Raw genomic sequence first — 68,638 nt, 5'->3', positions numbered from 1 at the left:
GGGAAGGGTTGTGGCACTTAAAAGCATCCTTTTTACTTGCGGGGGAGGGGGTACTGTTCTAGAGGAAATGACCTCAGAAGGGTCCTGATGGCTTTTAAGCCCTTTGAGCTGGGAGAGTCTTTTTCTAAGAGACTCAAGGATAATTTGCTTTCCCCACAGGACCATTTTTAGGGAAATGCCAAGGGAGGATGGCATTTAGAGGATATGTGAAGACAAATTTCAACGACTTCGTGAATTGGCCAGCCTTGTGTGTGCCTTTGGGAATCTGGCCGGGGCTCCAAGGCCGGGCCACTTAGAATGCTTCCAGCAGAGCAGCCGATGACACGTGAGAACAGACGGTACCCCCAGGCCCAGAGCTTGAGCTCTGGGTTTAGGAGAGGGAAGGGTCAAGTTTCATCCCACCCGGGGCCCCAGGCTCACAGGCTCCCTACCAGGTCTCACGGCCAGCACGGCGGCACAGCTGGCCTGCCCCAGCTCGTTGGTGGCGGTGGCTGTGTAACTCCCAGCATCAGCCGCCCGGGCCTCTCGGAGCAGCAGGGTGTGCCGCTCGCCCTCCGCCCGGATGAGAAGGCGGCCATCACTGCGCAGCGAGGACCCATCCTTCTGCCAGGATACTGTGGGGAAGGAGCAGGATTACTGGTGGCCATGGTCCACAGTAGTCCACTGGGGGCAAATCTCCCCTCCCCCTCCACAGAACCCAAACCACTCTGCTCCCCACCCTAGGGAATCCTGAGGGCGCCCCCACCTCATTCACAGAAGCCCAGGTCTGCCCTCCCCTCTCCCAGGGGATTCTGGGAAAGCTCTCCTAACACACACACACACACACACACACACACACACACGAGTGAAGCCAGCCCCATGGAGCAAATGTCCCTCTTCCCCTACCCCCTCCCCCAAGGACTGAGCGGGGGACCTCCCACTCGCTGTCTCAACCTCAGCCTGGGCCCAGCCCCAGAGCTCACCTTGGGGCAGGGGATTGGCAGTGATGATACACTTGAGCAGCACGTCTGACCCTGGGGCCGCCACCACATTCTGCAGGGGGATCTCAAACACAGGGGCCTCGAGGGGCTCTTCCCCAGCAGACACATATGAGTCATCCGAAGACTCTGCCGGAGACATGGGTAACAGGGTAAGGGGACAAGGTCCCTGTGGGGATGACTCAGGGAGAGAGGGGATAATGGTATCCTCGGATCTTAGAAAGCCAAACCCAGAGAGAAGGGCTTCTAGAAGGTGGGGGCTGGGGGATCAAGGGGTCTCTCTCCTGAATGTCCAGAGACAGGGAAGAAAAGACAGAAGCAGTGGGAGGGGGGGTGGTTCTCAAACAGGTAGCCAGGACTCCATGTTAGTTTGGCTTCCCAACCTCAGCCATGGTCACTGCAGTTTGTGGTGGAAGGCCCAGACTGTGTCATGCCTGTCTTTATCCAAATCAGTCACTGCGTAGATCAGGCCCTGTTTTATGGAAGTGCTCTTAGAACAGCACAAGATGTTACCAGATTCCAAACAGACAGTACAAGCTAACAGTGACCGAAACCTTAAGCGGTTAACACCGCTGTCACAGGGCAAACATTGAATAAGTTGTCATATTAGTGATGCCACTGGATTCAAAAGAGGGAGCAGCAGGTGGGTCCAGGAGCCGTCTGAGAGCCTCATGAATGGGCTTTGATTCCATCCGTGCACCAAGCAGTAACACCGCGCCCACGGCATGCTAAGCTTGTCTGAGTACCAGGGAGACAGCCAGACGTAAGAAGCATTTACAGGAAGCTCGTGCAAACAAAGGTATCCTAAAGCTCCACTGTAGTGGACCCCTCTGGGAGCTTTCCAACCCTGACGTTCTCTAAGCCAGATGAGGTGCAGTCTAGTAGATGGCCAGAAGAGCAGTGAGAATCCCAACTAAGCTGTTTTCCAGCTTGTAACCTTGGACAAATTAGATAACCTCTCTGTGCCTTTCCTTCGTTATCTGGAAGACGGAGCTGATAAGTAACCCCCAACCTCTTGCAGAGCAAGCAAACAAATTAAAATAGCAGTTCATGCAGTGCCTGTGTTGTGGGGTACAATAATGTGGCTACTAGGACAACGGACATGTACCTAATTATCTCTAAAAATGTTGAGACGATACTCCACGAAAAAGACAGAAATACAATAACTCCTTCTGTGAAAAATATAATGACGAAAAACCCAGGGTGGTAAGTGCAATGAGAGACCCTGACCAGGTGTCCTGGGTGCAGCGAGCAGAGGCCTCTGCCTCCATCCAGGAGCAGATCCTGAGCTGGAGTTCAGGGTGAGCAGTTAGGTGCAGGGGAGCATTCTGGCTGTTGGCCACCATCCCCAGGAAGACTAGGACACGACACACAGGCTGGCATGTGCCCACAGTCAGCGCAGCCATACAAGGACTCAAGGATGGGGGAGAGGCTAGCTTGAAAGACTGGGTCCGACAGTCATGGCCATGGATGGGTCAGAGCACAGTACTGGGCTGAGTTGGCTGGACCAGAGCTCACCTCTCCCTGGGACCTGACCTCAATTACTTACTGAGATGGATTTCCGTCTCTTACTACACAGAGGAGTGGGATTCCTTAGGTTTCCACCACCGCCTCCCACCTGGGTTAGATCCTTTCTCCTCCAGCCCCGTGGACCCAGGGCACCTATGCAAGCATCTGGGCAACTTTCTTTGGTCAGGTCTCAGCTGCACTCAGCCTCCACCAAAACACACTTGCATACTGCCTCACCAGCCGGCAGGTTCTAGCACAAGGACCTTCACAGTAAGTCACTCAAACTCAAACCCGGGTCTGTAGCTTCCCGGTAAAACCGCACCCTCACAACTGCCCAGCAGCTCTCCCGAAACACCCGCCCACCCAGCTTTCCGCACCTTCTCGGCCCTCGCCGAGGCCTTACCCAGCTCAGGCGAGGTGGGCCGGGCCCGACGACCTCTGCCCTGGCCGCGGGGACCTCGGCGATCCCAGGCCCCCCAAGGACCATCCTCCTCCGGCCCTCTGCGCAGCCTCTTCTCAGCCTCAGGCCCCGCCCTGTTCTTCTCCAAGGTCTGAGGCACAGCAGCTCCCTCCTGGCCCGGCACAGCCCAGGGCAGGAAGCGCACCGCCTGCGCTGGGGGCTCACGCTTCCGACCCGGGGGAGCTCTTGTCCTGGCCTCAGGGGGATCGGTGGTGGCAGGGGGCGGCACGGGGCTCCGGCACTCTTGGATAGCTCTGCCCCGGGTCAGCGGGAACTGGTCCCGGCGCCTAACCTCCTGCTGCGGGCCTTCCCCCAGCTCCGTCCTGCCCGCCGGCCCGCGGCTCCTGGGCCGCCCCTGCTCGTCCCCGGGTTTCCCCGCGACGCTTGGAGGAGGCGGCTGGGGAGCGGCGGCGGGGCTCTCAGCCCGAGGGGTCTTGGGGGTGGAAGGCCGGGAGAAAAGCGGGAGCTCGCCAGGCTCTCGAGGGGACGGGGCACGCTGCAGCGTGGCGCGCAGGGACTCGTGCGAGCGCACCAGCTCCTCCCGCGACGTGGAGCGACGGATGCGGCCCAGCTCCTGGGCGAAGCGCAGCTCAAGGTCGGAGGCCGGGCTGCGCTGCCGTGTGCGCTCGTCCAGCGAGGCCGCCTTCTGCTGGAACAGGCGGCGCCTCTCGGCCACGCTGCCCGGGGCCCGCAGCTCCTCCTGGGAGGCCCCGGGTGTGCCCCAGGGCGCTCCGCCCTCGGATTTGGGCTGCTCCAGCGAGCGGGCCTTGCGCAGGGGCACCCATGGCCGCAGCGGCGCCGGTGGCGAGTCGCTGCGCTCCAGGCTGCGCCGTCGCTCCTCGAAGAACTGCAGCTTGTCCAGGATGCGGGAGCCCGCGCGCACCAGCCTGGGCGAGCGGCCCAGTGCCGAGAGGCGGCCCGAGGCCTCACTCAGTGGCGTCTGGGGCCGGGACTCCGCGGTGCCCGCCAGCGAGGGCCCCGACGACTTGGACTTTTTCCCTCGCTTGTCTTCGGCGGTGGCGTCCTCGGGTGGCACCGGCTCCTGAGTGCGCCGGTGGGGCGATGTAGGGGTGGCTGGGGGCTGGGCGCTGGGTCCCGGCGGGGGCCGCTTACCCACCCGAGGGGACGGTGGGGGCAACAGTGCGGATTTGGAGGGAGGCGGTAGGGCGGGGCGACGGGGGGCTTCACTGGCCGGCTGAGGCTGAAGATCAGGCTCCTCCCTGTGCAAGCCGCTCTGAGGGACACTGCTGCAGAATCAAGACGAAGAGGGGTAGAAGATTTAGGGCTCGCCCCTCCCAGACCTTCAGCTCGTGATAGGATTTGGACGGTGGGGCATGCTGGGAAGGCTTGGGGGTGACATGGGTCAGACCGGCTCCCCCTCCCCACCCACCAGAGTAAGGAACAGCCAGAGCAGGTGCTGGGGAGAGGCTGGCAGCCCTGGCACCAGAAGACTGGGCTGGAAGCTGGGCCCAACTACAAACTCAGCCCCCAGGGCTCTGGCCAGCCCCCTCCCCCCAGCCCCAGAAGCTGGGAAACAGCAGAAAGACAACAGCGCGGTGAGAGAGAAAGAATGAGCTTAGGACCCAAACGTGAGGAAAGGCGGGAGGGGTAGATGGGGAGGGGCCCTCTCGGGAATGCAGCCTCCCCCTCATTCCTGCCCCCAGCTGGCCCCCACAGCCCTGCCCAGCCTCAGCAGGACACACCCCTAGAAGAACAGGGAGTCCCTTTTGGGAGCCACACCCTATCTCAGGGACTACCTAGCCCCTCACCAGTGCTCCCTGAACACACCAGGTGGCAGCTGAGGTCCCTGGGGTGGGAGAGTAGAAGAACGAGGTTCCCCTTCCCTTTGATCAATCTGCCCCCACTACAGGCCTTTGACTTGGTCCTGCTTCTGGGAAAATTAACTTGAGCCCTTTGAAACCACCCTACCATCTCTGCCCGACTCGCCGCCCACCCCCCCAGCTCAGAAGCTCCCCAAAGGGGTATGCTCAGAAATAACTCAGCTCAGAAATAACTACTGCGTGGGCCTGAAGAAGGGGTGTGGGAGAAGAGGAAGAGGGAAGAAACTGGTCAACTCAGAGTACCCCTCTCCCCCACAGAGCTTTCCTGCCCATGAGCTGGGCCTCAGTTTTCCCCTCTGGACTCTTGGGGGACACATCAAGCAGAAAGATGAGCCAGAAAAGGAATCTGAGATATTAACATCATACCTGACACATTAGGGAGAGCTTAATAAATCAGGAAATGGCTCACTGAATCCTTACTGGGGGCCAGGCATGTACTAAAGGCTTAAAATGCATTCCTTCCCGTTTTCCTCCTGATAGTCCTCTGAGCTAGGAGCGCTCTCCACTTACAGATGAAGAAACTGAGGCTCAAGACGTAAAGTGCCTCACCAAGGTGATCCAGCTAGGAAATGGCTGGTGCCAGGATCAACACCCAGGCAGTCTGACTCCTGAGCCCTTTTTCCTTCCAAGTGTCTAGGATTCTGAGGTCACAGAAGGCACGAGAAATAGGGTACTGGCCACAGCAGAAGTTCTAGGGGTGCCTGAGTGGAAGGCCATTTCGGATTACGTGCGTACACCCGGCCCCTGCAGGCCCCACCGCTGACTGGGGGGAGAGGGGTGAGGGGTAGGGTGGCAATCCACAGTGCCCTGAGGGAACAGAACCTCAGCCAGCCACCTGAGGGGAGGCAGAGTCTACTCTGGTGGAAGGACAGCAGAGTCCCCGAGGAATGGCCTCTGGGAACTGGATGAGGCTCCTAGAGAAATCCGAGGGAAATTGGGGACAGCAGCGGAGGCCTCTTGCCAGCAGTTCCGAGCCCTGGGCCAGCCTCTGTACCACAGACATCACTAAGGAAATGGGTTCCTCAGAAGTTGCCATAGCAACTCCAGGCTCAGGCTGAGGCCTGGCAAAGGAAAGCAGGGAAGGAAAAGGCCAGTCCAGGGCACAGGAGTGCCTGGTTCCTGCGAACCAGATAAAGCCAGGGAGCCTCCCCTGCCCCAGACCTCTCCCTTGCCTACCACTAGCCCCCGCAACCACCTCCCAAACAGCCTCCCTGCCCTGCCCCTCAAGGCTCCTTCCTTCTATGATGGTCCCTCCCCCACACACCCATACCCACCACAAGTTAGGTCCCTCTCAGCTCCCCAAATGTCCCCCAATACCTCCATCATCAGCCACTCCCCTCTTCTACTATAGCACTTCTTCCTGTATCTGCCAGCCCCCAAATCTCCAAAAATGGCTCCAACACCTTACTCCAACACCTCCAGCTCCTGCTCCTTGCCACCCCCTGCCAGGACAATCTTCACCCCCCCAACCCCGCCCCTGCACAGGCATTTCCCACCAGGCCCTCACATGCTCCCTGCCTGCATCACTCGCAGCTCTCTGCCTCCACGCCAGCCCCCTGACTCCAGCCCTCCCTGCCCGCCCCTGCCTCCCACACAGCCCACGTGCTCCTGCTTGCCCAGGCCCCTGGCCCCAGCTACTCCCTGACCACCTCACTCTCTTCTCTCTCCCGGCCGCGCTCTTGCTCCCTTGCTCTCCTGCTCTCTCGGGAGCTGCCTTGCGGAAAGGTTCCGTTCCTCCCAGAAAAAGGCCCACATGGGATCAGGAATGTGCAGAGAGAAGAAAAGGCAGCAGCTGCTGAGACAGCAGGCACAGAGGGGGCCCTAGTGGTGGTGGCGGGGTGGGGGGGGGGGATCCTGGGACAACTGGAGCCTGAATGGGTGAGGTGGGAGAGGGCCCCTGGGAAAGTGGAGATCTTGGAGAGGATGAGGAAGGGACAGAGGGGTCCACAATACCATGGCGATGGCACAGGGAGCCAGGACAGGTGGGAGCAGGAGGCTGTGGGTGGTGACAGCACAGGAGGAGGGAGGCTGCGGTGTGGGAGGACAGAGTAGGTAGCCAGGGCCAGGGTGGCAGCAGGGGCGGTGAAGTGCACAGAGGGACAGAGGGACGGATGGTGCAGGGGAGAGAGGGGTGGAGGCCGAGGGAGCGGTGAGGGGCAGTGCGGGATGGCGCGGTGATGTGGAAGAGCGCGGGCCCGGGGAAGGCCGTTACTTACACGTGAACGGAGAGCGCCCGTCCTCTGTACAGACTGAATGCGCTGCCATACAGGTCACTGGCCACCGAAAGGCTATCCTCTGACCCCCAGCTTGCGCCCACCAGATTAGCTCGAGACGCCCGCACCAGCGGCTCCACCCCCAGGTGCCGTGGCCCGGCCCCGGTTGCCTGTGCTTGCCTTGGGCTGCCCGGGGGGCGGCGGGTGCCACCCCTGCTGCCCGCTTCCTGCTCCAAGACCGTCTGCCCGCTGCCCCACCAGCTCACTTGCTCCTCTGAGGTGCCTGTCACGGAGGTCGGGGGTGTGTCCAGGGAGGTGCCCACCAGGGTGTCGGAGCCCCCTAGAGAGAGGAGCAGGGTGAAGCCCAGGCACCTCCCGGGGGAAGCCCGCCTGCCTGCTTTTGGAGCAGCCCAGAGAGCTCACCTGTGGGGGTGCTGAAGTCCCCGTCATCCCGAAGCTCCAGGCGCTGGGTCCCCTGCACATCGCTGATGTCATCCTCGCCCGTCTCCGAGTCTGGAGAAGAAGGGGTCTGTGTGGGCAGGGCCCTCCTCCCTCCGACTCCAACTCTTCCCTGTGTCTCCTCCTGCCTCCCCCGCAGCAGGCTCCATCTTACCACCACTAGCGGGGGCTGCCACACCTCTCTTCCCCCCTCTTTTACCCCCCTCGTCCCCCGGCCCAGCTGGGGTTACTCAGGCCAGTCCCATGGCTTCACCTAGGGGTCCCTGGCGACTCACCCCTGCCTCCCAGCCACTTACTAGATTACCAGAGTCTCAGCCCTCCCCATCCTTGCCCGTCAGTGATAGTGTAGGTTCCTGTGCAGCCCCCAAATAACAAGATCCTAGGTTCCAAGGCTCTAAATTTTGGGTTCCAGTACCCCAGGAACAAAAGGGAGTCACCTCAGAGTCGTACTGTCAGGGCACTGGGCCAACTGCAGGGCCGGCCCGTCCTCCACCCCGAACCAGCAGGAATGCATCAGGGCGCAGCTGAGGCAGGGTGAGGAGAGGCCGGGGTCGGGCAGGGAGGTGGGGGGAGTGGAGGGCTAGGGCCAGAGCCAGTTTCCTACCGTAACTTTGCTTTCTGCAGGAGCGGAAAACTTCGCTTCCATAGGAGCAGCAGGAGAGAGACATGGACAGACTGTTATCAGAGCGTTTGTGGGGCAGGGCATGGTGGGTAGACAGGACAAAGGGGGCATGAGGGTACCCAGTGCCCAGAAATGCCCTGTGGGGATGGGGCAGGGGAAGGGAGACACCTGGAATGGGCAGAGCATCTCCAGTCCTGACAGCCTGCAGGCTCCCACTGTGCCCAGCTGGGGAGCACACATGCTTTGGCTGGTAATTCCAACTACCCTAGCCATTCTATATCCTTGGCACTCTCACTGCTGCCCCTGGCCACGTGCCACACTTACACACACACACACACACACACACACACACGTCTGCTTGTGGTCAGGCCACTTGCAGACCCAGGCCACCCATTAGGGGTCAGGCCCACCCTCTCTTAAAATATTTGCACTGTGCTTTGACCCTTCTTTGCAAACCAAACCCCCAAACTGTTCTGCCTCATGATGGGACAGGTACCCTCTTCCTAATCCTTTTCTTCTACTGCTGAATGGGCCTCAAAAGTGCCCAGTGATTAGGCTACGCAAAGTTTCTTTGGCCTCTTTCCTAGCAGGTTCTGTGCCTCCGTTTCTCTATGAGTGCCATGACAAGCAGGAGCCATGTGCTGGATTCCAAAGCATGGCAGTGAGCTCATCTCCACTTGGTCCCACAGATGGAGCACCCTAAGTCAAGGCCCATGGTGGGGTGTGCTAGTGACATCCCCCCCTTGACTCCCTCACCCCACAGCTACAGTGTACAGGGCACCTCCTTGAGTGAGTATGGATGTGTACTGGGGGGGCCCACATCTCATAGTCTGTCTTTAGGGCCTGGGCAAGAGGCATGAAGAGACATGGACCAAGAGAAGGCGTGGGCATGGGCTAGAGCAGGTAGCCTGTGGTCCACGCACCATGGGTGAGTCGGCCAAAGGCCCGGCGGGAGTGGCCGGTTTTCTGAAAGAGAAAAGCCAGAATGAGTTGTTGAGAGGAAGGCTCACTCCTGCTGTCCCTCACCTCCCATCCAAACTCGATATTAAACAGACATTCATTCCAGGGGCTTGGAGAGGAGGAGGAAGGTAATGCACAGCTTTCCCTGCAGGGAATGTGTCAACTCTTCCCTGCTTTTCAACCCTCCTAGCAGGAGCTCCAGGCTACCCAGCTTGGCTCTGGGGAGGAGCCGAGAAGGAAGAAGAGAGGACAGCAAAGCTTTGGGGCAAATGCTGGGAGTCTGACAGAGGCTCACAGGACCGGGGACCTGAGGGACACCCCAGAGATAGAAGCTAGGAGACAAGATAGCAGGCTGACTGCCGTGAAGGAAGAGATGGGGGTGGGGGGGGTGCTCGGATGACTGGGAGATGGAGGGATGAGGACACAGATTCCTGCTGGGGGAGGGGCAGATGGGGAGGACAGATACCTGAAATAGGTGTCAATCGGGCAGGAAGGGTGATGGGGGACCAGAGGGCAAGGTCCAACAAGGGCCAGAGCCTCACGAATGCAGAAAGGAGGCCTGGGTACGCGGAGAACAGGGCAGGGCTCCGGGAATTTACTGAGCTCAATCCCTGTGCGTGGCTTCCAGGAGCTCGGGAAGATGGAAGGCTCCAGACTGGGGGGCTGGGGAAAGCCGGGTCGGGGGGCCGGGGTTGGACGGAGGAGAGGGGAGACCAGGTGGCAAAGAAGCCAGTGGATACCCCACGCCGAAGCTGCGGCGGGGACCTCCCCGAGGGGTCGCGGGGGATTGCGGACGACGGGGCCTGGCTGCGGGGGGTGGTCTGCCCTTCCGTGCGGGGAGGGGCCGCCGCCCTCGGCACACTGGCCTGGGAGCCCCCCAGAGCGCGCCCGGCGGCTGCCCCTCCGCCGCTGGGTGGGGCGGGCGCGGCCCTGGCGCCCCTTCCCCGGGGCCCGGCCGCGGTGACCCGCCCTCCCTTGGGGCGCCCAGCCCTTCCCGCCCCCTCCCGGCGCCGCCCGCCCCCGGAGCCCTCACCTGGAAACGCTTCTTCACCCACAGCTTCTTCATGGCGGGGGAGGGGGCCGCGCCGGCGGCCGGGCGAGGAGGGGACGGGCGGGGGCGGGGCGGAGTCGGAGGCGGGGCCGGGGGCGAGCAGGGGAGCGGGCGGGAGCCGGCGCCGGTGGCGGAAGGAGCCGCGGGGCCGCGGGAGCCCGGGCGGGGGGGAAGACGGCGGCGGCGGCGGCGGCGGCGCCTAGAGCCCGCCCTTCCCCCGCCGGCCTGCACCCCACCTGGCGCCCCTCCCCTGGCCTGTTCCTCTGCGACCCCCGGGGCGGCGCTCACCTGCCTCCGGGTATCCCCACCCCGCACCTGCCTCCTGGGCCCTGGGCACATGGGGAAACTGAGGCACAGAAGGGGGTGCAGCGGTCCCTATGAGAGTTCGGGCCACCCTCTCATTGGCAGCCTGACGCGGCCTCCACGCCACCCCCACTCGCTCCCCGCGGGGCCGCTCTGGAAGGTCAGCCGCATCTCTCACTCCACAAACATGCGCACACTACCCTGTGCCAGGCAGTACCGAACTCGTGGCGGCCGGAACACGCCGAAGGGCCACGGCGCCGGGTGGGGGCGCCTAGGTCACAAACGGGACAAGGGCCCTGATGGGAGGGAGCTCCGTGCTGAAAGCAACTGAGACTATGAAAACCCCCAGGCTCCTCAGGAGAGCCAGAGAGGGCCCTGGAGTTTCTCGATGGTAGGTCCTCTGTCCTTGCCCCCTGTCTCTCTCTCTCTCTCTCTCTCTCTCACACACACACACAAACACACACACGCCAGCTAAGGTGCCCAGAGATTCTCCTACTAGCCACAAATATGACCCACCTTCTCACCCATGGGTGTGTATACTCACCAAACTCTATTTGTCGTCCTCCCGTTCTGCACCCAACCACCATGCGCACTTTGCAACCCGAAACTCAATTCTCCCCTCCCCCCCCAACAATCATTATAACTAAGTTTCTTAAGCATTTACTGAGTGCCAGGCACATTAAAACTGTTCCCCCAGGGGCTCCTGGGTGGCTCAGTCGGTTGGGCGGCTGCCTTCGGCTCAGGTCATGATCTCAGGGTCCTGAGATTGAGTCCCACATCAGGCTCTATGCGGGGAGGGGAGCCTGCTTCCCCTCCCCCTCTGACTGCCTCTCTGCCTGTCTGTGCTCTCTCTCTCTCTCTGTCAAATAAATAAATTTTTTAAAAAATGTTCCCTCATTCACAGCAACCTCTTATGAACACTGAACTGCCTCCATTTAACTGACAAGTAACTAAGGCTCAGAGACAGCCTAGCACTTAGCCAAAGCCACACAGGTTCTGTGTCTCCCAACTGTCCTCTCCATCCAAGTCCTCATCCCAGCATACACAAGCAGTGCCACTCACTGTTAGCAGATTTTACTTGTCATCTGAAGTTATGTGAGTTTATGGACCCCCCCTTTTTTAAGTTTAAAGGCATATCTTATACATTCTGGGTGCATACAGGGTGGTCCTGTTTCCCGGACCCCCAAAGGCAGATGTCACACATATAGACACATGACTCGGGACGAGCACTGAGAGCGGACACGTGTGTGTCCATATCGGTTCCAGCCAGAGGACTCTGGACACCCTCAGGCGCTCTCCCTGCCCACCCCCCAATACACCCACTCACAGATGGGGGAGCTGAGTGAGGAGAGGGGGTAACTTGAGCCCCTGTTCCCCAGGAGAATCCGAGGGGCTGGCACATTCCATAGCAAAAATAACCAATGGGCAGCGGGCGTGAGTGACGGGACAGCTGGGCTGAGGACAGGCCTGTGGGATTCTGTGTTCCTGCTCTGGGTCTGCACCGCTCACCCCCACTGGGCTGGCCTGGGGCATGCTTGCAGGGTGGGCCACCCCCAGTTGGCCCTAGATTGCCATCTTTTCCCTTCTGTGGCTGGACAGCTGTGCCTCTCTGCTATTTCCCCAAACCCAGACACCCAATTTCTGCACCGCCAGCCTTTACCCTTCCAGAAAAAACCTATCTCATCATGCCAGGCCTGATCTCTCACACAGACCTTCCTCTGAGCCAGGTGAACCCACTCCCCTTCTCTTTGCATCCTCTCTTTCTTGCCTGAAGAGTCCAATTTCTCCCTTCCCCATTTTTGCTTATCTTGCTCTGCATTTCTGACACACAGTAACATTTTTACTTACTTATCATGTTTATTCCATGTTGTCTATCTCCCCTCACTAGGATGTGATCTCTAGGAGGACAGGAACTTGAGGGATCCCCCTGCCCCATGTAGCCCCAGCACCTAGAGCAGTGACAGGCCCACAGTAGGCACTAGATAAAGGAGGAGGGAGCGGCAGAGCTGTGGGCGGCAGGGATAGGGAGAGTAAATCTTCCTGGAACAGCTCATTCATCCAGCCGTCCTCCCTCCTCCGTCCTGACCCAGAGCCTTTTCTAGGAAATAGCTGGAGAAGTGGCCATCTCGAGTGCCACTCAGGATCTTCCTGGGAGAGCTTGCCCTGGCTTCAGAAAAGTTCTCCTGCGTGGGCTTTGGCTACTTGGGGGCTTCTCTGCTCCTGTCCACTGCTCCCACTCTGGCTCCTCCTCCCCTCCCTAATGAGGGCTGGGCCTGAATGGATGGCAACACTCTCCCTACCCACCCCAATTCCATACTAATTTTCCTCCCGGCTTTTCATCCAGACATACCAAGGTCTGGTGGAAAAAAGTAACTGCAGAATATCCCTCAGCACAGGCTCTGGTGCATACCCCCACCTTTTCCTTGCCTGAAGAAGCCCTTTCTCCCTGTCTTTAAACTTTCCTCTCCTCTTCATGGCCTCAAATCCCCAGCATGGTTCATGCCTACCTGTTGACCTTTGGCCCTTCCGATTGAAACCAGAGTCTTCCAGAAGACTATGAAACATTCAGCTCACGAGGCAAGCACTGTCAGCTTGCCCGTTCTCTCGGCTGTGCCCTCTCCTCTTTACCGCCTGTCCTTTAAACCACCCCCCAGCCACACATGTCCCAAGTGTTGAGAGTGACACTTGCTCTGGTCACTTGATTTGCCTGCAGCTCCTCAGCCCGCACAGGTGGGAGTCTGATGTTCTGAAGGAGATGAATGCCCGCCTACCTTGGAGACGGGGCCAGGAGATGGCTTTGGGGATATGGGTGGGAGAAGGATGGTTCATGATGAAAAATCCTTGCCTTAGTCTTCCCATGCTTCTCTTTCTGAGGACAGGCAACGTGGACCTGAACCCCTACAGTTCTGGCTCTGTCACCCCATTAGCCATGTGACCTCAGGTAAATTCCCTCTTGGGACTCCCATTTTCTCCTATGCATAACCATCACTACAGTAATCTGGGCTTAGAAGATTAAATAATGAAATGAGATGGGGTGCTGTACCCACATTAAGGATTCTCCAGGTAGCCTGCCAATCTGCTGTCTTCACTATTCCTATGCTTTCCTCATTTCTACACCCCAAGTCCCACCCTCCTGTGTCGCATCCTCCAGATTCTCCAGCCGGCAGCCCACCTGTCTTCTCAAGGCCCCGCCCTCCTCAAGTCAGGTTGATATCCCTCCATCCTTGAGCGAACATCTCAGGCTTCAGGAGTGCCAGGAACCTTAGCATCACCGAGCCAGACAGCAATCCCAGCCAGGAAACTGCCTCCTTCTGCAGCCAGGGCCTGGCTGGGTTTCCTCGAGATCCCTGAAGTTCTCCTGCTGTGGATCCCAACTGAGAAAGTGTTCCATGAGTAAGTCTGAGCAATGCTCAGCTGCCTGTCCAACTGCCCCTGACCAAGACCCAGAACTGGGCAGGTACTGGTTGAGGGGGAGGGGCAATAGGAGGAGGAGGAACCCAGGCTCACACAGTCAGTCCCCACCATCACCAAAGCAAAGCCCTGCCCTCCCCAAAATATGTGGGAGGGTCGTAGTAGTTAAGTGCATAGTTCTTTGCAGTAGGACAGACCTCCTTCCATCCCCGCTCAGCCACCTTCTCTCTGTACCACAAGAATTGCCATTTAATCCTCTGTACCAGCTTCCCCAGGGGTGCTGTGGGACTTAAATGATATATCAGAAGATGTGATGGTGTGTCACTAGCCACACAGTAGCATGTAGTTATATTCATAAGCTAAGAATTATTACCAATTAGCAATAATTCTAAGACTGGTCTTGGGGCAAAGATTTCACCATTTGAGAAAAAGTTCTCAAATGTGACTTGCTGTAGCACAATCCTCTTGTTGTATTAACATGACTGTCAAAGGGCCCCAGATCCAGTCCTCATGACACCCAGGGTCCTTTCCTCAGCCCACGCCTCTCAAACATGCTATTACTGCAAAGTAGCCTGGAGACTGCCTTTTTTGGCCTCTGTCTGGATAGGCCCAGTGGCATTCAGCCCTGCTAACCATGCTACCCAGCTTACAGAGGGATGGAGAAAACACATCTTGCAGGAAAACACAACCCTGCTCGAGGGGGGAGGGGGTCCAGCCTCCTGTCACTCTCCTTACTTTTGGGGACCCTAGCAGGTTAGGGGGCTCTCCTCCCAGAAAGAAGGCCTGGGCTACTGGCCATACAATGGACAGCTCCCCTCCTTTTCTTTTTCTCTCTCCTCCCTCCAGAATTCCTTGAGTAGGGTGGAAACCAGAAGGGATAGGTTCTTAATTCTGGGGTGGCCATAACCAGCAATATGTCTTCTGGCAGATCTTCCTCCGTTTTGGACCACAGTGTCCTCACCTATGAAAGGACGCGTTTGGAGCTGCGGTTCTCTGTGGTCATTTCAAGTCGAGACAAACATGGCACTCCTCAGGGCTTCCTTATCCTTCCCTAATATCTCTCTCCACGGGGCCCCTGGGTAGCTCAGTTGGGTCAAGGATCAGTGGGCTAAGCAGTTAAGTGTCTGCCTTCAACTCAGCTCGAGATCCTGGGATCAAGGCCTGCACTGAGCTCCCTGATCAGCGGGAGCCTACTTGTCCCTCTACCCCTCCCCCCGCTGCTTGTACTCGCTCTCAAATAAATCAAATCTTAAAAAAATAAATAAATGAAATTTTTTTTTTTATTTTTATAAAATGAAATTTCTCTCACCTAGACTGTATTCTCACCAATCTATCATATCCTTTGATTTGATTAATGTTCTGTTTTCATTTCTCTTTGGCCTGAGAGGACAAGAGCTAAGATCCCCAAGGAGTCTGATCCTTCCTCAGCTCACAGCCCTGCAAAGATGGGTCCCTTCCCCGACTCCAGGCTGGGATGGCCTGTACCTGGCCAAGTACAAAGCCGATCAAGAAAAGCCAACCTTGACTCTCTCTGCCCCAGGCTTGGCCACAGGGATTCTGAGGAAGCAGCGCTGAAGATGGTAGGAGGGTGGGGTGAGGGAGAGAGCAGAGGTGCTGACACACAGAGGCTGAGCCCCTGCTGCATCTCCTGACATTCTGCTTCTCTGCCCCTCCTTTCCCCTCCAGCTGCAGAGGTCTTTCCTCCTTGTGCCTTCTCAGACTCAACCCCCAAGGATGTACCCCCACCAACGCCACCTAGCTGGAGTGAGAACTCCCTCTTGAAAACGCCTGGGACACACTCAGTGATCCCCAAGCTCTTTGTCAGCCATAGCCTACTCCCCCAGAATTCTGCTTCTCAAGACTCAGTCAGCCCAAGGCTCTGTCTGAGGCCTACGGAACAACTGGCCGGCTCAGGGGCTAAGAAAATTAAAAAGGAAATGCAGATACTGACCCAAGGAGAATCTGCCCCTGGGGGAATCTCCCCGGGGGGCCTGAGTCCCATACCAGCCCCAGCAGGACCTTCAGTACCAGGCCCAGTCTTGGTCTCCTCTCTTCTGCCTCAGATCTTCACACATGAGCCTAGCACTGTACCCCGACATGGGGAGGGTCCCAAGCACCAGCCTGAGCATCCCCCTTTCCTGCCCTCTGAAACTCAGGCAGACATGGCCCATTGGTTTTCATACCATACTCCGCAAACCCTCATCCCTCAACTGTGTGTATCACCAGGCCTTTCCACAGCCTGCACAGGTGCACACACATACATGCGCACACATGCACACCCCCCACACACATGCACACACACAGGCTTCTTATGGATTCTCAAGCCCTCAAGCATGTGGATTCTCATACACACTGGGGAGCCCCCAGGCCTAGGTCCTCCTCCTGGGGCTCTGTACCCTCTTCATACTCGTCTACCCACTGGCTTCTTCCAACCAGCCTGGCGCAGATCACACCCACACGCCCCAGCAGAGCTCAGACCCACCCCTCAACATCGCAGTGGGGCCTGGGGAGATCGCCCCTCTTTCAGACGTGTGCAGCCCCATGAGGTGTCTCAATTCTAGGTTACCCGAGCTGATAAAGACAATTTTCTCCAGAGGATTTTCTCTCCCTACAGGGAAATGAGGAGGCCTTTCACTTCGGAATTCCAGAGAGGCCTTAGTGGGGGCTCAGGTATTTGCTTACCAAATGCTGACCCTTGACCTCTGACCTTCCTGTGGGGAGCCTCTCTACTTTGACACCCCTCCCTGCCCCCCCAAACACACACTTTCCTCTTGATTGGCACTTCTGGGTCTGCGGGGCCAGAAGCCAGAGCTCCTGGGAAGAGCTGGATGAACCAGCGACCTCCCCACGTGGCTCCTGCAGCCCTGGTCCCGGCTCTGAGCACCCCAGCCCACCAGACTCGCCGCCCTCCCCTCCCCTCCCCCCACCTCCCCATTACCTCCAACCTCCAGCACCGTGAGAACAGCCTCACAGGAGGCCTGGCCCCGCTCATTCTGGGCCCTGCAGCTGTACACTCCGGCGTCCCGCGCCCCGCAGCTCCGCAGCCATAGGCAGCTGGGCTCAGGGGTCGGCGGGGGTAAGGGCTGCCCGTCCCGGAACCAGCTGAGGCTGGGCTGGGGCGTCCCGCTCACCGCCACCCGCAGCCGCACGTCGCTGCCCGCCAACACCGCCGCGTCCTTCAGGGGCCGCAGGAAGGCGGGAGCCCCGGCCACCGCCCCTCCGCCGGCCCCCACCTTGGCTCGCTTGGGAGGCACCCCGGGGCTGGGGGGTGCCCTCGTGCCCGCGTCCCCGCCTCGCGTGCCCCGGGCTTTCTGCATGGCCTCTGTGAGCTGGGCTGGAGGGGGTGGGTTTCTGGAACCTGCCGGCCACGGGGGCACCCGCGGTGGGAATGGTGCCCTGGGAGATGAGTCTTGGGGGGCCGGCGCCCTGCCTTCCTGCTGCCCGCCCGCCTTCGGCCTGTGTTACCCAGAAGGTCACCAGGGCGGCGGTTGCGCCTCGGGGGCTATTTTTAGGCCCCCCGGCTCGGGTTGCGAGTGAGCAGTGGAGGGAGGGGGCAGCAGAGGAGGGGACTTGGACTCCTCGGCTTCTTCCCACTCTCCAGGAGCCCCTATCTCCAACCCCCTGCTCCAACGGGGTCCCTGAGCACTTAGTCCAGGTCCTATCCCCTAGGGTGACCTGGCCCCCAGCCCACTCAGGAGTCTGGAGTCAGGTTACCCTTGGGCTTTATCCCATCGCCCTGCCACCCAGTCCTTAGGCTTCTGATTCCTAGCTGGAGGAGAGGGACAGGAGGTGCTGGATGACATGTCTGAGAGGCAGTTGGGGAAGCAGGCCCAAGTGGAGGTGAGCAGATAGCTGGGAAGAAGGACCAGTGGCCTCCCCAGCCTCCACGCCAGCCTGGTGAACTGTGAGCCTAGGAGCAGGGAGTTGGGTGGATTGAGGCTCCCAGATGGTCCTGCCCTTATGTGGTGGGTGACATCAAATGTCTCTCAACCTCCAAGTTCTCATCTGTAGAATTGGATAGTTGGACGAAGGTTGCAACAGACAGAGAAGGGTGGGAAGGGCATTCCAGGCGGAGGAACAGCATGATCTAAATCAGAGCGTGATGAAAGTAGATGACAAGTTCTAGAGTCAGAGGAGTTTGGAGGGATTGACCTGCAGGAGGGGTGGGGTGAGTGGAGGTGGTCGTTTGGCTCGCTAAGGTCTGATGGCAGTGGGTGCTGCTGGAGGGTGTTAAGCTGCAGGCTAACGTAGTCAGAGCTGTGTTTTAGAAGGATCCCCCTTTGGAACCATGGTGCAGGGGGTGAACTGGAGATGATGGGGCAGTTGGAGGCCGGTTGCAGTGTGGTGCTTCAACGGGTTGCACCTCGACAAATATCAAGGTAGGACATTGCTGCTTTTAGAATTTCAAGCGAGGGACGCCTGGGTGGCTCATTGGGTTAAGCGTCTGACTCTTGACCTCAGCTCAGGTCCTGATCTCAGGGTCATGAGTTAAAGCCCCACTTTGGACTCTGCAATGGGCCCAGAGCCTACTTAGAAACAAACAAACAAAAAAAAAACAAAAATAGAATAAAAGTTCAAGTGAGACTCATTTGACAAACAGAGATCACAAGCAGGCAGAGAGATAGGCAGAGAGTGAGGAGGAGAGGCAGGCTCCCTGCTCAGCAGAGAGCCCAATGCAGGGCTCGATCCCAGGACCTTGAGATCATGACCTGAGCTGAAGGCAGAGGCTTTAACCCACTGAGCCACCCAAGCGCCCCTGTCCAAGTGAGACTTGTGATGGAGCCATTCCATACCCGGACTGGTGGGGGTCACATGAATCTGTGTATGTGGTAAAATGCACAGATAGAATTATACACACACACACACACACACACACACACGAGTGCATGTAAAAGTGGTAAAATCTCAGGAAGGTGGGTGGACTCATGGCAATTTCCTGGTTGTGATATGGTACTGTAGTTACACAAGAATGTGCCACGGACTGGGGAAAGCTGTCTGTATTATTTCTTATAACTCCACGTGAATCTATAGTTGTTGCAAAATTTAAAAAGTTAGACAAAAGTTCAGGTGAGAGACCTACACCTGACCTTGAGCCCGAAGGGGTGAAGCCTGGGAAGGCAGAGAGGAGCCAAGGGAGGAGCCCTGAGTCATTCTGAGATGGAGAAAGGGCCTCACAATGTCACCTCATCCCCACCCTCACTCGCGGAGACTGAAGTTCAAGTGTGCTTGTGTGTGTGAATGCGGAGGGTACCGAAGAGACCGTTGAAGCACTGAATTACATCCACGGGGATTAAAAGCCTTGAGGAATGAAATTTCTGTGTTGTTTGAATGCATTTAAACCTACTCTTTGTGCTGTTCAGTTCTTCGGGTTTTGACAAATGCAGAGAAATTGTGCATCTTCTACCTCAAGACCATACAGAACATCACCCTAAATATTTCCCTGAACATCCCCTTTATGGTCGATCACACCCTGGGCAACCACTGAGGATAAACTGAAGTCTTATGCTTGAATGTAATTCTAAAAGGTAAAAACGCGGGGGAAGTCTTCACAAGCAGATGGAACATCAAGAACAAAGGAAGAGACTATTTTATTTTTTAAAAAATTTTAAAAGATTTATTTCTTTATTTACAGAGAGAGCGTGTGTGTGCATGAGTCAGGGAGAGCCAAAAAGTGAGAATCTTCAAGCAGACTCTCTGCTGAGCATAGAATCTGAGGCAGGGCTCCATCCCAGGACCCTGAGATCATAACCTGAGCCAAAACTAAGAGTCTGACACCCAACAGACTGAGCCACTCAGACGCTCCAAAACTATCTTAAAAAAAAACAAAAACAAAAACAAAAACAAAAAACAATAACCCAGGGCACCTGGGTGGCTCAGTGGGTTAAAGCCTCTGCCTTCAGCTCAGGTCATGATCCCAGGGTGCTGGGACCAAGCCCCAGGATCGAGCCCCTCAGCGGGGAGCCTGCCTCCTCCTCATTCTCTGCCTGCTGCTCTGCCTACTTGAGATCTCTGTCTGTCAAATAAATAAATAAAATCTTAAAAAAAATAAAAACAATAACCCAAAGCCATCTAGCACTGGACCTCAACAAAATTGCTCAGAATGCATGCGGTGGGTGGTCGGTAAATCTTGGTTGGTTGGTTGGTGGGCTGGTCGGTTGAATACACGAACCGTGTGGTCTTGAGCGAGTCACTGAGCATCCTTCAGCTTCAATCTCTTCATCTATAAAATGAGGTAGCTCGACTCAGGGTGTTTTCATTCATTTCACAAACATTTTTGAGTTCCTCCTTTGTGCCCGGTACCGTTCTAGGCAGTAGGGATAGAGCAGTGAGCAAAACAGACAAGGATTCCTGTCCCTGTGGGAAAAACAGAGCAGGGGAAGGGAGATGGGAGAGTGACGGAGCTTGCCCTTTCTAATAGGATGGCTGGAGCCTCGTTGGGAATGACTGAGCCCATCTTAAAGGACTGAGGAAGCAAATGGTGCAGATGTCTGGACCGGACTGCTTCAGGCAGAGCGGGGAATGAGCCCGGCAGGCTCCGACAAGAACCAGGGTGCCAGTGGGGCTGGAGGGAGCAGTGGGGAGGGTAGAGACATGAGGTCAGGTGGGTAGCAGGGGTCAGAAAGCCTAGCATCTTGTAGGCCATGGCACTTTTGTTCCATGTGAAAACCGGAAGTCATCTGAGAGGATTGTGAGCGGAGGAATTACATGATCTGACTTAGGTTGTTGTGATGGCTTTAAATTATTATATTAAATATTAAAATGAATATTAACTATTTAAAAGGGCCTGGCACAGGGCCAGGAACATGGCTTGTGTATCTCCTGGCTGAGTTTCTGGAATGGGGGCATCCACTGATGTGTGCTCTGGGGTGTGTGGGCCTGGGTAGGGAGGGCACCGGCCCTGTGAATCGCTGGTGCCCTCTCCTGGAGGAGCCTGCACTAGCTTTGACCCTCAGACTCTGGCCAGGCCTGCCACCCAGGGCAGCTGGCTGCAAGGCGCTCATCTGTCCCTCAGAATGGGCCCCATAGTGCCCTGCGACCTGGCGCTGGGCTGGGTGTGTGCTGCCAGTCAGCCCTGCCTCGCGATCACAAGCCTATGGTGTCATGGAAAGAGATCTGGACTCCAGAGGCCAAGGAGCCTGGGACCTGGTTCTCCTCGGCCACAAGTAATGCTGTGAGACCTTGGCAGTTCCCCTCACCTCTCTGGGCTGCGGGGAGTTTCCTGCCAGTCACAATGAGGCACTGTGCACCTGGCACATGGTGAAAGGTCAGTAAATGTTGGTTGGAGCCATGAAATGAAGTGGGGGCCATCAGCCTTCCCAGTAAATATTTAATTTAGGGAAAAGTAAATAAAAGTGCTCAGTGGGTATTCATTCAACAAGTGCTTAAATATTTAATGAGCACCTTCTATGGAGCAAGCCCTCTCCCGGGCACTGGGGAACCAGTGATGTGTAGAACGATGAAGACCTTCCCCTCGGTTAGCTGGCATTCTGGTGCTGAACCTGAAAGTCATTGACGTATTTCCCTAACTGTCCTAGGCAAGCAGGTGAGGGGAAGAAGAGGGAGGCGTGAGTGGGTGGGAGGAGAGGGCTCAGGGGGGCAGGGGAAAGAGTGGACAGAGAGAGCAGGACAGTGTCCACTGAGCCCTCAGTTCTTGGTTTAGGGACACATTTGCCTCTCATGATCCTTCCTACCTCATCCCTTGCATGGGGACTGAGTTGGTCTAGAATGGATCCCCTGGGTCCAGTGAGAAGCTAGTCAGCCTCCATGAGTTCTCTTGTTTCTTCATGATGTTTGGAATCTTACAGGAGAGGATATGAGAGTGAGTGTCCCAAGACCAGGCAGGGGTTTCGCCATGGAGGTGATGGGGTGCATATGTGTGACCATATGGAGCCCAGATCTTTCTTGGCTTATTTTGTCCATTTTGGGGAGCACCATAACCATGTTCCCCTGCCCTGGAGTCCCTGCCTCACAGTCTAGCTCCCAAGAAGATAGCCAAAGCAGAGGACTTAGAACCAGAGGACTTCTACTTGGGTTTTTTTTTTTTTAATGTTTTTTTTTTTTAAGATTTTTATTTATTTGACAGATCACAAGTAGGCAGAGAGGCAGGCAGAGAGAGAGGAGGAGGAGGCAGGCTCCCTGCTGAGCAGAGAGCCCGATGTGAGGCTCGATCCCAGGACCCTGAGATCATGACCTGAGCCGAAGGCAGAGGCTTTAACCACTGAGACACCCAGGCGCCCCTTTTTTTTATGGTTTTGTTTTGTTTTGTTTTTAAGATTTTTTTTTAAGATTTTATTTATTTATTTGTTAGAGTGAGAGAGAAAGAGAGCACAGGCACGCAGAGTGGTAGGCAGAGGCAGAGGGAGAAGCAGGGTCCCCGCGGAGCAAGGAGCCTGATGTGGGACTCGGTCCCAGGACACTGGGATCATGACCGGAGCCAAAGGTAGCTGCTTAACTGACTGAGCCACCCAGGCCTCCCAGAGAGGGAGAACATAAGCCGAGGGAGAGGCAGTCTCCCCACTAAGCCAGGAGCCCCATGTGGGACTGGATCCCAGAACCCTGGGGTCATGACCCAAGCTGAAAGCAAACACTTAACCAGCTGAGCCATTCAGGCATCCCCCCCCAACTTTTTTTTTTTTTTTTGAAGATTTTAAGTATTTTAAGTACCCAGCGTGAGGCCTGAACTCACAACCCCAAGATTAAGAGGCAGACACACTCTACCGCCTGAGCCAGCCAGGCACTGGGCATCAGAGGTCTTTTAGTCCCGGGAAGGCTCTGCTCAGAGAATGCTTCCCCACGGGGACACAGGCTGGGTCTGAGCCTCCTCTCTTCACCGAACAAGTGGGCAGTAGTCACAGAAGACAGATGTGTGCCGAGGAGGAAGGCTTTCTGACTGACAGAGCTACCCCCAGCTCCAAGGGCTCAGGAGGTAGTGCGTTCTCCGACCAGAAACGTTCAAGCAGAGCTCGGTGACTGCTCATTAAGATATTAGGGCGAGGCTGGGAGGCGACTTCCGGGTTATGGGCGTCACTCCCTGGGGGACTTGCCATCTGACACTGAGAGTCTAAGATTCCTAGATTCTTTCCACTTCAGTGACTAGTCTGCACCTCAGATTTTTTGGAGCGTAGGGATGCCTCTAAGACCTTCCCTGACCTATGCACCCCTTTGTGCTCTATGGGTTAGATGAGAGAGTGTACTCATTTAAGGGAAAGAAGAAATCGCTGAGAGGCTCCTGAAATTACTCGCAGATACGTACACCACCTCGTAGCCACCCGAGCCCAGCTTCACTCAGACATCTCTCTCACAGAGAGACCAGCTCAGGGATGGGAAGCCCCCCACAGTCCCTCCTCTTATATCCCAGGGTAAAGCCATGGCAAATGCTACTTGTAATTTCACTTGGAATTCCACTGTGGGTTGATGGGAGTAGTTCTAGGGTTTTCAGTGTTCATCCCACTAGGGCACTAGGGGAAAAGAAATGATCACGCGTCACCAGTGGCAAAGGGTAGAGACCCGGGATGTGTCCACAATGCTCCCCAGGCCAAGCTGAAGAATACCACTGAGAAGGGGGCCTTCTTATAGGGACGAGCTGCTGAACCCAGAGGGAAGGGGTGATTTCTGAGCAAAGGGAGCATCCAAGGAGAGGGAGAAAAATAGAGACACCAGAAAGGCTTTGGAAGTTTCTGGAAAAGGCCAGTTAGGAAAGTCAGACTAAGGAACTTAAGACTAAAGCCCTATTAGGTTTTGGATTCTTTTTTTTTCCCTCCTACAGATTGTCTGAATTTACTATTTTTATGATCTCTACCCTCTTCCCCTCTCTTTTAAAGAATTATCTCCTTGATCTGTGAGGACTAACTTGAAGGTGGAAGCCTATATGGATCCATCAAGCTTCCTGAATCTTGGCTCCATCTGAAATTTATTTTTTAGAAGGAGTGAAAAGAGACAGGCTTCACTCCTGTCCCCCCGTGGCTACCCAATGGCCCCCAAGACTATATATTGAATCATTAAGCATCTCCCACAGAAACCTTTAACATATCCGTGTTAATATTTTGTTCCAGGATTTCCTATTTTTTTTAATATGTCCTCCACTCCCCTCCCCTATGCTTACCAAATTCTCCCCAAATTTCCCTTTTGTATTTTCCTTGAGATTGCATTGCATTCAAAGTCTTGGTTAACATAGGCTGAAATGATATCTTCAGAGAATTTCAGTCTTCTCCAAAAATAAGATAGAACTTTCTATTTTTCTTAACAATGTTGTTTTTCCTGAATCGGTCCTTGTCCATAGAAGGTGCTCAGGCAGGTTTAACGGGAAGGGGCTGTGAGCTGTTTTGGGGAACAGGAGAGCCCTACTTCAGAGCCAGGCAATGCCCTTCAGAAAGAGCAGCAGGTGGTGTCCCTGGGGCCTGATGATCTGAAGGCCCAAAGGGGGCCCAAGGGGGCATTCCAGAAATTGGGGCCTAACAGGAGGTATTCAAAGCTCCCTAACAAAAGCCCCCTGCCCAACTCCCCTCCCACCCTATGCCACATACACACAGCAAGGCTGGTAGTTTCTGGGAACAGCAGAGGTGACAGGCCCTGGGGGACGGTCTGAGCTCTGAGGAGTTAGGAAGGCAGCATCCATCCCAGGGGGTGGGGCAGCAGGGACCTGGGGGCCCCCAGAGGCGACCAGGCAGTCAACACAGCCAGGGACGTGTTAGGCTAGTACTTCTCTTTTTATTGTTTCTGTCCAGAGCCCCTGCTGCAGGGGAGGGGTGGGCACAGAGGGGGCACCCCTTCCCCTGCCTGAGACCACTCTCTGCCTCTCTCCTCACTTCTCTCCAGCATCTCACCCACCCTCTCTCCTTCTGAATCTCCTCCTCCCACAAATGGCACCTTCGGGGGTTCCCTCTTGCAGCCCCTGCTTTCTAAGCCCACCCTCGGAAAGGGGCAACGGGGTCCGTGTCAAGCCCCCATTCCCACAGGGGCTAGTCCTCTAGTCACCTGCCAGGCTTGCTGGGGAGGCTGCCCTTTCTCTCTGACCCAGGCTAGGGAGTAGGGAGTGGGGAGGTCTCCAGGCTCCATCCTGGTCCTATGGGGTCCCAACGCCCTGCTCTGGGGCCCTCTCCAAAGGTAGAGGCTAGGGCCTGACGTCCCAGAAGTGGGAGGGGACTGGTCTGCTCTGGTTCCACGCTGGTCCTGCCCAGCACACGCGGAGGGCAGCTAGGAGCCAGGCTCACTCATTTCCAACATTCAGGACTCACACGGCTGGGGCTGCCTGTGCCTGGGCAGGGGTGGGCCATGTCCCCTGCGGGGGCCATGCGTGGTGATGGGTGAGCAAATGTCAGAGGCTGTGAGGGGAGCATTGTGGCTGGGTGTGGTGCTCTGGGATGGAAGGAGGCTGGCTTTAGGAGGCAGTGAGGACAGGGGCGAGGACGGTCTCTGGTGGCAGAGGGGTCTCTGGCTTTAAAGCACCTCGTGTTGCTGCTGTGTGGCCTCGCTGACAACCTGGGGAGGGAGAGAAGCCCAGTCCAAACCAGCACCAACAGGAGAATGGGGACCCAGCCCTGGGTCCTCCCCCGACTCCGATGTGGCAGGACCCACTCTCCCTCCAGGCAGGGCCTTGAACCAGCACAGCTGGTGGAAGACACCTGGCTGACAGCCTCATAGACCTACCCCAGAGCCCCCACCAGGCTAAGGGAAGCAGGCAGATGGCTCACCTCCCCATCCCGGGTCTCGATGGTCTTGATCATCACCGTCTTCTTGGTGTGGACCTCAGAACCCCTTTGCTCCGGGCTTGTTTCTGTAACAGATCCATCCACACACTCAGCCTGACCAAGTCCAGGCCTGGGCCACTCCAGGGACTGGCAGTCCCTCCCTCATCCCATGGGGTGGAGCCCAAAACACTCCTACCCCCTCAAGATGGGGCTATGACTTTTTCAGCAAGACTTTATAGCCTGTCCTTGAGCTCTACAGACGCCCGGGCCAGTCCCACAGCTGAGACAGGCTCAGGAGCCAAGAGATGCTGATTCAGGAGAGTGGAGGACCCCTGAGGCCCCAGACCATCCAACATTCCCACTCCTCACACATGCCCTCACTTCCCCTCCACCACTGGGCTCCAGCACAGCCTTGTGTGAACCTGTACCCTGACAGAACCCCAAACCCAGTCCCAAGATACTCTTTTGAAGGGCCTCATGGTACCCAGCCCCTCTTTAAGAGTCCAGATGAGGGGTGCCTTGGGGGGGTGCAGTTGGTTAAGTTTCGGACTCTTGGATTTGCATAGGTTGTGACCTCAGGGTTGTGAGATCCAGCCCTACATTGGGCTCCATGCTTGATGCAGAGTCTGCTTAAGACTCTCTCTCCCTCTGTCCCCTCCCCCCTCCCTCGCTCTTGCTCTCTCTCATAAATAAATAGATCTTAAAAAGAGAGAGAGAGACCAGATGAGTAAACTGTGTCTTATGAAAGAGAGACAGACAAGAATTGGTTATGGATTCATTGTGCTGGTGGCCAGTCCCTTGCCTCTCTATGCCTCAGTTTCTTTGCCGTGAAACACCAGCCATGATGTGCTATCTTGGCCACAGAGCCACTGATTTGAAAAAGCATTAAGCAGTTTCAATTGCGAGGCTCACACTTGGGTGTCTGCATAAACTACTGAAAAAAAAAAAGGTTCTGAGTTTTCTAGGGCTGGTCAAATTTAGGTCCTGGGTATGACGAGTTTGGTGTTCATGAATTTCCTCAGTGAGCCGCCAGCCTGCGACAAATGTCATAACTTGGTGGGGCACAGAATGTAATTTTCCCGACGGGAACGAACACGGAAGACAAAAAAGGTTTGATCTAGGAAAGGCGACACTGCCAAGCCAGTGAGTCCGATTTGCTTTCCTAATGTTTCATTATAGTTTGTTTTTCTGTTCTCTGGGATTGGAAAGCCACTCAATCTGCATATTACTAATGTCAGAATGGCAGAATGCCCGTGGAGCTCCTTCTTTTAATTGTCTGGCTTTGCTAAGGTTTGGTTTCTTTTTTTTTCTTTTAAAGCCTGTGTCCAACATCTTGCTCCAGCAAACTGGAGGTGTTCAACAAGCAACTGGTAGGAGGTGGGGTAGGGTGGGGTGCAGGGGGGTGCTTGGCAATTTGCCAAACAGACAATGGCTGGGGGGGGCGCCTTGTAGTCCAGGGTATATGGTTCTAGATGCTTCTGCTGCCAGACCCCCAAGGCCAGCCCTGGTACTTTCAGAGTTTGGGTATATTGGGAATCGAAGCTGTTTGCCGATGTCCGAGACTCCCAGAAGGTACTGGGGACATGCTCAATACAGTGTAATACCATGGAATATTTAAAAAGCTCTCTCTGTTAGAAGGTGCCTCTACCTAAACTTCCCCACCCACCTGCAGCTGCTCCCGTTCTCTGTCCCAGACCCCAGCTCCATCCCCCCGGTTCCATTCCCCCTCCCCAGCTGGCCTTGGGCAGTGCCCATGCTGGACTCCTGCCCCCTGCCATCCCAGTGTCCACCTGCCAACATGCACTCACCTCGGAAGTTGAGAGCAGAGAAGGTCTGGATGGGGAGGTTGATCCTGAAAGGGGAGATCAAGCCGCCAAAGGGTTAGGGCCCTCTATATCTCCCTGTGACCACACATCAAAGCTTGCCCTGGTCCTCAACAAAGGCCACTGTCAGCTGTCCCTGTCCCACTGACCTTTCACGTGGCTAAGAACACAGGGTCAAAGGGCAACTCCAGCTCTCCCAGGAACTGTCCCTTTCCATCTCTGAACTGCTGGCCTGACAGCCATACTCCCAACACCCCTGCCCTTTCTAGGTCACCAGGATCTCCTTCCTCAGTTAATTCAGGTATATGGATAGCAGTTGTAGGCCACAGCCATTGTGTATGCCCACCCGCCAGCCAGGCTGGGAACTGCTGGTCCACCCACAGAAGGGTGAGTTCCAGGGTAAATGCCATCCCCATTTATGCCTAGTGCGGGGAAACGCAACACATCTCCAGCTGCCTTGAAGGGTCATTATGTGTAGATGTAATTCTATGAACTCTGACCTCTCTCTGTGCGCAAGTCTGTATTTAAGCATGTCTGCTTCTTGTTTTAAACTTTAGACATCATCGTTTTTATGAGTATCCATAAGCGTCATTTTTTTGAGTAATTGACCTGTGTTAAACTGAGGTTAGGTTTACCTACAGTGAAATACACAGATCTTAGTCTGCAATTTTGCAATGAGTTTTGATCAGCGTCTACATCAACGGAACTACTAGTCTAAATTGAGATACAGAACATTTCCAACGCCCCAGAAAAGTTGCCTCGCATTGCCTTTTAGTCATATGTCATTTTTGGTGTCTAGAAGTGAGTTGCTCTGAGCATGTCATGCTATCTTTTCCTAAAAGCTTGTGTGTGTGTGTGTGTGTATGCGTGCACGCGCCCTCCGGCACAAGTCTGCCCTCTCCTTCTTAACCTGTGTCTCAGGCTCTCTCTTTGTCTCTATCAGCCCCTCCCTTTCCTTGCTCATCATTCCCCACTCTGCTCTCATCTCTTCCTTGACTGGCAGTAATATTTTATTACTGGTTGCTGAACATGGTTTTATGCTGCTGGCTCTTAATTCTGAAGGTGGATGAGGGAATACTTCTATTTCTCTTTTTATAAAAGCTATTAATTAAGTCACTTTTTACCCAGGTGGCCTTGGTTAAGTCTCTGCAATTAGTGGTGTGGTGGCCTCCTGTATAAAATTGTTTCCGGATCTCTCTAAGGTGATCCTGAGCCCCTCCCCAACCCCAGGGGTATGGGGGGGTGCAGGAATGGGCCCCTCGGCACTCCCCAGAATCCCAGCGCCAGCCCCTCACCGGCTTTCCTCTCCCTCCAGCAGCTTCCGGTAGGTGGCAATCTCCACATCCAGGGCCATCTTGACATTGAGCAGGTCCTGGTACTCTCGCAGGTGACGGGCCATCTCATCCTTGAGGTGCCGGATCTCTTCCTCCAGACGCGCGATGTTGTCCTGGTAGCCACTGGCCTCGCTGGCAAAGCGGTCTTCCATCTCCCGCATCTGCCTCATCAGCGAATCGTTCTGCAGGAGAGGGGCACCCAGGTCAAGGAGAGTCATGGAGGGGTGGGCACCAGGGTAGGGGCTCAGGATGGGGACAGACACAGCCTTGGAGCTGGAGTGCAACCCCACATGGTCAGGCACGCTCTTCTGAGCTAGGGAATCCTAAACTCAAATGAAGCCTTCTGGGGAGACCCAGAGAATAGAAGTCATAAAAGGAAGCATCTGTGTCCTTCCTCTCCACTCCCATCTAGGAACCCCCCGACTCCTGAGAGTTCAACTGAGAAGCCACCTGTCTCTTTTCACCCCTGTGGGAGGTTTGAGGAGACAGAGGCCCAGAGAGAGGGTCTCAGAGTGAGAGTGGGAGCTGCAGGCTGGAAGGACTCAGTGGGGCGAGGTGGGCGGGCACTCACGGTGCCCTTGAGGGCGTCGATCTCGCAGGTGTAGGACTGGATCTGGTGTCGATACTCCATCATCTCCTGCTTGGCCTGGCGCAGTGCGTCATTGTTCTTGTTGGCTGCCTGGGTCAGGTCGGACACCTGTGGGCAGGAAGTGGGACCGAGATGAGGAGGCTGCAGGACGAAGGGCAGGGATGGCAAGGGAGCCTGAAGACCCTGGTTCACTCTCCTCCCCACGGAGAGAGCCACAGGAAGCACCTCCAGATAGAGACGGAGGGGAATGGAGGGGCCAGAGCCCTCGGGCCAGGTTGCCCACCTTTGACTTGTACCATTCCTCAGCTTCTGAGATGTTCTTGGCTGCGATGGTCTCATACTGAGCCCGGATGTCCCTGAGCGCGGCGGTGAGGTCTGGCTTGGACATGTCCATCTCCACCTGGACCTGCTGTTCCTGAAGCTGGGCCTGTAGCTCTCGGATCTCCTGTAGGGCGCAGCTGGGTTTCAGGGCTCTGCCAGGCCCCACCCACACGGCACCCTCACACCCCTCCCCCATTCCCCAGCCTTGCACTCCCCCTCCTCCTTTCCAGCTACTCCTACTAGAGTCTAAGGACCTTGAGGAGGAGGGCTAAAGGCATACCTCTTCATGCACTTTCTTAAGGAACACGATTTCCTCGTTGAGAGACTCAATCCTGCGCTCTAGGTCAATCCGAGCGAGAGTAGCCGCATCCACGTCCTGGGAGTGGTCAAGCAAGAGGGAGAGGGTCACTGAGAACTCAGGCAGGGCAGAGGGAGACGAGGGGCCCCTGGGGTCAGAGGGGGTAAAGCTGCTGGGGGACCAAAGAGGGCTCACCGCTCTGAAGGCAGCCAAATTGTTCTCTGCTTCTTCTCTCAACTGAATCTCTTCTTGCAGCCTGGCCAGAACAGACAGACAGAAAAGAGACAGTTGGTGAGGATAAAACCAGCCGTGGGGATAGGCCTGGTGGGGGCTGCCCAGGGAGTGGGGCTCAGGCCACCCAGAGGAGGCCTGGCTCCAGGGTAGAGACAAGAGGCCCTGCCCACCGGGGGAGGGGACAGGAAGTGGTCCAATTTCTTCCCCAGAGCCACACCCCGGAAGTCTATGTCCCCAACCAGACTGTGACCTCCCTGGGATTAGCGACTCTGTCTATTCTATCCACCTCCACGTTCCTGGTTCTCAGCCCCTGTCTGGCCAACATAGGTGCTCAATTATTGTTTGTGATCGGGGTGGTAGGACATTGATTCTGCTCACTCCTGCCGTCAGAAGCAGGACCCAGGAGTACTTGCTCTATTCTTGTTGCCTTTTCCTACTGGAAGCCAGGTGAAGCCCGCTATCAGGCCCCGGAAGCTTTCAGGAGCCTGCGGCTTGCTCCCTCCCCTTTCCTCTAGCTTATCCGTTCCCTTAGTGAAATGGCACAGCCTCAGCCCAGCCTAGGGACTAAGATCTGCTCTCTATCCACCTCCCCCCACCCCGGGGTGTGGGGTAGTCTGATCACAGATGAGCTGAGAGCTACCACTTAGATTCCCCACCCTTTGCCCTTCCCAGCTTGCCCGATTTTCCTTGTCTCCTATCAAACCCCCTCTCCCTCTGACTGTACCCGGGCCTCCTCCATCTGCTCATCTGCCAGTCCCCCATGGACACCACCCTGACATCTTAGGACGCTTTTAAGGGGCTGTCCACAGGCCTCAGGTCTTCCATTTGCACACTATGATGTCCCCAAGAAAACTGCTTTGCAGAGTATGAGCACGAGGGAGAGACCCAGGAGTCCATCTCTCCTCTGGGGAACACCAGTAGATGACTCTCTCCCCGCAGAGGGGTGGGAGAGGGTCCCTGGTGCGCAGGACAGGGTGTGTGGGGGGGAGAGAGGTGCTGACAGCTGCCCCCCAGCCCCCAGGCCTCGTCCCGCTCTCAGCCCGCGGAAAGGGGGTTCCGGGAGCGCCAGGTCCTCACTTGGCCTTGAGCCGCTGCAGGTCGTCCAATAGGTTGTCACGCTCGACGTCCACGCGGGCGCGCTGGTTGGTGAGCACCTCCACCTGGCGCCGCAGCTCGCGCAGCTCCTCCTCGTAGATCTCGGCGACCCGGGTGGGCTCGCGCCCCTTGAGCCGGTTCACCTCCGCGGCGAGCGCCGCGTTCTGCTGCTCCAAGAAGCGCACTTTCTCGATGTAGTTGGCGAAGCGGTCATTGAGCTCCTGCAGCTCCACCTTCTCGTTGGTGCGTGTGGTCAGGAACTCCTGGTTCACGGCGTCGGCCAGCGAGAAGTCCAGCAGCTCGCCCGCGCCGTAGGAGGAGGGCGCGCGGGTCGACCCCAGCCGGCTGGCCCGCAGCGCCCCCAGACCCCCTGCCCCGCCCGACGTGCGCGACACCTGGTACACGCGGGACGTCATCGAGCTCGAGGAGCCCTTGGTGCCGAAGCCCGCGCGCGGGAACACCGGTGAGCCGAGCGGGGAGACGAGCGGGAAGCCCCCCGCCCCGCCGAAGGTGCGGCGGTAGGAGGACACGCGCTGGCTGGACGAGTAGGCCTGGCTCATGGTGGCTGCGCGCGGGCGAGGCTGGGCGACACGGAGGAAGCGGCGGCGGGAGGCGGCCGACTGGAGAGTGGATGCGTCGAGGGGAGACAGGGCCCCTTAGCCGTCTGCACTATTTGTATCCCTCCTGACATCAGCCCCCGCCGCCCCTCCCCTGACAGCTGCAGGATCCCGCTGTCCTGCCAGGAAGGGCGGCCGCTGGCGTGGGGGCGGGGAGGCCAGCTCCCCCGCAAGAGGCCTGCGCCCCTACGGCCCTACGCGGGTGGGAAGGGGCCCGCAAGAGGTGTGGGACAGGCTGGAGGGCCTAGGAGGGCAGAAGATGGGCAGGCCTGCCAACCCCTTCACCTGGGGAAGCAAGCCTGTCTGGAAGCCCTAGGCAGCCTCTTTCTGCCCTTGGGTGCCCGCCTCGCCCTGGGAGGTAGTCAGGGGAGAGAATGGAAAAGAGGTTTCCCCTTGGTTTGAGGGTGTCCCTTTCGTTTGGAGGAGAAACTTTGGGTCATTTCCTGGAGGAACAAGGCCTATTCCCCAGAAAGCCTCAAAAGCACTTTTTTTCCTCCTTAAGGATTCTCTAGAAGTGGCAGAGGTTTGGAAGAACTCAGGAAAGACTGGCACTCACCAGCCAGGCATGGAGCAAGAGGGTCTCTAGGCAAGAAGGGAGGGTGGGGGAGTACCCTGGGGGGGCGTGGGGGGTCAGAGAGCAGTCCTGGCCAGAGACGCCTCCTCAGGTATGTCCACTGGCACCAAGATTTTAACCCTGAGCCTCAGTTTCCCTCTGGGCTAGTGTAAGCTCTTTTCCTCCCCCTCTTCAGGGTAGGGCAAAGCCTCAAGTTTATAAACGATAGGGTGATTTCCAGAAAGAGCCCGGGAGCCTCTCAGTTTCCAGTTACTATGCACAGTCACCCCCACACGCCACCTTTACCAGGCTTCTGCCCCCTTGTGCCCACCCCCATGCCTTCTCTGATTCACCCCCCTATTCACATCACCCACACCCACACACACCAGGGGTTTGTATTTTGTCAGGAGCCATGTGTCAGCCTAGCCATCTCTCTGGCAGCAGCAGCTGCCAGCCCGGCATACCAGAGCTGGTATTTATAGAGAAGAAGGCATCAGTCTGGGAAACAGGCACACGGGAGAGGCATTCTGGGGGGGGGGGGGCGGGTACCTGGGGAGACGTGGGTTTCATATGGCCCAGGCAGGTTCGGGGAGCTAAGCCCCAATCACCTCCCACCCCCCACAATGCCCCAAGCTCCCCGCCAGAATGGAGTCCCACCTTCATAGTCTTCCTCCTCCTCAGCACAAGGTATTGGCTGACCCCTGAGGACATCCCCACTTCTCCATGAACACTGGCTGTCTCCCTACACCTTCACCTGGCACACTGCAGGCCTCCCTTAGACCTGACCCTTCTGGAATGCCAGCTTCTGGAATAGAGCACAGGTCCTACCCCAGCTCTGCCATCACCAGCAGGCCCAGTTACTAGCAGGCAAGACCTTCACTTTTCTGTGTCCTCCCCTAGCAAGTGGAAGTGGTCAGCCTTGCCATACCTACCCTACAGGCTCTGAAGAGGCTTGAATAACAATGCATAGGGGCACCTGGGTAGCTTAGTCCATTAAGCATCTGACTCTTGACTTGGGCTCAGGTCGTGATCCCAGGGTTGTGAGATCGAGCCCCGTGTCGGGCTCCATGCTGGGTGTGGAGCCTGCTTAAGTTCTCTCTCCCTGTCTCCCTCCCTGCTGCCCCCCAAAATATAACAAGACACAAATAACCCCTTACACTGAGCCCCCACTGTGTGCCACACAGTGTGAACACCCCCAATCCCCAACAACCCTATGAGGCAGAAACTAGTATCATTCCCATTTTGCCGCTCAGGAAGCTGAGGCAGTCCGACTCCAGAGCTGTGCTTGGCCCCCTGGAATGGATGTGAATATGCCAGGTGAACTGTAAAGGGCTTTGTTACTGCTGTCTTCTCAAAGCCTTTCCACACTAAGTATCTAAGTTTTATCCAAGAGACAGGCCTATGAGGTGGGTGGGGGGTTCCAGATATTCTTATCCAGGCTTCAAGTCAGTGCAAGCTGTTGTGTTCTGGTTATTTTTGTGTCTTGTCTCCCAAACTAGATTGTAGGCTCCTGGAGAATTTGAGAGACCATGTGGATCCTTAGCATATCCCAGGCAACAAGCATCCTTGTTGTAGTTCCAAGTAGCCTGCAAGCTTTCTTTCCCGCTCCCTTATTTTAGTAACAAAGGCTACACACACAGAATACACACAATGGGTGGACAGATGACCCAGTTCCCAGCCAGTCTTAGCAACTGTATCCCTCTGACTGCAGTGATTGGCTCAGGGGTGACCTGGACCTGAGAAGGGCCAATCAGAGACCTTCCCTGGAATTTATAGATGAAACAGCTAGAGCCTGTGGCAACTATGTTTCCTTCCCCGTGGGGTCATTCCTGCACTAGGAGGAAAGAGAAGTCAACATACAAGGAGAAGCAGAGACACCTGGAGAGAATGCAGGGCAGGAAATCCTCAATTCCAGCTACTGGGGTGGGGGGGACCTGGTTCTGCAGCCCTACTCTTGATTTTTTGAGCTCCCCCCACCCCATGTCCTTCCTGACTTTGGGGCCAATAAACTTTTCCTTCACCCCCCCCCCCTAAGGCACTTGGTGCTGGCTTCTCTCACTTGTAGCCAAAGCATTCCTGACCAATCTCTTGTAGGAGAGGGTGCACCCATTTCCACAATACTAGGGAGGACAGAACATTGTTAGGAGTCCTCTCTGTGAACCGTCTTCTGACCACATAAGGAAATTGCTGTTAGGACCAGTCCAATGCCTCAGTTCCGTGGTGAAATGAAGCAGAAAACAAATAAATAAATTATGTCACTTATTCTCTAGTCAAAATGAACATCTACCAGACTTGGCTCTGAACCACTTGGGGCCATTTCCAAACTTCAGTTCCAACCCTGAGAATCTGCTACCATGGAGGGCAGCAAAACAACACTCCAAGCCTCGGACAGCAGGTGAAAGAAGAGTGCTCCAAAACACGTTCTCAACTGGGCAGCACCCCTGGAGTCAGAGTTTTGCCTCCCCAGGGGACTACTTAGAATTGGACACACTAAAAATATTAATAATGTATCTGGGAGGATAATGTACTTGGCACAGAGGCCAAGGGGTCCCATTCAGTGGGATCGTATGCTTTTCACTCTGTTGATTGTACGCTTGGTGCACAAGACGTTTTCATCTTGATGGGTCCAATTTATCTATTTTTTCTTTTATTGCCTGAACTTTGGTGTCATATGCAAGAATCACTGCCAAACTCAATGTCATGAGTTCTAATGTTTTCTTCTAGGAGTTTTACAGTTTCATGTCCTTAATCTATTTTGAGTTCATGTTTGCAGGTGGTGTAAGGTAAGGGTCCAACTTCGTTGTTTTACATGCGAATATCCGGGTTTCTCAGCACCATTTGTTGAAGACTGTCTTTTCCTCAGTGAATTTGCTCTTGGTACCCTTGCTGAGAACAATTTAGTCATATGTGTGAGATTTTTTTCTGGGCTCTGTGGCCTGTTCCATTGGCCTATATATCTGTCCTTATGACAGTACCACACTGCTTTAATTACTGTAGCTTTGAAAGAAGTTTTGAAATCAGTAAGTGTGAAGCCTTCAACTTTGCTCTTTTTTTATATGTTTTGGCTATCTGGGGTCCCTTGAGATTCCATGTGAATTTTAGAATGGATTTTCCCATTTCTTCAAAAAACAGGTGCGGGGTTTTGATAGCAATTGCTTTGACTCTAGGTCACTTTGGGCAGTACTGACAGCTTAACAACAGTAAGTCTTATGATCAATGACTATGGGATGTCTTTCCGTTTATTTGTGTCTTCTTTAATTTTTCTCAGCAATGTTTTATAGTTTTCAATGAACCAGTCTTATGCCTTGTGGGTTATGTTTATTCCCAAGTATTTTATTGTTTTGATGCTATTGTAAATGAAATTGATCATGTGGGGTTTTCCCTTCATTCTATAAATGTGGTATATTAAACTGATTGGTTTTCCTATGTTGAACATCCTTGCATTCCAGAAATAAATCCCCCTTGGTCATGGTGTATAATCCTTTTAATATGCTGCTGAATTTGGTTTGCTCGTGTTCTACTGAGATTTTTTTACATCAATATTCATAAGGGACATAGGTCTGTAGATTTATTTTCTTGTGTGTCTTTGTCTGGCTTTGGTATCAGGGGAATGCTGGCCTCATAGAATGAGTTAGAAAGTATGCCCTCATCTTCAAATTTTTGGTAGAGTTTGAGAAGGATTGGTGTTAATTCTGAAATGTTTGGTCAATCTCACCAGTGACCATCTGGTTCTATTTTTTTCTTTGTTGGGAGATTTTGAGTCATTCTTCTTAATATCCTCATTTGTATTTCACTGTATGGATTTGCCATAATTTACTTAGCCAATTTTTAATTGATGGATATTTATACTATTTCCATTCTTTTGCTATGATAAACAGTGCTGCTATGAATATCCTGGGGACACACTTTTGGATTTATAAATTTTGATCAGCTATTTTTAAAAAATAGTCACATTATTTTAAGGTCATGCTCTTACTTGAACTAATTGATGTTGGAAATGGCAAGGTCCACTAAGACCATTTCATTCAGGGTTTTTCAGAAGAAAGGGGACAGTTTATAAACTTGTGTATGTGGTACAATGTCTTGTACACTGAGTGTTATCAAGACATTTTGTCAAATCAGGGGTGCCTGGGTGGTTCAGTCGTTAAGCATCTGCCTTCAGCTCAGGTCATGATCCCAGGGTCCTGGGATTGAGCCCTGCATCAACCCCTGCATTGGGCTCCCTCCTTGGCGGGAAGCCTGCTTCTCCCTCTCCCACTCTCCCTACTAGTGTTCCCTCTCTCGCTGTCTCTCTCTGTCGAATAAATAAATAAAGTCTTTAAAAAAAAAAAAAAGACATCTTATCAAATCAGAGAAGAAAGTCAGTCCCACTTTTGCTTGAAATCTTCCCAGATTATCCTGACCTTGGAGAGTCTTGGAAACTTGTAGTTGGAAGTAACTTCAAAGGTCACAAGGCTGGCCAGTCCTATGTCCTTTACTTCTCAGTTAAGGCTGAAATCTCTCTGGTGACAGTAGCAAGCATGAGCCCAGCGGGGAACGCGGTGTCTCTGAGCAGCCCATTCCATTCCACTAAGAGTCATTGAGTGCCTGACACATCTCTGTCACAGGACAGTAGACAGCTCTAGTATTAGAAAATATTTCCTTGGGGCGCCTGGGTGGCTCAGTGGGTGCCTTCGGCTCAGGTCATGATCTCGGGGTCCTGGGATCAAGCCCTGCATCGGGCTTTCTGCTCAGCGGGGAGCCTGCTTCCTCCTCTCTCTCTCTCTCTCTCTCTCTCTCTGCCTGCTTCTCTGCCTACTTGTGATCCCTCTCTGTCAAATAAATAAATGAAATATTAAAAAAAATATTTCCTTAAGGGCTCCTGGCTGGCTCAGTCAGTAGAGCACGCAGCTCTTGATCTTGGGGTCTCAAGTTCAAGCCCAACGTTGGCCATGGAGCCTATTTAAAAAAAATACACACACACACACACACACACACACATACATATTCATATACATATATATATAATTTATATATGTATCATCTCCTTATATTTGAAGCCAGATGATGTGTCTTTGCTATGCCACTTATTCTAACTTGGGAGTGAAATAGAGCAAAAAGAACCCCACCTATACAGGCCAAATATTTGGGAATAGTACTCTTCTTCTTGGGACACTTTGCCTGTTTCCCCATTTTCACTTTTTCTCCCTTCCCTGAACTAATGAACCAGCAAAACCCAAACTCACCATGACCTCCAAGGCTCCCTGGGACCGGCCTGCCCATCTGACCAACCTCAGCTCACTCACTTTGGGCTCAGCCTCCTTCCGCCACACGGCCCTCTTTTCCATCGGAGGACCCTGCTAAGCTCTTTCCAGCCTCAAGACCTCTGCATTTGCTGTCCCCTGGCTTCCCCTAAGCTCAGTGTCTGGAGGGTTTAGGGATAGCTAGGCAGATCTCTGAACCTCACAGAGGGCTTCCTGGAACACAAGGGCCCTGGCTACCCACAGGACATCCCAGATCCCATAGATGGCACAGATAGGGGGGCAGGTGACTGGCATCGGTAGATGGCTGGGATAGGGACACTGACCTGGCCAGCATGGGGCATTTGGGCTGAGGAAAAACTGAAAGACATTAAAAAGGAGAGGACAGGAGCAACTGTTCCACCTTGCCCCGTCTGGGAGTGCCTCACCTACCACAGTCCAACCCCAGGATCCCGGGTATAAGGCTGTGCTGATGCCTCCCCACAGGGCACCCTCCCTCCACACACTGACCCCCACCTCCTTCGCTCATTTCCCCAGGGCCCATCCTCCTCCTCTTTCTGTTTCCCAGCTGGGCACCTCATGCTTCCATCCCGAGCTGGGCTGGGCCAGGAGGCAGCCATTGCCTGAGAGCCTTGGGGACAGGGTGGCAGGTATGAACCCAAACCATGGTTCCTGCCTCAGCTTTAGCACTTGGTAGGGAGGTAGGAGGCTCAAGCACAGGGGTGTTGGGGGAGGCAAGACTAGATATGGATGCTTGGCCTGGGGGTTCACCCACAAATCATCTGTGGGACCTGGGCAAGTCCTGTTTCCTCTCTGGTCCTGTCAAGCCCTATGAAAGGGGTCAGGCAACATGGCCTCTGAGGTCCCCTCAGCTTCTGACATCCTGAGTCTCTGGGCCAAGGGAGCTGGAACAGTGAGTGGCCCCCAGCGGAGCCCTGGCTCTCTGGCACCTCCATGCTTCAGTGCTCCCAGAGCCCTCCTCCCAACAGCCCCCTTCCCCACTGCTCCCTCCCCACCCCCTCTCAGCTCTAGTGACTGTGTAACCTCCACAGGGTGGTGAGCAGCCTGGAGTGACTGTAAAAGGGAAGGAATGTCCAGAAGCAATTGTTTCTTCCTGAAATCACCAGGGGGCCGTTGAACTGGGGGGCCCCCGCAGGACGATGGCGTCAGGGTTCTCCCTGAAACTCTCTCTCTCTCATGCTACAGGCTCACCCCCTTCTCCAGGCTGGGCCAGCCATCCACCCTTTGTCTGCCACCCTCTGCCTCTCACTGGTTTAAGACCTTCAGGCCACTGGCTCCCTCTCCGTGTGACCCCACCGCCGTTCTGGGCCCCTAACCTCACCAGCACCCTCAACCCATCCCCATATAGCCCTCCTCTGCCTCCACTTTGTAACCCCCACACCCCTGACCCAGCTTCTTCCCCGGGGAGGCCCAGAGCCTGGCTCCAACCCCTGCCTGCCCCACGCTCCTTTTACAGACATGGAACGCTGCAGGTTTTCTGCCAAAGTAGGAGAAGTCTGAGGCCAATCTCACCTCCTCCCTGGCCTCAACTTCTACCAAAGGGGACGCCTTGGAGGGGGGGGGGGGGGGGGGGGGGGGGGGGGGGGGGGGGTAGGGCTGAGCTTCAAGGGGAGGGGCTGCTGAGATGGTGGAGGTGAAGGTGTTTGTGGACTCTTAGCCCCCCACCCCCCCGCCGCTGCTGGATGCCTGGGGTGGGGGGGTTACTTGCATCAATAAGGAGATGGAGAAGTAGAGGATGGGGACCCCAGTCAAGCGGAGGGAAGGAGAAGAAGGGGCTTCGGTAGCCTTAGAAGTCCCTGGGAAGGCATCCTGATGTGCCAAGAGCAGCATCTGGTTGGGAGTTGGGAGGCCAGATGCCTGGGCCAGCTCTGGCTAAGCTGTGTGGTGGGACTGCACGTGTCCATTCTCTGGGCCTCAGTTTCTCCTTCGTGAAATATCCTGGACATTCCTCCTTGTTCTGACCTGAGTGAGAGAGGCCTTTTTCTTGGGAATCAAAGCCTCGGTGCCTCCCTGGGCAGCCTTGCTGGGAGCCTCCCTGCTCACCCCAGACTCTCCATCAAGGGGGACCCAGATCTCTGGCCAGGCTCCAGGATGGCCCCTGTCCCATGATGAGATGTGGCTACAGCAGCCAGCAGAAATGGTATCGCGTACCTCCTTAGACATAGGTTCTCCCCACCCTCCTGCTCCTCCCAACTGCTCGGGGCTCCCGTTTTGCCTCTCCCCGGGCTCCCCTTGTCACTGTGTCCTGCCCAAGAAAACCAGTGCCACCCCGTGCCCTGCACTGGCTCTCAGGGTCTCAGCTGTCCCCCCACATCCCTCTCCTCGGCACCCCAGCCACCCTGCACAATCCCCAGCAGTTTGTAGGGGCTACTTCTGAACTCCTCGAGATGGCGTCTGGCCCTGAGCCATGTCCCAAAGGGATAGAGATCCAAGGCAGAGGAGCCCCCTTTCCCCACACAGATGTGCACCCCCACCCCTAGCCAAAACCCCCATGAAGAACAGGAGAAACACTCTTTGACCAGACTAGGGTGTATCTGGGTGGAAGAGGGGAAGGGGTCTGAGAACTAGGGTGGAGGTTGTCAGGGCAAGTTGGGAACCCCTGAGATGGGGTTCGGGGGCACTGCTCCCACTTCCATGCAGGGAGAAGTCACAGGCTCCTTCCCCTGCCCATGGATTCACACCCTAGATAGACTCTCCAGGCCGAACTCTAATCCCTCTGCTGAAATGCAAGCCCCTTCTTGCTTAGAACTGGACCCAGAGAGAGAAAGAGAGAGAGAGAGAGAAAGGCAGCTTCCTCTCTTCCCTGGAAGACTGTCAGGTTCCTAGTGCCATCACTCAGCCTCTTTCCCTGATTCATCCCCATTCCTTTCATCTTTCCTCATAAGCTTTTTTGGTTTCAGCCCCTCCAGTTTGGTCATATCTGTGCTGTCCTGGGCCCTGTCCAGGTTTCCTACATCACTCCAAGGCTGTGGCATGCTTTAAACAGGGCCTAAGCTGGCTGGCAATGACCTCACATGGCCACTATGCGCGGTTGCTATCTATAGCCTTACAGGATCATCCTCCTCTTCCTCCAGCCAGCTGAGTCACAGTCTTGGGGTCCACTCAGACCTCAGGGCCCTCTCTGCTAGTCCAGATCACAGCCCACCTCAGTACTCGGAGCCGTTCTAGCTGCTGAAGGGGATACTTTATTCTTCAAACCATCTAAGTACACAATGAGAGTGAGTCTTGGGTTCCAAAAGATACCCTTCTTGGACCCTCAGTGTTTTTAATAGCCCCAGTCCTTCATCCTTCTATCTTCTCCTATCTGTCTCAATAGCCGATAGCCCGCCAATGGCCAAGATTCCATTTGACCCTGCAGAGGGATGGGGAAGGAGTGGGGGCGGGGATTTGGGAAGCAGCTGTTGGACCACTGCCTGGATTCAAATTGGATCTAGGACTCGTGGGTGAGTTACTTTACCTTCCTGAGCCTCAGTTTACTCATCTGTAAAATGAGGATAAGAGTTACTTCCCAATGTTGTGAGGATTAGAGAGATACAGTGATTCTATATGGCTGGTGTCCAGAATACCATGCCCAGTATACAGTAGGTGCTCCATAACTGGTAGTTATGTGGGGCATGGTATTCTGGACACCTGCCATACAGAATCACTCTATCTCTAATCCTCACAGTGTTAGGCAATAACTCTTATTCTCATTTTACAGTTATGGATACTAGGCTCAGAGAGGTTAGGGAAGTTCTCTAAGGTTGCACAGCAAGTAAAAACAACATCTGGATTCGAACCTTATGATGGCTCCTAGAAACACAGCTCATTTCTCTGTGTCTCTAAAGACTTGCCACAGATTGACTTGGCAGGTTCAGTTCTAGTCCTTCCTTTTTTTTTTTTTAAACTCAGCCCTATCCAGGGAGCTGCGCTGAAAAGTCCCTTATCTAGTGGGGAAGTCCTGCCAGCCTTCTACCCTGCTCCTCTCCCCAACCCCACTGTCCTCAGAAAGCCAACGGGGCTTTGAGTGGGGCAGGTTTGGGGGAGTCTGGCCTCCATCCCATAGGACCTGTGGGGCATTGATGATTTCCCATCTAGGGAATCAAGAAGCCAGTGGGGGCGACTCTGCCCCATGCCACCTGCAGGCCAGCCAGGCACTGGGGCTCCCCTGCCCGTCAGAGAGGATCCCCTGAGCATACCCTGGCCCCAGACTGCCCCCCGCTGGCCTGGACACAGGCCTCAGACAGCATCGTGCACAAGGCAGTCCTGGAGAGACCTCCTTGGGGACTGGGACTGGGGGCTGTGCTGGATCCGGGGTCCAAGGTCAGCTGCTGGGGATTCCCACTGTCATAGCTCTCAGGCCTCATAGCCACCCAGAGATGTTCCAGATATAATCCCTCCCTTCCCAAATTTAGAGATCCTGAGAGATAACTGTTTGTCGAAATCAGAGCACTGGAGTTTTTCTCCCCGCCCACAGCAGTTAGAACCCTACCCACAACTGTCCCAAAGAGCCTCCCTGATGCCCCTCCCTATCCAGCCTTGAAGAGCCAGGCCAGGATCTCCCTCTGTCCTTCCTAGGCTCCCCAGCCACCCTGGGCACCAGAATAGACCACTGACCACTTGCCTTGGGAGCTGGGAGGGGCCACAGCTGGTGCTGCCAGTCAGGCTGGGGGAGGGGGTTGAGAGGAGCAGAAAGGGGCACAGGGGCTGTGGGAGGGTGCTCCTCGGTTTTGTGCAACCAGCTCTCCCACAACACCGTACAAGCCACAAATGCCCCTCCACTTCCCAGCTAGGACAAGGCTTGGAGTGCCAAATACCCTCTCAGAATGGGGCTCAGACTGTCTCTACCCCCAGCTTCCTCCCCTTCTCTGGTCTCTGCCCCCTTCCCTTCCTCTCCAGTCCATTCCTTCCAACCCCCTCCCCACCACACACTCTCACTCCACCTCCCCCATGGTCTCTGCCCTTCCCCCTCCCCCAGCTCCCTCTGAGTGAGGATGCCCTTGCTTGCTGACCCTACATTCCGGCCTCGCTGGGGTCAGAAGGGCTTCCTGCCTGCTGTGGGCTCCCTGGCCCCACCCTTAGCTCCCGGCAGCCTCTCCGGGCTGGCCAGCTGCTGGCCCTTTGCAGTCCCCTTCTCTGACACCTCCCTCAGCCCCAGGCCCAATTTAGCTCCTTTAATCTTCCCTGTAATCCAAGCCGACCGTTTCCTGAGCACACACTGCACTTCCCAAACGCTGGTCCCTGAAGAGGGGCGGGGGCTGGGTGGCCTCAGCTCTTCCCTGCCCTAGAGCACCCCCACCCCAACACAGAGCCCCTGTGGTGCCTCTCTTCTTCCCACACCTAGGAGGCCCCAGGGAGCTCTGGCTGTGATGTCCTCTGCCCTTGGGCCTCGCCGTAGCCTCATAGGGAGGCTAGCCTGACTCCTCACCTCGCTTTCCCACCTCTGGGCCTTCGTTAATGCCCTACCATGTGCCCGGAACACCCTCTCCCCCAAAATGCATCTCTTCCCGTGGAACTCTTACCCCTCCTCTCTCAAAGCTAGCTCCAGCCTGATTTCCCCAATTCCAGATTAGAGACTCTGGGACCAGACTGCCTGGGTCCCTAAACCTGGCTCTGCCTCCTAGCCATGCCAGCTCTCTGAGGCCTCTTCTTTCCTCATCTGTAAACAGGGATCCTAACAGTGCCTGCCTCAGAGGGCAGCTGTGAGGACTAAGTGAGTTACTTTATGTAAATAAAGTGCTTAGAACAGTTCTGGGTAGATTGCAAGTGCTATTTCAGTATTAAATGAAAATTATCTTTTTCTGCCTTACATTGCAATGACCATTTCCTCCAAGTTAAGACACCCATGAACTGTGAAACACGTCATTTATCTCATAACATCATTTCAGGGGAAAAAAGCATGTCCCTGTGAAATGTACAAATTGTAAGGCATCTTTCAATTTCGTATCTGTGTGAATTGCTCAGTAATGACATCGGAAGCACACCCTTGTCTCTAAGAATCTATCCAGCCAGCCGCCTCATCAGTTCCATGGGCATTCATTGTTTTTTCCAAGTAATCTCAACGCCCAAGGTGGGGCTTGAACTCAAGATCTCGAGATCAAGAGTCGTATGCTCCACCCACTGAGCCAGCCAGGCACCCCTTGCATTCACTGATTATGGTTGGTACACAGGGGCTTGGATTCAAGTTCTTACACCCAAATGGTATTTAGCCGAACAAATGTTTTTTCCTAAACAGCCAAGCTAACTCACAGTGTAGTGGCTGTTAAATGAGATGGTATTTTTTTTAAGGCGTTAGCACTGTATTGGATATTCGACACAGGAGAACCATCACTGGGGTAATTTAAAAACGTTTCTCTCTGAAGATGTGACAGGTGGGCGAGAGCTGGTATTTCAGGGTCAAAGTGCCCTCCAGTGGCCATAAGGGAAAACTGCAGGTTTCCTGAGGAGCTTGGGGCGCCCTTCCTTTGCTGGTCCAGGAAGGAATTCAGCCCCATCTCCGCCCCACCCCCAACCAGGCTTTTCCAACCCTTCTGGAATTCTTCACATTACCTTTCCTTTTACAGAGGCCTAAGGGGCTTTAAAGAATTACTTAATAGGATACAAGTCCAGGGGCAGAGCTTTAGCCCAGGAAGGGCTATGGCCTGAATATATGCTGTTTCTCGAAATCTGCGGGCCCAGGGCTCTGTGGCCCCTGCGGGGCTCTGCGGCAGGGAGGTAGGATGGAGGAAGGCTGTGTGCTGGCCATCAGTTCTGCTCTGACTTGGACACTGGTATCTGGCCTGTGAGAGACCCCTCTCACTACCCACATTCGGAAATCTAGCACAGACCAAGTATAGCCCATTCCAAGTAGCTGCTTCTATGCTTTGACAGAATTGTCATTTATTTACCCTTCCTTCTTCCTTCCCCCCTTTCTTCCTTTCTCCATCAGTATTTACTGAACACTGGCTGTGTACCAAGCTTCACGTCCTAGGTGCTGGGTTTAAAAAGATCGATCCAACACAGACACACACACAGCCACAGAGAGTTGTTCACAATGTCCCAGACACCACATGCAGAGTTAATCCTTGCCTTTGAGTGTTTACAGCTTCTCTGTGCGGCTGAGTGGGAGGGCAGAGGCGAGAATATCAGATCCAGGCTGCCTGATTTCCCTTCATGAAATGCGTCTAAAGAGGAAGATTTGTCTGGCCAGGTTTGGGGGCTGACTTCCCCCTCCTGGGCCACTCTGGTCCCCTGAGAAATCCTCCCCACCTCAAATGCTGACCAACCCCCCAGCTCCACCTGCCCCAGGGTCCCTGATCTCCCCTCCCTTCCCCCACCATTGACCATTGCCCAGGGCCCAGGGCTGGGAGTCAGGGAGGGTTGATGGGAGTTAGCTTTGCAGTGGATGGCCTGGATGGGCAATTTACTTACCTGATACTTACCATCCAAACCCAGATCAGTGGCCATGGCTGGCCAACTCCCCATTGTCCAGGATTGAGAGAAAGGAGCTTTACTCTGGAGTCATTGCATTGGGGTGGGGGGGGGGTTGGTGACTGGAGGCACCCAAGGTTCATCTGTTGGGAAGATGACAGGTGGGGGAGGAAGAGCTGGTGGGCGATGTGTGCATTGTTCCTGGGACTCTGTTGCCTCCCCGAGCTGTCATCCTCCCTCTTTCCCTTCATGATCAAACCTCTCAAATGTCTTCCCGTCCCTTCCCACCCCTTGCTTGTTCCTAATATTTCCATTTCCTTAGAATTCTTCCCAGTGCCTCAGCACAGGCTACTGGTCCATCTTTGGGTCCCCTCCACTCCTGGACCCATCTAACAGAAGTGTAATGACAGCCACATCTATGTCACTTTAAATATTCTAGCAGCCACATTTTTACTTATTTTTTATTTATTTTTAAGGATTTTATTTATTCATCTGAGAAAGAAACAGAAAAAACACAAGCAGGGGGAGAGGCAGAAGGAGAGGGAGAAGCAGGCTCCCCACTGAGCAGAGAGCCTGATGCAATGCGGGGCTCCATCCCAGGACCTGGAGATCATAACCCAAGCTGAAGGCAGATGCTTAACCATCTGAGCCACCCAGGTGCCCCAAGCAGCCACATTTGTAAAAGGTAAAAGAAACAGGTGAGGTTAATTTTTATTTTTTAATATTTTATTTATTAATTTGAGAGAGAGATCGAGTGCGCGCAGGTGAGAGGAGCAGAGGGAGAGGGACAAGCAGACTCTGAGCTGAGCACAGAGCCTATGGTGGGGGTCAATCTCATGACCCTGAGGTTAGGACCTGAGCCGAAACCAAGAGTCAGATGCTTAACCAACTGCACCACCCAGGCAACCCAGGGTGAGATTAATTTTAATAATATAGTATGTTAAGCCAAGGTATCCAACATTTTAACATTTCAACATGTGATCAGTGTTTTAAAATTGAGATGCATATTTTTTTCATAACCTGATGTGTATATTATTTTATATGTGTGGCACCTCTACTTTCAGACCGTCACCCTCCGCGGGCTCAGGAGTCACATCGGCCAGTGGCTACTCTCCTGGGCAGGGCAGTTTTAGAGCCTTCGTTTACTACTTTACACACTTTCATTATGTGTGCTTAATCGGCTCATCCCTAAGGGGTGTGTCTCCCAAGGGAGATTAAAAGCCCCCTGGGCCTGAGTCCTCATTTCACTCGCCTGCCCCTCCTGTGGAACCCTCAGGAGGCCCTCCAAGCATGTTTGTTGATGGGAGTGAACACTGGGGATTGATTTTGTGGTTTAGTTATGGCTGTAAATGGTGTTTTATGGATTGCTCCCATAGAAGCACCCGCTGCAATGTTAGCGCAAACAAGCAGCGGAGCTTGTCAGCCGAGGCAGAGGCAGAGGCCTCGGGGCAGGCAGGACTCTGAATCGGGCAGGGGAAATCCTCCCAGACCACAGCCCATTTCTCTGGCTTAAGAGCCTGTCGTGAACACAGCGCAATCCAGCCCACAGCCGCATCTCTGCAGAGCTGGGAGAGCACCCTCATCCGGTGTGTTACACGAAGGACTTAGCTCCAGCATCCCACCACCGGGCTGGGGGCTCCTGGGGGCAGAAAAGGACTTGTTCAGGTTGACAAGAGCCAGACCCACAATGCATGTACAAAGCTTGCTTGTCGAGTGATTAAAGGACCCGCTGGCCGGAGTCAGCAAAGCCTCTCCCGCACCTGAAAAGCATTTATGGAGCATTTGCTACATATCAGGCTCTGTGCTAGGCACTAGGGATCCAGCAGTGAAAAGCAGATGTGGGCCAGGCCCTCCCGGAGCTCACCTTCTGGTGGGGGGGAATGGCTGGGGGGAAGGAAACGGAGGATAAATGAGTAAATCTTCACAAATGAATTAATGAGCACACTCCCCGGGAAGGGAAACAAAGGGGTCCAGATAGAGAAGGAGAGGTGGAATTCTTCAAGTGAAGAAGAAAGTCTGTCTGCGGCTTCCTGGGATATAGGACCCCGCCCCCCAGGTCAGTGGTCTCCATATAGACATTGGCCACTAGAAGCTAGCCTGAGGCTCAGCTGCGCTATGAGGGACTCGCTGTTTCCAACTGTATTGATGATGTCACAATGGGCCCCAGGGGGACAGGGACTAAAGACTCTGGGCGTTGGAGCAGAGGGGCAGAGGTGGGGGAGGAGCTGGCAAAAAAGGCAGTAGCCACCCGCTCCCCCCTCCCCCCTGCCCCAGGCATCTATTCAGCCTCTGACAGACTCCATCCATCTCGGGAGGAGGTGAGCAGGTGACCATGGCGCTCAGCCTCTCCGCCACATCCATTCCCAGCAACTGGCTCCCAGGCTACCCTGAGGTAACCGGCCTATCTTCTAGGTCTGTCTTGGGTGGGAGTGTCCCAGCCAGAGCAGGTGTCGACCTGTAAGCCAAACATCGTCCTAGGTATTGTGGGGGATAGTAACTCAAGTTGCTGACAAATTAGACCGTAAGCGAGAGGCTTACTGGCTCAATCCTCTGTGTCCTCTCTGGGCTAACTTTAGAGGAGCAGGGTGCTAATTGTTGACAGAATCATTCCAAACAGCTCTCTCTGGGCCCCCAGCTTCTCTCCGTGGTGCCCCACCACAAGGCGCTATCTTCAAGGGTGGCTCACCCATTGGCACTAGTGTTTTTGAGAATCTAGACTAGTGTTTCTTGGGGTGATCTAAGGATAGAATTTGCAGCACGGGTTAAAAATGCACATTCCTGGGGCGCCTGGGTGGCTCAGTGGGTTAAAGCCTCTGCCTTCGGCTCAGGTCATGATCTCAAGGTCCTGGGATCGAGCCCCGCATCAGGCTCTCTGCTCAGCGGGGAGCCTGCTTCCTCCTCTCTCTCTGCCTGCTTCTCTGCCTACTTGTGATCTCGTCTGTCAAATAAATAAATAAAATCTTAAAAAAAAATGCACATTCCTGAGCCTCAGCCCAAACCTTGCAAAGCAGAACTGTCAAGTATGGGGTTCATGAATCTGCATTTTAAAAAACACTCTAGGTAACCCTTACCCTAAGCGTTGCCCCGTTGCCCCGGTGTTTTTCAGTTTTTGTTTTTGGGTTTTTGGGTTTTTTTTCTGTTCTTTGTTTGTTTGTTTGTTGTCCTGGTTTTAAATACCAGGCAGTCTGGCTGACCAGAGTGTGTTGGTTTCTCGGTCTGAGATGGGTGTTGGTTTTGATATTTTTATTACTGATGAAAAGCCATGATTCACAGGCTCCTGGTGGCTGGCTGTCAGTTTGGAAGGAATCAGAGGCCACTAAGAACGGAATTCTCTATCTTTTCGATCCATCCATAAAATGCTTACCTGAGCAGACACTGTTTAAAGGCCATTAAAATACCAGACACAGAATAACCCAGTCCCTGGAACTTTATAGACATATTTACTCAAACCCAAGTACTTGCAAAAAGTAAATAAAAGGGAAGCAAAATGAGCAAGCACCCCTAGAAATACAAACTGAAAGTAAACAGCCCTGTTCACTAAAATAAACAGGACAAATCCAGCCAGGATTAAATGACCTCTAGTCAGGCTCAGAGCCAGAAATGCCTCCTGGCTCCAGGAGGAAGGAGACGGGAGGCCTGCCTCCATCACCGTGGGGGCACGTGCCAGGATCGCAGCCCTGGTGCTCATGGCCAGGCCTGCAGACAGTATTCTGGGGGAATGGGTGCTCCCTAGCCCTCCCTCCCAGTCTGAAAATCAGGTTAAAGATCAAGAAGTGTGCCCTAGGGGTGCCTGGGTGGCTCAGTGGGTTAAGCCTCTGCCTTCGGCTCAGGTCATGATCTCGGGGTCCTGAGATCGAGCCCCACATCGAGCTCTCTGCTCAGCGGGGAGCCTGCTTCCCCCTCTCTCTCTGCCTGCATCTCTGCCTGCTTGTGATCTCTCCCTCTGTCAAATAAATAAAATCTTAAAAAAAAAAAAAAGTGTGCCCTAGAAGGCCTCTGATAAAATGCACATTTCCCAGAGGTGTAGAGAACCTCGAGTCACTATTATCTGCCATTTATTCCTGAATTTAGCGACCATTTATTCAGCACTTTGCTGAGTTAGGCCCTGAACCAGTCACTAAAGATATCCAGATAAGTAAGGCCTAAGGGTGCCCTTAAGTTGAGCAGTTTACTATGAAAGAAACAGTAACAAATGGTAATATTTATCGTTCACTTAGGATTTGACAAACTTAACGACAGGAACCCTCCATGCACTTTTTAATCCTCATAGAACATTCTGGATCTCATTGACTCTTCCTAATGTCATGCAGTTACTACTGTTGCCTCTCCCCATTTGACAGACCTGTCGACTGAGGCTCGGTGTCTGCGGTGTGATGGCATGTGGGTAATAAATAGCTCTCTTTGAAAGAAGGAGAAAAAACAAACCCTGATTTGTAGTGTTTGCTGATCTCGGGAGTGTAAATCCTCCCAGGCAGGTTTCAAGCTACCAGTCCGCTGTCCCTGAGCGTGGAGTTGGAAAGAGGCACGGGGTGTGGGCTGGGTCCAGCATCCCAAGTGCAGACAAGGCTCCCAGCTAAGCAGGGGAGGAGCCAGCACTTGAGCGCGGGCGGGCGTGATCCCAAGCCCCGCCCCCGCCACCCGTAACCTTTGTGTTACACCGTCAGTAACCTCCATGAGACCGCTGACATTGGAAAAGGGGATACATCTTAAGACCCCGGAGAAGGGCCAAAAGTTTACAAGGATCCATAAAACTTCTTGGCTGGTTACTAGCCTGTGCTTCCTCTATCTCTGTGTTTATCACCAACAGGGACAGTTGGTTTTCTTTTGAGAGCCATTGAAAAAACTTCTAATTTTGGAATAATTATCATTCACAGGAGGTTGCAAAAAATAGTACGGAGAGGTCCTGTGTACCTTTCACCCACTTTCCCTCCATGGTCCCATCTTAAATAACTACAGTGTGTGGATATTTCTATGCCCTGTTAACTAGCATTGCCAGATTTAGCAAACAAGAATACAGGATGCTCGGTTAAATTTTGTCTTTGGGTCTTGTTTCGTTTTTAGTGGATGGATTTCCCATGCAATATTTGGGACATACTTATACTAGGAAATTATTCTTTATCTGAAATGCAAATTTAATTGGGTGCCCTGCATGTTAGCTGTATCACACCTGTGGTATCAAGCAACCACTACTCAAATCCAGATAGAGAACGATTCTGCTACCACAAAGATAATCCTTTTTTTTAAAGGGTTTGCCAATATTTATCAAAATTTTTTTTAAGATTTTTATTTATTTGGCAGGGAGAGACACAGTGAGAGAGGGAACACAAGCAGGGGGAGTGGGAGAGAGAGAAGCAGGCTTCCTGCTGAGCAGGGAGCCCAATGTGGGGCTCGATCCCAGGACCCTGGGATCATGACATGAACTGAAGGCAGCTGCTTAACACAACTGAGCCACCCAGGCACCCCACCACAAAGATAATCTTTATGCTACTCCTTTACAGTCACATCTAGTCCCCCATCCTCCCTCGACTGTGGCCCAACCAATAATTCGTTCTCCCAGTTCTATAATTTTGTCATTTTTTTCCCACATAGCATAATGTTCATGAAATCCATCCAAGTTGTTGCAGTTTTCAATACTCTGGTCCTTTTTATTGCTGGGGAGTATTCTCTGAGGGCAAATTTTCACAACAAAATTTTTAAAGATCTCATTCATTGGATAAATATTTATTGTATCACTACTGTGTGCCAGGTGCAGACACGGAGCAGCGGGGGAGCTGTTGCAATCAGGGTTGGGTTTTTGCCAGACAAGTGAGCAAAGGCAGAGTGGCAAGGCATGGGGATGACGAAGAGAACTGAGTGGATGACATGCTGGGTGGGAGGGAAGCAGAGCCTAGAGCAGAATGGGGGGGGAACAGGATCAATTTTTCATAGTTCTGTGTAAGTGAAGAATTAATAGAGTTGGGTACCTTTACCAGAAGCGTTCCTTATCTCACCCCCAGTTCGTTTTTTGTATAAATATCAACATCAAAAGTAGTATCCCGGGGCACCTGGGTGGCTCAGTGGGTTAAAGCCTCTGCTTTCGGCTCAGGTCATGATCTCAGGGTCCTGGGATGGAGCCCTGCAGCGGGATCTCTGCTCAGCAGGGAGCCTGCTTCCCTCTCTCTCTCTGCCTGCCTCTCTGCCTACTTGTGATCTCTGTCTGTCAAATAAATAAATAAAATATTAAAAAAAAGAAGTATCCCATCTGCTTTCCCTTCCACATGTAGACACAATTTCCAAATCAGAAGTAATACAGTTTTACGTGGGCATTTTTAAAAAGTTTTTATTTATTTATTTGAGAGAGGGAGAGAGCGCACAAGCAGGGAGAGCTGTAGGCAGAGAGAGAAGCAGACTCCTGCAGAGCAGGGAGCCCAAAGTGGGGCTCAATCCTAGAATCCTGAGCTCATGACCTGAGCCAAAGACAGATGCTTAACTTATTGAGCCACCCAAGGGCCCCTTATTGTGGGCATTTTTAAACTGAAGGTTTTAGGGATAAATGCCAACCAACAAATTGCTTACTAAATCAGTAGGGGTCAGAAGAAAACAAAATTTCAGTCACAGAAAGTACTTAAAGATCATCTTTCCACCTGTTACTTTTTAAATTTGCTATTTAGTTTTAAAAGTAGGTAATATGTGGATGGATATAGAAAAAATTTCAAAAAGTGCAAAGGGATTTACAGGAAAAGAGAAGCGTTTCTCTTATCACAGAACTTTAGCCAAAATTTCTCCGTCCTAGAGTCAATTACTATTTTCTTGTGACCACTTTTAAACGTATAAGAATATATATGTGTGTCTGCGTGTTTATACACAGAACAAACCATAACTGCTATTTTGCACCTTGTTTTTTCATTTAGTATATCTTGGAAATTGTTCCCTATCAGTACCTATAAAAGTGCTGAATTCTTTTTAACCACACAAAGTACATTAAAAAAAAAAAGATTTTATTTATGAGAGAGAGAGAGAGGGAGGGAGAGAGCGCGAGCAGGGGGAGGAGCAGAGGGAGAGGGACATGCAGACTCTGTGCTGAGTTCAGAGTCCCACACAGGGCTCTATTTCAGGACCCTGAGATCATGACCTGAGCCAAAATCAGGAGCTGACCACTCAACGGACTGAGCCACCCAGGTGCCTCTAAAGCCTCCCTCCTAGAACATAACTGGTTGAAAATTACAATCTTGCTGAAGCTGCTCACCTCAAGGCATCCTGGGATTTGTAGTTCTTGATCAGTTGAGACTTGCATGGAAAACAGAACTTGAGCAGAAGACATGTGTTGGAAACAAGTGTCCTTCCAATGACACTGAAGATGGACATACCATATTGTATCCTATGCACGCTCCTATCATTATGCCCAGAAGCAAATTATTCATGCATTTAAACAACCAAGATACCTACCAGCAATAAGATACCCAAGGCTGTCTTGCCATCAGGAAATCAAGATCATTTTTGCAGACAGGGACAGTACACACACACACACACACACACGCACGCACCTTCTCTTCCTTACACCATTGCTTTGGTCTTCAGTATCTCAAATCACTCTTTTTAAAAAAAAAAAAAGATTTTATTTATTTATTTGACAGAGAGATCACAAGTAGGCAGAGAGGCAAGCAGAGAGAGAGAGGAGGAAGCAGGCTCCCCGCTGAGCTGAGAGCCCAATGAGGGGCTCAATCCCAGGACGCTGAGATCATGACCTGAGCCGAAGGCAGAGGCTTAACCCACCGAGCCACCCAGGCGCCCCTCAAATCACTCTTAACAATTATGTGACAAATTACTACTTAGGAAGCTTCTCTCACAAACTAAGGGATCAGAAAGGACATGTATATCAAACGAAGGCACACTGAAGTATCGTTACCAATTGCTATGGTAACTTATAGGCATTTGCACTTTAGTAGTTGTTTAGCCAAACAGAAATGAATGATGGTAGCCTCGTGAATACGAGCTACGGACTTGTGGGGAAGATTTTCTCAGCAGGCTAAGGGCAAGAAGATTCTCAGAAATGTTTTTGAGATAGCTAAGGTCCCACACTTGAACCCCCCCACCGCATTTCATAACCAATGCAATCCCATTCTCTTTCCAAACCTGTTTCCATGTACTTACACATATACATACACAAAATCCAGACATTTGGTTCATTATGTGAGTTATACCTAAATGTTCTTGCCCTGTAAGTCGTATTCTGGAAATTGTTTTTTTTTTTTTTATTCACTCAGTATATTCAGCACTTTTTTTCCTATGATAGTGCATAAAAATTAACCTCATTGTTTTTTAACTGTCGCATGGCATTCTCAAACTTGAACTTGCATTCAGATTATCTAGGGACCTTGATAACATGCAGATTATGATCTGATAGGTTTGGGGTAAGCCTTGAAGTTCTTTCTGCATTTCTAGAAAGTTGCCGAGTGTTGTAGATGCTGCTGGTCAAGAAATCACACTGTGAGGAACAAAGATGTAGGGTATGGGTGAAGCTGTGTGTCAGAGCTGGCCTGGACCAGCCCATTAAAACGACTGTCAAATTGCCAGGAATTTTGTGATCCCATCACTAAACGTAGCACTCATTAAAAAAATTCAATTATGTAAACTTAAATTATATTGCCAACAGATAAATACTCAAAAATCATCAATTTCCTAGCTATTTTATTATCAATCTATGTTCTTAAGGTTAATTATGTCTATAATGTCCGTAGGGTACAAATCTATCCAGTGACATGCTTCTGTGTGTCTCCTCCCAACTCCACACTCAGCTTATGTTGGCAGCTTAGAAGCAGCCCCAAGGATTAATTATAGCACAGAAATTGGTATAAAGGCACGCATTTCCCCAGACCTTCTCCAACACTTCATATGACCAATCTTTTTCATTTTTGCCAATCTGACAAATCAAAAATGGTATCTCCTATTAATTTGCATTTCCCTGATTACAATGAGACCAAGTCTCTCTCATACACATTCCTAGGAATTTATTTATTTTTAAAGATTTTATGTATTTATTTGAAAGAAAGGGAGCACAAGCCGGGAGGAGAGGGACTAGCAGACTCCCGGCTGAGCAGGGAGCCCCGCTGAGCAGGGAGTCTGATGTGGGGCTTGACCCCAGGTCCCTGGGATCATGACTTGAGCCAAACGCAGATGCTTAACCGACTAAGCCACCCAGGCACCCCTCATTCCTAGAAATTTAGTAGTATTTCTTGTTCTTGTAAATAGGACCCTTTTACTAGTATATTTTCTAGTTGATTATTGCTCAGGAAGGCTGATGACTTTTAAAATCAAGCCACTGGGGAGCCTGGGTGGCTCAGTGGGTTAAGCCTCTGCCTTCAGCTCAGGTCATGATCTCAGGGTCCTGGGATCAAGCCCCACGTCAGGCTTTCTGTTCAGCAGGGAGCCTGCTTCCCCTCCTCTCTGCCTGCCTCTCTCCCTGCTTGTGAACTCTCTCTCTCTGTCAAATAAATAAATAAAATCTTAAAAAAAAATAAAATAAAATCAGGCCACTCCTCCTACTAGTTCAAATAGCTTGTCAGTTTATATTTTTAGAGATTCTAGGTAACCAAATAATCTATAAGTAATGAAACATTTTACTTTTCCATGTTTATAACAGCAGTAAAGCTCACCAGTGTCTTATTTCTGACTTGAAAGGAGCATTTCTGTTATTTCCCCACTAATTTCTGCAGTTATGCTTTTACCCTTTCTCCTTCTGGCTTGTAAAGAGGATTTCATTTTTTTTTTTGTTTGTTTGTTTGTTTGTTTTTAATCAAGAACGGATGTTCAATTTATCCAAGGTTTATTTCACTTTCTAAGTTACCCATTTTGATGATATTTGAATTTCTCACATTAGCATGTACTCTTTTTTTGTACTCAGAAGAGCATTACAATTTTTTTAAGTTAAGTGTCCTTCCCTTATACATTGTACCCCTGTTTTAGCAGTTGTCACTGTCCATGAATGTGTCCCTTCCCCACTAGTAGCCAGCCTCTGGCTCTCAGAGGAAAAGAATGTTCTCTCCATGACCCACTCAGCACTGAAACTTTATACCTAACGACATTTCAATGAACTGTTAGGGAATGCCATGAATTTACTCCACCACCTGTACATTCTTGGACACCTGCAATACCTACTCCTGTGAACTGAGGGCCAGTGGGACTCTCCCACTGCTTCCCACCCCTCTCCCAATGTTCCTATTCAGGCATATAAAGGGCAGATTGTGCTGTTGACCTGTAATCCCTGGAGTGCTAACATGCCTGGTTGCTGGGCCTTGTTTTGGACCCAGGGGCCTCCTAGAGTCCTGATCAGAATCTATGACTAGGCGGGTACCTTGATTTTTTAAATTGCCACTCACCGCTCTTGACATATGAATATTGGGATTGCCTCCAAGAACATGTGGAGTTTGTTTCACTTTGTCGTTTTAAGACGTGGGAAGAGTGCAGATAGGAGTCAAATTCTAGATGCATCCAAATGGCTGTGTGATCTTGGGCAAGTCATTAATTTCTCTGTCCCTCAGGGACTTCCCGGGGCACCTAACACATACCGAGGTGCGTATGAAAAATGGCCAGAAAAGATCTGAGAGTGGCTTGTTCCAGGTTCCTGGGGTCAAATTAATTGAGCCCAAACCCCACCTCTGCCATTTACTGCCCTGGACAGGTGATTCGTCTCTGTACTTGTTTTGTTCATGTATAAAATGGGGACAGTGAAAGGACAAAGTTAAGATAAGCAGGTAACACGTGAAGATAAGCAGGTAACACGCGAAGCCTTATCATAAAGCAAAAGCTCACCGTGAGCGCTCCATGAACACTGGCCCTGTTGCTTTTATTATCACAAGGGTGCCTGTGGAGAGAGAGAGCACTCTGTACAGTACTCGTCGGACCAGGTGAGCTGGCGCGGGCGAGTTTTTCCCCGTACTCCCTGACCGGGGGCAGGCGTCGGGGCGCGCGGCTCGCGGCTGTCCTGGCACCTCCCGGGCAGCAGAGGGCCCCCGCCTCCAACGCGGACAGAGAGGGCGGGGCGGACGGTGCGGCCTATCCAGGGGCGGAGCAGACGGAGTGGCGGGGGCGGGAGGGCGGAGCGATTTAGCGAGGGGCGGAGCAGACGGTACGGCGGGGGCGGGGCGCGCGGCGGGTTTACGAGGCGGGCCTAGCACGGGGGCAGGGTTAGTGGACGCGGGCCCACGCGTGGGGCGCCATGCAGGTAGGTGTCCACCGCCCGCCCAGCTCTAACTCCGACCCCAGGTCCGGCTCGGAGCCCGCTTGGGCCTAACCTCAACAGCGCGCCGAGGTGAGGGCTGTGCCTGACCCAAAGCGAAACCGAAAGTTCGGGCTCCGTGACCTGATCTTCCCGAGGGGTGGAAAAGGGTGGCCTGCTAAAGACTGGGGTCGTGGAGGCAGGGTATTCCCCGGCCAGTAGGACTTTGGCTCCTTAGTGCAGGCCGGCTCTTGAGTTAGGGGCCCGCTTGGAAGCTTGGAGCTCGGAACCAACAGGGATTTCTGGGCTGGGCGGGCACGTGGGGGTGGGGTTTAGGGGGCCGGGCTAAAGCTCGGATTAGGAGGCGGGCGGTCTTGGAAGGAGCCGGGCGGTGATCGCTGCTGGGGTTCTGATACTTCGGCTGGAGGGCCAGAGCATTCGGCGGAAGAGGTTTGGCCCGGCATCTGCGTCCAGTCGGTGGGGAGAGGGACGGAAGCAGAGGTCCGAGCCCTGGAGCGATCACTTCGCAGGGATGGGGTTTGTGGGGGGAAGGTGGTTCTCGGGGCCTGGATAATATAAATCAAGGGTCCCAAACCTGGTAGGAGTCTGAGCAGCCCCCCTACCCCGCCTCCACTAGGTGGCCATGACCGGTAGGGCCCGCAAAGAGGCGGTGCAGGCCGCGGCCCGGGAACTCCTCAAGTTCGTGAACCGGAGCCCCTCTCCTTTCCACGGTAAGTGACCAGAACAGGAGAGGAGGGTGGTGGGCGGTGTGCCTCCTAACCCGCTTCCATCGCTATGAAGGGGCTCTTTTTCTACAGCCGTGGCCGAGTGCCGCAGCCGCCTCCTCCAGGCAGGCTTCCATGAACTCAAAGAGACGGAGAGCTGGGATATCAAGCCGGAGAGCAAGGTACGTGGGGTGGGGTGGGGTGGGGTGGGGTGGGGTGGGGTGGGGGGAGAAAAGCAGGTCCCTAGGCTGGAGCTCAAAGTCCTTTGAGCCAGCTGGCTAGATAATCAGTCAGTACCCCCCCCACCCCCCAGTACTTTCTGACCAGGAACTCCTCAACGATCATCGCTTTTGCTGTTGGAGGCCAGTATGTTCCTGGCAATGGTTTCAGCCTCATTGGAGCCCACACGGACAGCCCTTGTCTCCGGGTGAGGAACTGAGGCTGCACTGGGGTGGGGGTGGGGGCATCAGGGAAATACACAGCAAAAGCCAGTGGAGAGTACGAATTGGGGACTCTGTCCTCAGACCCGGGCAGACTGGTCGCCCCCTTCCTCCACACTTGGAGGCCTTCTCTGTCAGCGATATTCTTCCTTTGGTCTTTGGGCCTCCATCCGTCTGTCTCGTTTCCAAATCCTGCCATTTGCCTTCTCTTACTTCTCATTCCCCATCTTCACACTTAGGTGAAACGGCGGTCCCGCCGCAGCCAAGTGGGTTTCCAGCAGGTTGGCGTGGAGACCTATGGTGGTGGGATCTGGAGCACCTGGTTTGACCGGGACCTGACCTTGGCTGGACGTGTCATTGTCAAGGTGGGAACTGGGGTTGGACCCGGGAGGTTCTCACCTTCAGCAGCCCGAAGATTGACAGTGACCTTCCTTTGGGGTACCTGTGGGGAGCCCCGCAGGGAAAGGAGAGTGAGACAGCGTGGGTTTGAGGATCATGTTAGTTTGGGTGAAGTGGGGGTATTAACCTGCTGGGGTTGAGAGGCACCTGGGTTTGACCTGGCCTGGCGGGCCACAGTGCCCTACCTCAGGCCAGCTGGAGCAGCGGCTGGTGCACGTAGAGCGGCCCATCCTTCGCATCCCACACCTGGCCATCCACCTGCAGCGCAACGTCAACGAGAACTTCGGGCCCAACATGGAGATGCACTTGTGAGCCTGGGGCCAGGGCTGTGGTGACCGGGAGGGATGGCTGTGGCACCAAGTGATGGCAGGGTTCCCATGGGACCTGGGACCTCACTACCTCATGGTCGCCACAGCCAGGTTCTACTCGTGGGACCCAGCTGACGATACCAGCGGGCCCTCTTAGCTGTGCCGTTTGGGAAGCTGGGAATGGAGGTACAAGGACAGTTCCTATGGGGAGATCTCAGCTCAGGGGTGCCATACCCTCTGGCTCCCCCCACGCTTCCCTCACGTGTCTCTCCACAGAGTCCCCATTCTTGCCACGGCAGTCCAGGAGGAGCTGGAGAAGGGGACTCCGGAGGCTGGGCCTGTCAGTGCTGCTGTAAGAGTGTCCCCTGCTCCTAGGAAGGGGGGAGGTGGGAGAGGGGACTGATTCCCTGGAGAAGGGGAGGAGGGAGAGAGCAGACCTTCTTCCTCCCAGCGTGCTTTTGCCCTGCAGGATGACCGGCACCACTCGGTCCTCATGTCCCTTCTCTGTGCCCATCTGGGACTGAGCCCCGAGGATATCTTGGAGATGGAGCTCTGCCTTGCTGACACCCAGCCTGCGGTAAGGCACGGCTGCAGGGACTCACGGGGCGGGGGGGGTTGCAGGGATCCTGGCCTGCCGCAGTATATCCCACTTCAGCCAGTCCTCTAGTTACTCTCATCCCTCTTTTTCCCAGTAGACACCATGTTCCTCTGCCTCCAGGCCAGTGGTTCTTAAAAGGTCACTTTCGTCCTCCAGACCTGCCTTCTTGCATCCGTGCGTGGGCCCTGGGGATCAGCCCCTCCGCAGATTTTTTTTCCCCCACACATTGTAGTTTCTGCTACTGGGGCTCACTGTGTTCTTTGAAGATTTTATTTGTTTGTTTATTTGACAAGCAGAAATCACAAGTAGACAGAGAGAGAGGGGGAAGCAGGCTCCTTGCTGAGCAGAGAGCCCGATTTGGGGCTTGATCCCAGGACCCTGGGATTATGACCTGAGCCGAAGGCAGAGGCTTTAACCCACTGAGCCACCCAGGCGCCCCTCGCTGTGTACTTCGAACCCACCCTGGCCCTGCCCCCTGAGGGCAGGAGGCCCGGATGCAGCCCCCTTTTTCTAGAGCCTGCCTTCAAGTCCCTCCCAGTTGTGAAATCTTCGGGCGTTCAATCCTGTTTGAATGTGCGCTGTTTCTGGGCTGGTCTCCTCTTCTGTTTATTTCCTTAGCTTTTCTTGTGTCCGTTGACCTCCCTTTTCCCGGCCCCATGGGAACTGGTGGGAAACATAGATGTCACCCACCCATCTCTCAGCTTCTGCCCAGCCCATTCCCCATTGTCCACTCAGCCCCACCCAGCAGGGTCCCGGTCCCCTAAGCTGGGGGGCGGGGGGGATGGCATGAGTTTGCACACAGAGCCAAGGAGGCTCACTCCAACCCAGGCCTCTGGGAGCAGGGAGAAGCATGTGAGTTGGGATGGAGGGTTGAAGGTTGGGCTGATTGTCCCATCTTTCTAGGTCCTAGGTGGTGCCTATGAGGAGTTCATCTTTGCCCCTCGGCTGGACAATCTGCACAGCTGCTTCTGTGCCCTGCAGGTGAGCGGGGCAGGGGGGCACCCTGGACGGGGTACACGGCTGGGAGAACCAGTGGTCGGGGGACTGCCTCAAGGCCCAGCAGGTCCTAAAAGAGCCTCCGTCTGCTGGTCTTAGGTGGACCATGGGGAGGGGCCACGGCTGGGGTTGGAGAAGGTTGAGAGGCTGGCTGGGGCATCATGGTGTCTCCTAACCATGAGGAGTTAGCCTCTGCTTTCGAGGAGAGGCCTTAGGGCCTCCTAAGGCAGCATCGCCACCCTGCCCTCCAAGTTTATGCCCACCCAGCCTTCTGTCTGTGCCTTGGGGTCTCTGTGGGGCCCGTCTCAATCCCTTCTGGTCACCTTAGAGTCCCTGCCTTCTTTCTACTCTAGGCAGTTCTATTTCTTCCTTTCCTCCTGCTCTCTCTCTTTTCATACCTCTCCCTCCTGCTCCCATCCTATTCTCAGAGATAGGCTTTGGGCCATAATAGAGACCAGGGCTGAGCCCGGGACCTGTGTCAGCTCCTGCAGCCAGCCAGCTGTGTCCCCCTGATGGAGTCCCTGTCACCTCTGTGGACCTTGATCTTTTCACTGGAGCCGACAAGTTTATGTGCTCTGTGTGGTGGTTTTGACTTCCCAAACTTCTCCATTCTTCTCCTGCATTTTATTCATCCTTCTGCCTTTCACATAGGCAGGGATGGGAGCACATCTCAAGGGGGAATTCTCCCAGCCCAGCTGAAAGGGTCTCCCGTGTGCCAGGCAGAGCCCTAAGAGACGAAGGCCAGTCAGAGCCCCAGCCCGCTTCATTACGGCTGTAGTGACGGAAAAGCAGGCGGGGAGCATGAACCTGCCAGGTGCTGCTGGGCAGGGTTATGGAAGAAGGAGGAGTGAGGAGGATGCTCTTGCTCCCCCCCAACAGGCTTTGATCGACTCCTGTTCAGCCCCTGCCTCTTTGGCCTCAGAGCCCCACGTGCGCATGATCGCGCTGTATGACAACGAAGAGGTACGTGGAGGGCTCTGTGGAGGGTCCCTTGTGGGAAGCTTCCCGCAGCCAGTTTGTGCCAGGCACCCGTGGTAAGCCAGGGCTGTTCTAGAAGCCACAAAGATGGGAAGGCCCTGCCTGTGCTCCCTTAGCCCTTGGCTGCCCTGGCTCAGCACAAGTCGTCTTCTAGAGGTGTGACTGTACCGCCCACATTGCTGCTCGTGCCACACAGTGAGCTCCTCGAGGACACAGGACTCTGCCTTCCATCCTGCAGGCCCAGGGCTTAGGGTATGGTGGGGCCTGGCTCTGTGCGCTCCCATGAGATGCCCTCTCAGGTCCCAGATCCTGAGCAGGTCCTTCTCTCGCCTGGGACTGCACAGGTCAGAGGGAGCAGTTCAGGACAAGTCTCTGCTGTCCCGAGCCCTCAGCTTCCATCTCGGGATCCAGGCTGGCTGGCTGTTCAAGCCCCTGCCATTGCCATCTTGTCTGTACTGAGAGAGGAGGATGAGAGGAAAGGGCGGAGGGAGAGTACGTGCCCAACCTTTTAAGGTGCAAGCCAAAGGTGGCATTCCTCGCTACCTGTGTTCCACAGAACTCCATCGTCCTGGCCAGGTTTAGCTGCAAGGGAAAGCTAGGAGGGTCCCCTCTAACTGGGTAGTCCCGTGCTTAGCTCCAATTTGAGTGTTTTCTTGTGCAGGATAGCGTGGATAGTTAGTAATCTCTGTTACATGCATAAAAGATGATCGATTGACCAGCGTGGTAGGGCATATCTGAGCCCCAGATGTGAATGTCAGGAGAGGAGGAGGGGAGGCAGGTGCAGGAAGCCCCCAGAAAGTTCTCTTTCTGCCCCAGGCGTGACATAGGATTTGTCCAGCTCCGGCCCACCATCAGGTTTTCAGGGGCACAGCATTGGGGAGGTTGCTCGCAACACCCTGCATTCCTCATCCCCGGAGTCAGCAGGGTCCTGGGCCAGTGGTGGTCCCAGGCGTGGGGCCCCTCTCCCTGGCTTCCAACTCTGGCCACTGAGCCCAGACCCCAGAGCCGTCTCTGTTGTTGGCAGGTGGGCTCCGAGAGCGCCCAGGGGGCCCAGTCGTTGCTGACAGAGCTGGTGCTGCGCCGGATCTCAGCCTCGTTGCAGCACCTGACGGCCTTTGAGGAAGCCATCCCCAAGTCCTACATGATCAGTGCAGACATGGCCCATGCCGTGCACCCCAACTACCTGTGAGTCTGCCGGGCCAGGCGTGCAGTCCTCACAGCTGCAGGCTCCACCCCAGCCCCAGCCTCTCTCCCTTCCCCTTCCCCCTTGTTCTGGTAGGAAGGTCAGTGGTGGCTTCCTCTGGACAGCGCCAAGACCCAGGTGGGTCAAAGTCATGTAACGCCCACCCGGGTGTGTTGAATAGACTCTACAGACTTCTTTCCGCCTGCTGCTAGAGGCTGCCTGGGACACTGTGTTCGGCGTGTGTCTCAGGTCCCACCGCACTGGGTGGGAAGGAATGTTGTCCAGGGATAGATAGAGGCGGCTGTTGGGGGGCCCACCACCTGTTTGCCATCCCCATCCTTGACTCGGTTTCCTACAGGGACAAGCATGAGGAGAACCACCGGCCCTTATTCCATAAGGTGAGATGCTCCTGTTTCTCCTTAGGGACTTGAAGGCCTGCCTGGTTCTGGGCCCCGTCTCCTTCCCTGTGGGCCTAGCCCCGGTGTGTGCCTCACCCAGCCTTCCTGGTTTCCCCTTCCCCAGGGCCCTGTGATCAAGGTGAACAGCAAGCAGCGCTATGCCTCAAATGCAGTTTCAGAGGCCCTGATCCGAGAGGTGGCCAGTAAGGTCGGGGTGCCCCTGCAGGTGAGGCCGGGCCCTGCCTGTGAGGACAGGACGGGGGGAATGGGGTTGTGGAGGGCATGAGCGGATGGGCCCCCATGGAAGGTGAAGCACCTGGGAGCCCACCTTTGGTGGGTGGAGTTCCAGTAGAGAAGAATGGGTTTTGGATCTGGGCAGAGCTGGGATCCGTGCTGGGTGTGCAGTGGGGCTAGGCATTCCATTTCTCGGAGTCCGTTTCCACACCTGTAAAATGGGGCTGATGATGATGCCTCTGCTGGCTGTGTGTGAGAACCGAAGGTACAGTGTGCTCATGGCACGTGGGTTTAGTCCTTTCTTCCCATCCAGCTCCCCGTGTCTCTCTCCCATACCCTGGGCTCCTCCGTAAGTGAAGTTCAGGGCTGGGGAGACTGGAATTCCCACCTGCTCATTTTCATTCTTGCCGTGGCAATGGCTCGGGTCGTCAGAAATAGGTGGAGGTAGAGCTGTGAGGGACTGGGGTGCAGGGGGTCTGGCGACACATAGCAAGCAGAACCTGGTGGGTCAGGACTAGGGCCCCTGCCTCCTGTCTCCCGGCCCAGGGCACTCTCTGCCACACACCTCCCCCTCCCTGCCCCACGTAGACCTGACCTTTCCCTTCTTGGGGAAGCCTCTCTGAAGAAGTGACACTTGGAGCTGAGACTTGACTACCCAGGAAGAGGCAGCTGTGGGCGAGTCAGCAGGGAGAGCATCCCCGCAGAGGGAATGAGTGCAAAGGCCCCCAGGGGCACAGGAGTGCGCTCCCTCGGCTTCAGGGGACAGAGCAGCCTCTGGACAGAGGGAGAAGAGTAGAGGCGGGGCAAGGGCTTGAGTGCCGGGGAGAGAAGCCTGCCCAGGCTGGTCCCGCAGGGCCTCCTAGGACGTGGAAGAGGGTCTCTATTCTAAGGCAGTGAGGAGACATTGGGGGAATTTCTTTAATCAAACTCACAGCAGAAGCAGGACATGTATACTTTAAAAATTCAGGAAACACAAATGCAAATAAGAAAACATGAGCCCACAGAAATTAGCATATATGCTTCCAGTTTTTTTAATACGTATATACTTAACACCTATTTTATAAAAAGTTTAATCATTTTGAATACGTTGTTTGCTTCCTCTTCACTCTGTATTCTCTACCTTTTCATCTCAGTACACTTTTGGTTCAGTAAATTTGTATCTAATCCTAATGCACAGATCATTTTGGGTTTTTTTTTTGTTTTTTTTGTTTTGTGTTTTTTTGAGTAAGGTCTGCGCCCAGCATGGGGCTTGATCTCACAACCCCGAGATCAAGAGTTGCATGTTCTACCAACTGAGCCAGCCAGGCACCCCCAGATCAATTTCAGTTTTCCCTAGTTATCTCCAAAATATTCTTGGGGCACCTGGGTGGCTCAGTCGTTAAGCGTCTGCCTTTGGCTCAGGTCATGATCCCAGGGCCCTGAAATCAAGTCCCGCATGGGGCTCAGGGCTCAGCCTGCTTCTCCCTCTACCGTTTTCCCCTGCTTGTGTGTGCTCGCTCTCTCTGAAAAATAAATAAAATATTTAAAAAAATAATAATAATAAAATAACGTCGACTTGGGGTGCCTGGGTCACGCAGTCTGTTAAGCATTGAACTCTTGGTTTTGGCTCAGCCCCTGATCTCAGGGTCATGAGATCGAGCCCCGTGTTGGGCTCTGTATTCATCAGGGAGTCTGCTTGGGCTTCTGTCTCCCTCTCCCTCTGTCCATCCTGCTCGTGCACTCACTCACTGTCTGTCTGTCTCAAATAAACAGATAAATCTTAAAAAAAGATAAAAGAACATTGACTTGTTGAAGAAATGTAGGCTCATCATCCCACATAATGTCTCACTTTCTGGCTTTGTCTGGTTGTTTCCTGGTAGTGTTACTTAGCTGGTTCCTCTAAGCCCTGTGTCTCCTCTAAATTGGAATTCATACCCAAAGGCTTGGTAGCTTCAGGTTGGACATCTTTGGGCAGAAGACATCATGACCAGTGTGTCCTTCATGTTGGATTATACACGTATTATCTGGGTGATCCACCCTTAGTGACAATAAGATCGAGCACGTGATTGGGGTGTCCTCTAATCCTGCCATTATAGGAGGGCTTTCTCCCTTTGGCTGGACGGTAACCTGTACCAATGATGAGTCCCCTATCCACCAGACACCTGATGGTTTTGACACCCATTAATAATCCTTGCCAAAATCTATAATTTTGTTCCCCCAGTTCATCCCTTCTACGAGTCTTCCCTTTTGCAGATATTAGCGGCTATTCTGGGAGGCAGAACTTTGTGCCCATCCCCTAGGGCTGTTTGGTTATCATGACATATGGTTTCTGTTGGAAAGACCCAATAGATGCTCGTTTTTTCCCTTAAATAACCAGTTTTCAAGGTGTGGTATGTTAATAGCCACTCCAAATGGGCACACATAGGGGTTTCTTTCTTTTCCTTTTCTGATATTAAATCAGATTTTTATTGGTTCAGGGTGGATCCAATGGCATGTAGTAATTTTTTTTTTTTTAAGTTAACTGATTTTTTAAAAAAATATTTTATTTGACAGAGAGAGAGATCACAAGTAGAGAGGCAGGCAGAGAGAGAGGGGGAAGCAGGCTCCCTGCTGAGCAGAAGGCCTGATGTGGGGCTCGATCCCAGGACCCTGAGATCATGACCTGAGCCGAAGGCAGAGCCTTAACCCACTGAGCCACCCAGGCACCCCTTGTAATTTTTTTTCAAAGATTTTATTTATTTGAGGGAGAGTGCGCATGTGCAGAGGGAGGGGCAGAGACAGAATCTCAAGGAGACTCGCCACTGAGCATGGAGCCGAACACATGGCCCTGAGATCCCATGACCTTGAGATCATGACCCAAACTGAAATCAGGAGTCAGATGCTTAACTGACTGAGCCACCCAGGCACCCCTGTAGTCACTTTATTTCACCCTCAGATGATCATAACTTTGCCTGATGGGAGGAGTCCTTTCAACATGTGTCTTTTGACAGGACTCTCGAAGTGTTCTTGCTTTCTATACAGCAGGAAATTGCAGGCTCATCTTGTTCATTTCTCTCCCCAGGCGTGGCAGCTTTGGAAGGATGGGGATTTTAGAGACCATGGTCTGGCACAATGGAACTATTCGTTGTTAATCACGGGAGACAGTGCTTTGGGGTCATTTCTGTTGACATAGCTGGAAAAAAATACGTATTTTTTGAAAACCATGAGTTAATACTTTAATTCTTATTCAAAAAAATAATAGTTACTAAATTATCTAGCTTTATAATTCTTTGTTCCCTTTCACTGAAAATCTTAACACTGAACGTCATGATTTTTTTTACTTATTTCTGTACCAGAATATAAAGAAAATGGTTTCAGCATGCTACAGCAATATTTCTGCAAACACTGAAACTGCTGAATGATTGTTGTGTGTGTATGGGGGCAGGGAGAGAATGTATGTTAAGCAAGAGGTTGATAGAAGCGGTACATTTTTTTAAATTATTGTTTTTTAATTCCCCTCCCTGCTATGTGGAGAATGGATTCTTAATGGAAGGCAAGATGGTGGTAAGCTGGAATTAGAGTGGCGGTAGTTCAGACGGAGAGAATGGGACCAATCCAGAATATTCTGTGCTTTGGGCCTGCCATGTAATGTAGGCTTCCTGTTCCCATCCCGCTCTCTGAGGCGGCACCCACCAGTGGGCACCTTTCAGCCCCTCTTTGTGGTTAATGAGCCTCTCCTTCCCTCCCTAGGATCTCATGGTCCGGAATGACTCTCCCTGTGGAACCACCATCGGACCTATCTTGGCTTCTCGGCTGGGGCTGCGGGTTCTAGATTTAGGCAGCCCTCAGCTGGCCATGCACTCCATCCGGGAGACCGCCTGCACCTCAGGAGTACTCCAGACCATCACCCTCTTCAAGGTGACTCCTGCCTCACTCGTCCTTGGGACACCCGGGCACGTCGCTGTCTCTCAGGGACCGGTTTGGGTGACGGGAGCTGGTTGTCTGGGGGCTACCATGTAAGAAAGGAAGGGTCCCCCTTCTCCAGGCACAGGGGCCCTGATCAGCCTCCAGCGGATAATGAGAGGACGGGGCTGGGGGGATGGGAGGACTGGGGCAGTTGTCAGGGGTCGGCGAACACCGTGCCTCTCTGGCTTGGGCCGTGTTGGCGGGAGGTGTGCTGGAGGGCACCCCCAGCTGCCCTCCACTGATTCCAGATCCCATGTTGCTTTCCATTTTAGGGCTTCTTTGAGCTGTTCCCTTCTCTGAGCCGTAACCTCTTAGTAGATTGAGGCCTCTTGGAAAGACTTCTCTTGTGCTTGAGAAGTGATCAGCTGAGCTGAAGCTGGAGTATTAAAGTGGATTTCTCACTCAGACTCCTTCTGTGGTGCTTATTTTGGAGATTGGAAGGGTGGGAGTTGAACCTGGCTTGACTTCGGGAACCAGAAGAGAGGGGGCGGGAGGGGGCAGGTAGAGGAGGCCCCAGCTCCGGGCAGCAGATGGAGGCCTGATCTCAAATATCCTTTCTTCAAGGCCATGTCTGAAGTCAGAGACAGGTAGGTGCGTCCACAGTTGGAACATCCCTTCTCCCATCCCTGGTCCTCTCTTCTGGGAAGTGGCCTCAGTGCTCTGCCATTACCACAAGAGTCCGGGACCCCATCTCAGTGCCGTGAGGTCTCCACACTCAGTACGAGGCCCAGGCACTCTTCCCCTCCCTGCCCCTCTCAGTCTCATAAACTTTTATAAGCAGTCTCTTATTATTCAGTGTTTTTTCTCTGGTTAATAATTTCCCGTCATTTCTGTCTTTTCTCCTTTCTCTTCCCCTCCTTCCTTCCTCTTTCTCTTCCTCTTCCTCCTCCTCCATGTCCTCCTCCTCCTGCTCCTCTTCTTGAGTTTGTTCATCCCCTTTTTTGCTTTACAGTTTGCCTAATTAATGGCTTTCCCCCAGAGCACCAGCAGTGTTTCATGTTAGTGTAAGTGTGCTGGTGACGGACACTGGCACAGGACACCATGGGGTTACCAGCCTTTCTGAGGCAGTCTGCTTTGGAACCGAGTGCCCCCTAGCGTCGATGGGGGTCCTAGGATTTCCGCATCTCAGAGACCAGGCGGTGGCCCTTGATCACCGAAGTCTAGTATTTTCTCAGTATGCCGTAAACATGTGATAGGAGTATTTTTATTTCCTTCCTTGTCCTTTGGTTGAACTGGGTGATTTTTGGAGGATGTCCAGAGAGATCTGGGCTCAGGCCACTGCCATCCCACGGGGACTGCCAGTGCTCTTTCTAATAGTAAAATGTGGACGGTGTTGATAGAAGACACTTAGTAACCCACAATGTCCCTCACTTTGATTGCTTCCGCTTCTGTAGACTTGGCCCAACTTCCACCTGCCAACAGTAGCACTTCTTTGCCCCGGGGGTGTGTTTGCTGCTTGACGAGTTTCCCCTGTGAAGGCATTTGGAAGTGCTAGGGAACTAATGCTCCCCACCCCAGAGACCAGCCAGAGACTGCCAAGGCTCCAAGAAGACTTCAGCTCCCTCACATCCTGGGAGATATTCTGACATGGGAAGTTGACCCCGGCTTCCTGAATTCCCAGCAGAATTAAGCCTGATAACACACCCCTTTACTGGCCTCCCTCTGTCTCACATCCCCACACCACCACCGGTGTTTCCCTCCACCTCCCAAATGAACACCTTGCACTTAGATCCTCATCTCAGGTCTGCTGCTGGGGGAGCTTAAACTAAGCTAGTGTTCCTTTGAGAGCTGGAATAAGACAGGGACGCCTGGTTTTCTATTTACAGTCAACATTGTACTGTTGGTCTCTAGCTTGGTGAAAAAGTGATACAGAGGATAAAAGGAACACTGAAAGGGGAGGAGTAAACGTCCTTTTGATATGATTTGTTACATAGAAAATCCAAAGGCTATATTACTTGAATTAATAAGAGTTTACCAAAGATAGCTGGCTGAAAAATCAATATACCAAAATTAATTCTATTTATTTAGACCAGCAATGGATAGTTAGAAAACGAAAAATTTTAAAGGACAACTTCTACAAAGCAAAAGTACCTACAAATAAGTATCAAAAGATCTCCATAGAAGAGGTCCAATAATTTGGAAGATAGGTGTTATTTGTGGATGTGAAAATCAATATTGTAAAAATACTGGTTATCCTTCAAATTCATACATAGACTCAGTGCAATCTTAATAATGTAATGGGTTTGCTTCTCTG

At 53.6% G+C, this 68,638-nt stretch overlaps 3 protein-coding genes across 12 annotated transcripts in view; 1 reads left to right on the top strand and 2 right to left on the bottom strand.

Moving 5' to 3' along the window:
• SPEG (striated muscle enriched protein kinase) overlaps positions 1-17,300 on the bottom strand; it is a 55,704-nt gene extending 38,404 nt beyond the window's left edge. Inside the window, exons 1-8 of one of the 6 annotated variants that reach the window (XM_032857288.1) lie at positions 10,075-10,163; positions 9,005-9,047; positions 8,064-8,093; positions 7,424-7,513; positions 7,004-7,340; positions 2,890-4,193; positions 963-1,106; positions 432-614 (exon numbers count right to left, since the gene is read on the bottom strand). In XM_032857288.1, coding sequence (XP_032713179.1) covers positions 432-614; positions 963-1,106; positions 2,890-4,193; positions 7,004-7,340; positions 7,424-7,513; positions 8,064-8,093; positions 9,005-9,047; positions 10,075-10,107 — 2,164 coding nt within the window. In that variant the 5' untranslated portion in view covers positions 10,108-10,163. Of the gene's footprint in view, positions 1-431; positions 615-962; positions 1,107-2,889; positions 4,194-7,003; positions 7,341-7,423; positions 7,514-8,063; positions 8,094-9,004; positions 9,048-10,074; positions 10,164-16,744 lie in introns of those variants that run through there. The other 5 variants (XM_032857293.1, XM_032857292.1, XM_032857285.1 and 2 more) reach the window with 5 other exon arrangements.
• Positions 17,301-25,144: 7,844 nt separating this feature from the next.
• DES (desmin) lies at positions 25,145-31,847 on the bottom strand. Its single transcript, XM_032857284.1, has 9 exons — positions 31,170-31,847; positions 30,054-30,114; positions 29,841-29,936; positions 29,523-29,684; positions 29,222-29,347; positions 28,612-28,832; positions 27,302-27,345; positions 25,497-25,579; positions 25,145-25,284 (listed from the first exon to the last, which is right to left on the bottom strand). Exons 1-9 carry the CDS (start codon positions 31,745-31,747, stop codon positions 25,243-25,245), a joined length of 1,413 nt encoding a protein of 470 aa, XP_032713175.1. The 5' UTR covers positions 31,748-31,847; the 3' UTR covers positions 25,145-25,242.
• Positions 31,848-47,339: 15,492 nt separating this feature from the next.
• Positions 47,340-66,791, top strand: DNPEP (aspartyl aminopeptidase). Of its 5 annotated transcripts, XM_032857278.1 has the most exons (16): positions 47,340-47,399; positions 55,843-55,890; positions 56,839-56,932; positions 57,020-57,108; positions 57,240-57,353; positions 57,606-57,731; positions 57,943-58,073; positions 58,350-58,425; positions 58,543-58,650; positions 59,575-59,652; positions 60,547-60,630; positions 61,670-61,830; positions 62,187-62,226; positions 62,351-62,452; positions 66,169-66,336; positions 66,657-66,791. In XM_032857278.1, exons 1-16 carry the CDS (start codon positions 47,340-47,342, stop codon positions 66,705-66,707), a joined length of 1,530 nt encoding a protein of 509 aa, XP_032713169.1. In that variant the 3' UTR covers positions 66,708-66,791. The 5 variants fall into 5 exon arrangements, with proteins under 5 accessions (XP_032713169.1, XP_032713173.1, XP_032713171.1 ...); XM_032857282.1 differs by lacking the exons at positions 47,340-47,399; positions 55,843-55,890 and adding an exon at positions 56,099-56,111 and having other exon boundaries at positions 66,657-66,707; XM_032857280.1 differs by lacking the exons at positions 47,340-47,399; positions 55,843-55,890 and adding an exon at positions 56,142-56,207 and having other exon boundaries at positions 66,657-66,707.
• The last annotated feature ends 1,847 nt before the right edge of the window (positions 66,792-68,638 follow it).

The sequence above is a fragment of the Lontra canadensis genome, unplaced genomic scaffold (assembly GCF_010015895.1).
Source record: "Lontra canadensis isolate GAN:19392208 unplaced genomic scaffold, GSC_riverotter_1.0 scaffold13, whole genome shotgun sequence".
In the NCBI taxonomy this organism is placed as follows: Eukaryota; Metazoa; Chordata; class Mammalia; order Carnivora; family Mustelidae; genus Lontra; species Lontra canadensis.
This window is presented reverse-complemented; position numbering and strand designations above follow the sequence as displayed.

Excerpts from the sequence above, each read along its gene's own strand:
- DES (XM_032857284.1), bottom strand. The coding sequence starts at position 31,747 with ATGAGCCAGGCCTACTCGTCCAGCCAGCGCGTGTCCTCCTACCGCCGC. Across the intron at positions 30,115-31,169 it reads CTGCAGCGGCTCAAGGCCAA|GCTGCAAGAAGAGATTCAGT; the intron begins GTGAGGACCTGG and ends TGTTCTGGCCAG. Across the intron at positions 25,285-25,496 it reads TCGAGACCCGGGATGGGGAG|GTTGTCAGCGAGGCCACACA; the intron begins GTGAGCCATCTG and ends CTCCCTCCCCAG.
- DNPEP (XM_032857278.1), top strand. The coding sequence starts at position 47,340 with ATGGCGCTCAGCCTCTCCGCCACATCCATTCCCAGCAACTGGCTCCCA. Across the intron at positions 56,933-57,019 it reads GAGCCCCTCTCCTTTCCACG|CCGTGGCCGAGTGCCGCAGC; the intron begins GTAAGTGACCAG and ends CTTTTTCTACAG. Across the intron at positions 58,074-58,349 it reads CCCAACATGGAGATGCACTT|AGTCCCCATTCTTGCCACGG; the intron begins GTGAGCCTGGGG and ends GTCTCTCCACAG.